We start from the raw sequence: 60,948 nt of genomic DNA, 5'->3' as shown, positions 1-60,948 counted from the left end.
AAAAATAACAAATTAAGCTTTACACTTTCCAGGCAAAAATACCAAATATCAACATTTATCATTTGATAAAAGAATTTTCAAATTAAAAACACGATAAAATGTCTAAAGTATTTTTCAATTGAAAACACAAACAGAATATCTAAACAAATTGAAAATATAAAATTTTACAAATTACTATGGATGCCTGCGATTTGACGGTTCAATTTCGCTTAAAGAAACCTCAAATCTGTCATCCGTCTAAAATTAAGTAAATTAAAAAAAATTAATTCTCAACCATCTACTCATCATCACACATCCATCTAAAATGCGACCAAGTCAATCGATTTAGGCGAATAAAAATATCCGCGCATCTCCCACGGTATAAAGTGCATAAAGTGCCAAGTTAATAGCACGTGCACGTAACCTTCTATATTATTTTATACTATAAAAACACGTGGCCATTCTCTTGTTCTAGCATAGCAAAACCCCTAAACCCCCTCTCTGTCTCTCTCAAAAGCTTTTTTTTGGGTTGATATATCAGATTCTGTTCGATCTTGAAAAAAGAGGACACAAACAATGCCTCGAGCGTCGAAGAGAAAATCAAAACCCCTCAAATCATCTAAAGTCGATGGTGTTTGTTCTGGTAATCAGTTTATATCCGATATATCTATAATGTTATAGGCATTAATTATTAGTTTTGCAAAGTACAAATCATATTTTTATCATGAAACCCCTAATTTTTCTTTCTCTTTTTTATACAAATTTGCTTTGGTTGTTGTTTATATGATGTGGGTTTTAGCTTATGCATACATGGCTCTGTTTTTGGCTCTTCAATGTAGGTGAAGTTCTGATTTTGGGGATAGATGTATGGTAAAAAACAATAATATTAGTCAAAGTTTTCAAATTTGGGTTACAGATAATATGATATTAGTTTATGTTTATGATTTAATGGTTTTTCATTTGACTTGCTAATAATTTAGTTTAATTAGATCAATGATACTGTGGAATTTTTTTTCTTGAAATCTTGTAAAAAGTGTCATGGGCACTCCAAGGTCCGTAATTATTAGTTTGTGATGATATTGAGTGGGATTTGTTCTGACCGTGGCCATTGGCTAGCGCCAGTGGGTGTGGGATTTGTTTCTCAAAATGGGTCTTTTGTTGCATTTAATTTCAATATTTGGTCCACCAAAAGGAACCGTGTGAGTGTAGGAATTTTCTTATATTCGATTTCGTTTTTGTTAGTAAGCATGCTTTTTTGCTGGATTGTGCTAGTATTGCCTCTTGTGGCTCTTAATTGAAAGAAACAAGGGTACAAAGAAGCTTCCCAAAGAATCTATTGGATGAAAATATGAGCTCATAACCTCCTTTTATGATGATGAATCATAATTACGCAGTATCTTTGAAATAACAAAATTTTTACTTTGTTGTTTGATGGTGTATACACTGTATAGTGTGGTGAATGGTAGAACTTTAGACTTCCTTACTGATGTTGGGTGACCTCTGTAAATTTTGGTTCTGTTTATTTTTGTATCTTGACTTGATGCAAAGTGGAAGAATGATTGTTGTTGCAATTAAAGTGTTAACAGTCACCCTCTGCTTACTTTTGGAATCTGTTGTAGAACAGATAGGTTGAAGCCTCTTGTAAATGACATCTTTTTGGACTTGTTTGTGGAACTGGTAGACTGAAGGTTAAGACCATATGCATATGAAGAACTTGCCTTACTATTTAGTATAGGAATTAGATTACTGTAAATTTAGTAGTCTCCGTTGGGTACTTTTCTGTTGACTTCGGCAGGACGCTTTTGCAGTGACTGTCAACTAATTCTTTAAATTTCTTTCATTGGCGGAAAGACTGTTAATATTGGGTATGAAAATAAAAAATTGCACAAGTTCCATGTGTTGAAGAGACTGCCTTGATGACTAATGAAAACCCAGGACAACCATTATGATCTTTCTTTTGCAGTTTATTATATGTAATGATATACTCTTTTCTTTTTTGATAAATAAAGATGGCACTTTTTTTTTCCCCTTCTCTGATAATAAAGATGGTCATGTTCTTTTTCATTATCTTAGTTCATGTTCATTGATATTTGCTTTTGTTTTGGAACCTTGAAATTGGATGTGATCAGCCCTCCATTATCGTAAAGAATTGCTATTATTTTTTATGATATTTAGAAAAGAACTAGAAGCTCACATTTGAAAGTAAAGAAAAGTTTCTAACATCTTGAATGGATGGAAGAATTTCCCCACTAAATTCCATTTAATTGTAAGTAGACTCCTAAATAATAATTGTGTCTTGTGTCTTTTGTCAATTGCATGCAAATTATATATATAGCAAGAACAATAGTATGACTACCATTAGTGATTACCAACTTCATTATAATGCGACTTCTGATGTACTAGTTTTTAGTTGTTTTGATGTAAGGCATATTCCTCTACCCATGAACCTTGAATGTGCTGAGCTGTAAAGAATTTTTTTTTTGTATTAACTGGTTAAAATTTTCTATATCCAATTGTAATTTATTAATGAAAAAAAAGGTTCTTAATGAACATATTCTAACTTTGCACTACTTTTAACTTTTATCACCTAATGTTCTTTTCATATCCTATTATGTTGTTCAGCTTCAAACAAAGCTACAATGAAGAAGGGGGAACCTATAGATGATCATTTCCATTCATATGCAAATAGGTCATTGGGCATGATTGAGTAAGTATATTTTGTATTAGTTCACAATTATGCAAACATCAATAACCATTGAATGTTCAAAATTGTTTAATGCTTAAATTTATCGATTCATAACTCATAGTTTGTCGTAATTCATAGTAGGAAAGTTTACTCTTAGTTTGTTCATCTATAATGTGAAACCAATGCTTTATTTTTCAATTTCTGCTATGTTGGACACCCATGATGGTTGGTTTCATGTTTCATAATGGTGAGAATAGATTGATCACCACTCTTGTTTAGAAGCTTGCGTCTAGAAAGGTATTATTTGATATAGAGAAATTTTAATGCAGAATTTGGGCTAGATTTTGGTTGGACAATGTGAAACTGATTTCCATACTTGTAGGAAATATTGCTTATAAATAGTTCATATATGTCAAGTTTTAACTGGTGAATCACGTGTTACTTTTTGGTTGTTCTGGTATATTGCAATCTGAAAACCTGTAATCCAAATGAATGGTTTGTTTCCAATTGCTCCACACAACAACACATGTTATGTTTACGCATGCAACACAGATACAACATGGACATACTGATTTTAAAAAATGCATGACATGATAAGTGAGGGACACAAAAAGCATATGATATATATATTTATTATATGTTATATATATGTATATATCATTCAAAGATGATAAATAAATATAACATACACTAATTCTTCTAAATGTATTTTGTTTTTCTTTTATTAGTGTATCGTAAGTTATTTTGTTCAAACTTGTAATTAGTTTCGAGTGGGTTTAAGCAAGGGACACGTGTATCCTCCAATCCAAGTGTCTAAAGCTTGTCGAGGTCTAAAAAAAAATTTAAAAAGTAGGACAAAATTTGACAAGTTTGGACACATGTCAGGAAGTGTCCAGTGAGTGTCTGCGACACAAACACAATATGAACATGCCACCTTCTTAGAAATGACTATGTTCCTCAGGTTTCAATTTTTATTATGAATAATGGAATTTGCAGTGGTGATGTTTTTGGCTATGCCATGCTTATATTTAGGGGTCTAATTTTCATACCATGCTATTCTTGATTCCTGTTATATTTTCTGAGAATAATTGATATGTCCGCTTTTCCTACCTTTTTTAATAATTCTTTTGCACATAGTAGGATGTTATTATCTCAAAAGATTTTTGTTTTATCAACATACTATGAAGATTGAATGATCCTTTTCATTATTATGAATCTTCAGACAACACATGTTGTCAATCTAGCTGCCTAGGTCTTTGGTTTCAGCCATTGTAACTGGCCATTTGTGTGCCCTTCTATCTGTGGCAGCACAATTACCTGCTATGTTACACGGACTCGGCACTTTGGGGCGAAGTACCCGTGTCGACATGACATGACACAGGTGTGGGTGTGGGTGTGGGTGTGGGATTTGTGTCAGATTTGCCTCTTCTCTCTCGGATACGGTTAATCAAAAAGGAAGAAAATTGAGATACTTACATTGATGTATGGGTTCAAGATCTTGATCTGTGTCTTTCGATCTTCTTCTCTGTTTCAATCTCCTTTTCTCTCTCTATCACTATCTCCTTCTCTATCTTGATATCTCTCTCAATCGTGTTGTGTGTGTGAGAGAGAAGAGAAGAGAAAAGAAGAGACGGACTCCATCTCGTGCTGCTGAGAGAGAAGCGAAGAGGAGAACGTTTGACTGGCGGCTGCTGCTCGTTTGTATCAAACCCTAATGGGCCGAACCAAATGAATAAATAAAAAGGTTGGGCTTATTTAACTAGTTAATATTATAAACCCTAATGGTTTGGACCCAAAAAATTAAATAAAAAGCTTGGGCCTATTGACTGTTTTGTATCATAATAATTAATATTATAAACCATAATGGGCTAGACCCAAAAAAATAAATAAAAAGCTTGGGCCTATTGGCTGGTTTGTATCATAATAAACCCTGATGGGTTGGATCCTATGAAGCACAGGTGTGGGTACGGATACTGGTACGAGTACGATATGAGTACACCAATACGACAAATTTTTAACAAAGTAGGGTACGGATATGGTTGGGGTACGTCAAATTTTTTTTTTTTAAATTTATAGCTAAACATCCAACATACAAATCAAAGTTTTAATATCAAAACTAAAAAGAGAACTTGTCTAAAAAGTTTTATAATTATTTATTTTTCTTTTTTAATTGTCTAAAACAGGATACAAAAGAGAGTAAAACTATGACTCATGGGTAAAGGATGTTTGAAATAAATTACTTGATATTTTTAAAATTTAAAAAAGAATAATAAATGCTGCAATAAATTCTAGCATTTGCACAAAAAAAAAAAATTCATTTTGCCATACCAGTGCCGTACCCACGACGTACCCATGCTGTACTCATGACGTACCCAAATGTATTTGCTGTTCTCGGCATGTATTCGGTACCTGCACTCGGTAAGTACCCAGTACTCGTACAGTATCATTTTTGAAGTACCCGTGCTTCATAGGTTGGATCCAAATAAATAAATAAAAATTTGGGCCTATTTATAAACTCTGTTCAACAATAGCATGGGTTGTTCTATGCTTATCCATATGTTTGATCCTATTTATAAAAAAATTGTTGGGTCAACTGTTTTTAACTCATCTTCATATAATAAATATATTTTAAAAATAACTATTTAACTCATCTTTTTATATATAAAAAAAAAAAAAAAAAAAAAAAACAATGCCCTTTAAAATATATAATAAATATATTTTTAAAATAACTATTTAACGTATCCCCTTACCCGTATCTACATTTGGATCCATATCCACGTATCCTCAATTTTTAGTTTTGAAGTGTCCGACCCTCAAATACGCACCCGCATCCGATACCCACACCAGAGTTCGTGTAACGTAGATTACCTGTTTTATAGGTTATAGGTTAGCAGGTACTTCCATCTTTCTATCTTGGTTTTTACCTATGTTGCTCTAGATGATGTGGGCTATTGATGGCAAAATTTTTCAATAAATGGTACCTAAAAAGCATGGACACAAACACATGACATGACACCGACACATTGACACGGAATTTTTTTTTTTTAAATGTAGGACACAACAAGTGGAGGACAGGTGCAAAATATAAAATTTTATATATTTATTATATATTATATGTGAATAAATAATTATTAAATGTCATATATATAAATATTTTAATCCAAGATAATTTAAATGAGGAGAATAGGTATAAACTTACATTATTTTTGTTTTACTATTTGATTCTAAGTTATTTTATTCAAACTTGTAATGTGTTACATGTCAATGTCAAACCTCTGTGTGCTAAAACAATTTCCTTGTCACTGAAGAGAAATAATTGCCGGAACTGATTTATGTTCATCAGTACCTCATTATGACAATCTGTGTCTTGCATTGCTATGAAGTTACTGCTTCTATAAGATCAATGCTATACAGACTTTTGACTTTGATTTTCAGAAGATCAAAACATAAAAAAGGTTCTTATATTTTTGTTTATTTATTTGTTTGTTTTTACCATTAAATGTCTCCTTTGCAATGAGTGATTTATATATCATGAAATTGGTTAAACTTCAGGTGGATAGGTGTTCAAGAGATTGATGTAACACTACTAACCCAAGCCAATTTTGTATGTGTGCTTGTGCAGTCCGGAAGGAATAGAGGCACTTTGTTCAATTTGAGAGTGGATCATACCGACGTCAGGATATTGATGCTCGCTTGGTATGTCAGTTCTGTTGACATGTAACATGTATATGACCAAAACCAATTTTAGTTCCAATTTCTCCTAATGCTGCTTAATGTAGCTGACAATCTGCATGCAACAGGAAAATGAATGCCCAGAAGCAGGGATATTTTACACAGGTAAGTGCATTAATTATTACAACCATTGCCCTTACTATTGTTATTGTTATTGTTGTTGTTAGTAGGAAAAATACTACACAAACTAACAATTCTTACGAACTAATGTGTCATGCAATAATTTGGAATCTGAAATAGGACCCACTTCAATCAATAATATGGTAGGTGTCACATCAGTGAGTGAGAAAATTTATAAGATTTGTTAGTTTGTATAGCATTACTCTTATTATTATCGTCATTTTAACATTTTAAAATATATATATATATTTTGACACTACTATTCTGTTGGTATAAGATAAATTGTTTGGATGGTATCTAATTTTATCTGCTTTCTTGGATATTTATAATTTTTGTCCTTTGTCAAAAGTAAACTATTTGGAAAATTGGAGAATATTACAATATAGGACCATGAAAAATACTAAAATACCTATTTGAACTGTATATGACAATATGTACAAAGAAAATAGTAGAGCCTTGCGGTAATAGATGAGTATATGTATGTTCAGTTTCATGCATATACGTCAGCACAACTAAAAGCTAGCAAAAAAGCCAAACAAACAAAAGCTAAATCCAACAGCCCATAAAAAAAGTTTTCATATTGTAGAACAAGCCGTCTTCTTTTTGTTCATATGCATTATGGGTAGTCAAGGTAACAGCTACTGTTATTCTCCTCTCAGCATCCATAATACTATGTTTGGATCTTGGAATTTTGGGGGTAATGGTGTTGGTGTATATGAGTTGGCAATTTCCATGGGCAAATTTTGAGCTTGGTTGTAATGGATTGATAGGTTAGATTGAGCATTCAAATGTGTTGCGGTTTGCAGATTGACATAATCTATGCAGAGATGACTACATACTTGTAATAGATATATACTACATGAGCCATTAGTTTTAATTTCAGAAAATTGACCTATTTGACTCATTCCCAGTCCCGGTAGGTTTTGGAGTCAAAAATTTGCAAAAAATAAGACCAAGGGGTAAAATCCGAGGGCCTTGCTTGAAGCGGCTTGTACTCGAGCTGTCTTCACAATGGTTTATGTTATATGGCTTCCAGCACGGGACCCCAATCCACGATGGTCAACTTAGCATGGATATTTCAAAATGTGGAACTTGATCTGCATTGCATTTAATTCTTAATGTCATACCTTTTTTTCTCTGTTCTAGATATTTATTTGTTGATACCTGCCTACTTATGAAGTGTTCAATTGGTCGACTAGTTTATGCTGTAATGCTTCTGCTCTGTGTAATTATCTTGTTTGTGTACCCATGGAAGGACTAGTCTTCATCATCACTTTTCTCAAGTATTCTATTATATTTCTGTTCTGGAGATGGATGAAAAATCCAGCTAGAAAATACTCTTAAAATTGATAATTTAAATTTCCTTCTTTGTAACAGGATGAGTGGCAAAGAGGACTGAAAGCTCTTACTGTTGACACTGTAAATAAATTGAAGAATGCACTCTTGGAAGGTATTTTATTCTTGTAGTTTTCATCTGGTTGATTATTGATGATTCCATGATGATGAAGACTTCTTAATAGTGCTATTACTGATTGTGTACTGTTTTCTGAAAAGGTTAGGATGCCTCAAAATTTTGCAGATTTCTATTCTTTTGCATTTCAATTCTGCCTAACAGGTGAGCTTTTAGACTTGTCAAGCATGTGTTTAAGTGAATGGAAGTGCACCGCATTGTTTCATGACATTATCTTGTTTCAGTTTTGAGTTTGATTTAAATTTTTATCATTTATTTATTTTTAATTTTGCTGGCCATTTTTTCCCTCTTTCAGAAGATAAGCAAAAATGGATAGATGTTGAATGCATTTGTGAATTGCTAGATATTGTTATGGGGTCCCAATTTCCGTCCCAGGTTGCCTTATTCACCAAGTATTTAAAGGTGGGCAGCACTTGTTTCTTTCTACCCTCATGATTCTTAGGTGTTTACAAAACAACTTTTGAATTTTATTTTTGGGTCTATGAGATTATTCATTTTGTATTTGTCTCACTATCCCTGTTCGATTAATTGAAAATGGCACATTCCCACCGTCTCTGTAGTTTTGTTGAATTAATAATATATTAAAGACTTTGTTGTATATGTAAATCGACAAGTTTGAATTACTTGTGATGTTATTATTGCAAATTTATGATATTGTACATATTAGAGTACATATGTGGAAATTTATTGTTGATGAGTTTTGTAAAACTAAAAATATGATGTAATGACATTGACAATAACTAACCGAATAACACTATACAATGGATTTCTTACCACTAGATATGAAGGTGGTGGGGCCTCTATTAATAAATACATGTAGGCCCCATTGCCTTGGTGTCTAGTAAGAAAATTGGTAAGCAATCCATTTATGAATAGCATTACTCTTTAGAGAAATGCATCTTGATCTTGGGGATCATGATCAACATCTTAATTATAAAGGTATCCAATGATTTGATTTGTGATGTTTGGACTTGATTTTTCATCAGATCCATAATGATTACAAGGTGATTAACATGGATCAATGGACAAGCTTTCTACGGTTTTGCAGCCAGGTATCTCGATTTTTCAGTTTTGCTACTTATTTTACTTTTCGCTTTTGTTTATTTCTGTTGTTCAGACTGTTGTACAATCATTTTGGTATCTATTTTGGTAGGTAGATCTATATATTGAGCTCTTTTGCTGAAAAGCAACAATACATAACCAAATTTTGTCTATAATTTCATTCAAAATCAATTTCATTCTAGATATAGTCCCCCAATACTCTATTAGAATCTGAACCACTTTTATTTTGGGTAATATTCAATGTGTTTGGTTTCAGTTTTTTGAATTCAGTTTTCCAAAATTGTTTTTTTGTTTTTCGTATTTTTTTGTTTTTAGTAAATATTTTTAAAATTTTAAACAATATTTTACTTTTTTCAGATGCACCTTACTTAGATGTAAAAATAGTAAAATATTTGTGAAAAAATATTTTAAAAAATTAGTAAATACACAAAAATATGAAAAATGTACAGAATTGTCTTTTTTTATTTTATTTTATTTTATTTATTTATTTATTTTTTTGTATTTTTGGTAATTAGTGAATTTTTTAAAGATTTTTTTTTTACAAATATAATACTTTTGAAGTGTATTTATGTTAGGTGTGTTTGTCATCGTCGACGAAGATTCTCACCCCTGCAAACACATGCATCTACGGAGACAATCTAAGTCTTCTGCCAATGCATGTTCTTCGAAAAATCTCCGAGACTACAACAATGAAAAACAACAATGCATATCAATTAAGAGATTTTTAGGATGATGTTGATGATGATGAATGATTATATGAGTTGTGCGAGCTCTGATCTGTTTGAGCTGTAGAACATTGGTGTGATTGGGGTTGAAGCGTACAGAGAGTGAACAAAAATGCATATTAATTACCCTTTTTATATATATATTTGTTTATTTGTTCATAGATCTAAAAGTAAAATTTGACTCTAATTTGTTCATTAGCATGCATTTTATTTTTTGTAACAATAAAATTTTACTCTGGTTAAAAACAAGTAGATTTTCTTAATGATATAAAATTTTGCTTTGAATCATAATAAATTTTACTCTGATTAAGAGTAAAATTTTACTCTGAAATACACTGTGAGGATGGCTTTATAGGAGAGCTGATATGTAGCAATCCCAATTTTGCCACTTCGCTGAGTATGTCGAGGGTCCAGCTACCTGGTTAGCTCGCAGGGGTCCAGGGGGCAACGCCCCTTGGTGGGTCCAAGGGCAGCGCCCTGGCGGATTTCAGGAGAGAGCACAGCTTGCACACTGCTAAAATGACAGGTGCGGGAGGAAGGTGCGGTGGGTTGGTGAGATCTGAAATTTTTCCCTTTTCTTCTCTCTTTGGGCTGACGTTGAATCACTTTTGTATATCTCTCTCTCTCTAAAAATATTTCCTCTCCTTTCTCTCTACATTTCCTACCAAATATCTCACAAGATCTTTGATTTCTTCAAATCCTTTGGGATTTGGACCTAATTTCTTCATCAAAGTTGGTTAGCTCCTCGAGGGCTTCGTTGTGTGTAGTGAATATCGAGTTTGGACATCATTGATTTTGGGGGTTTCATCTCATTTCTTCTTCAAAACTTGAGGTAGGGATTTTCTTAGGGTTATATATATATTTTTGCAAGATCTAGATGATTTTCAAAATCATCCTTCAATAGCTTTGAAAATTGGTTGTTAATTCAAGAAGTTGAGCGATTTTGAAAGTGGGTTTGTCTCTTATTCTTTTAAAATGATCTTATGGGTTTTGATCTTCGTTGATTGAAGAAAAGATGATTTTGGAAAATTTTCTTTCAAAAGATTTGAGTTGTATAGTTTTGGTGAAAAAACCTAGAATTTGGGAATTTTTTTTAAAGAGACTGAAAATCCATGAATGATATTGTTATATTTATTTTGTGTGTCAAAATAAATGGATGTTTGGAAAATTTCTTATTTATATTTATATAAATGATGAATTTTAGGGAATATGAGAATTGTTGTTCATTTTGAAAATTATTGTTCAAAACGTTGAAATAGTCTTAAAATGACTAATTGTTGAGGATACTTAAGAAGAGGGAATTGTGTTATTCCTTGGATGATGAATTGGAATAAAAATATTTATATTCATCTTGTGTTATTGGCATATCAATTCATTTGATAACATTAAACTTTGAAAGTTGATTTGAAAACTTGCATTGAGAAAAGAATGTTGAGAAACAAGTTTCTATGAATTGGTTTTGAGATAAATACGGTAGTAAGACTTGACAGGTGGTATAGATGAAATTGAATAGGTGTCGAGCCTTCCAGTTAATACTGGTAAAAATGACAGATTATAGGTGTCGAGCCTTTCAGTCAATGTTGGTAAAAATGACAAATTGGTAATACTTGTATAGTCTACTTGCAGACACCGACCTAGGGATTACCAGAATCGTATTTACCGCTCTTGAAATAAATTGTTAAGTTTTGAACAATTGAAATTGCATGATATCATTGAGTACGATGGTTTTCAAAAGATGAAAATGTGATTTATCTTCAAAAAGGGCATAGCATGGCATGTGCATTTCATCTCTTGAGACTTGTATAAAATGTATATATTTTGTTAAGAATTTCCTATTGGCTTTTATGCTCACCCTACGGGATTTTTGTGCAGGAAAAGATGTGGTGATCCTACCCAATTAGGAGCGTGGAAGTATGTGTGTTGGGAGTACAATGCTCTCATTTTGCTTTGACTCTGTGTGTAAGCCAAGGGCTGTGTTTGTGTGGGTTTGAATAACCGTTTTGTGTAACCAAGCTCAAGCCTTGGAAACTTGTAAACCCCTTGGAGGTATTTATTTGTTTATTTACTTGTTGTTGGATTAATGTATTGTTGCATGAAGAACTATTGTATCATGTAATGTAAGTTTGGAGATTTATATTTGGTTTTCCTTAAAAGAGTCATGATTGTTGTATTATCATTTGGGTTAGAAATTTGAGGCGTTACCTGATACATACATATATATATATATATATGAGGGTAGTATAGTAAAATAAACAAATTTCAAAATATTAGGGGGTTTTGAAAGGATTTATATAATTCTTGTCATTTTGAAAGATAAATTAGACAGTCTATCACCAAATCCACCCCCCCCAAAAAAAAAAAAAAAAAAACCATGCAACATTAAACCAGAATTATAATTATAAAAAAATCACAGATCAAACCGCAAATTACGGTTTACTTATTTTAAAAATCAAGATTAAATCGTATGTTAAGAAAATCAAACTATGTAATTAGGTTCAAGTCACACCGATTTCTGACTTTTTAAATTTTTTACTCGATCATACTTTTATGTGTAGTCATTTATTACTTTACATCAATATATATAGAATTTCCATATATAAAAGAAAAAAGTTGCACACTATGATTTTTCCATCATAAGTTCAAATTATGAAAATAACATTGCCGCATAAGAAAATAAGATTAAATATATTTGACCATAAAAAAAAAATCGTGATCACTGAAACATTTTCTTTATTTCATATGGGTAATGAATCATGATTTCTGGGTGCTGTAATTTCCACAAACAATAAAACTCCAAATTCAATTCGTTGCTACGTTTAGAATGGACTAATAAATTATATTAAAAGCCTTGAAATGAATTCAAAAAAATGTTCTAATGAAGAAGAAACAAACCATGTAACATACACCACAATTTATTTTCTCCTTATTAGACACACTTCAATAAGGAATCAAATTGAAGATTATTACTTGGGAGAGAGAGAGGGTCCCTGTATGCCTCATGTAAGTTATCCATAGAACCTTTAGCCCTCATCAGACTCTTCCCCCCATTGTTCAGCTTTGATAGTCCCTTGCCATGGAAGCTGTCACACATCACACACAACATTTAGGCTCCATTTGTATTTATGAATTTGAAATGCATGAATTTAATATTAATCATTCAAGGAGAGAAAGTAAGAGGAATAGCTCATATTTAGATATGACAGTTTATCTATGTATTTCAATATTATATTAAGAAATTTATCATGATGGATTTGAAATCCCTATGAAAAAAATAATTATTTGGAATCATTCTAAATATTCTCTTTTTAGCTACAAAAATGTTACAAAAAATACATCTTTTTCAGTTTTTCTATCCACCAATAATAGCTAATTCTTCAATATTTTTATAAAATTAATTTAAAATACGTCCAATCAAACAGACTTTCTTAGTGAATTTCCTAAAATATTTTAGACAATAGCTTTAGATGATATCATTCTAAGATTTTTTTTTTTTTTTTTTTTTTTGGATCAGTTACAATACTCTCCACCCAACTGATTTTTTTCGGTCATATTTGATTTGAGAATAACGGATTTTAACTCAGTTGATTCATATTTTACGAATAACTAAAACATCCTTGTCGGGATCACTTACCCTCCCTTATCCAATAATAAAAGGTTTATCACACTTCTTTTTTCAAGGGGTTCATAGTATTTCCCATAAACAAAACACAATCTAATAGAAAATGATCTGGGGCTTCTAACTTATCAATTAGTTAACGTTACTTATGCCCATGGTTAGTCCTCTAATAGGCTAGTTACCAACCTTAAAATATAGTTAATATAGTTAAAATTAAGCAATGTTATGCAACGTACCTGTTGCAGAGATAGCCAGGACCTGTCCCATTAAACACAACAGAGGCATTGTTTGCCAAATTAAAATCCACAATATCACTATACTTCATGACCCCTAAATAGCCAGGTCCTGTCCCATTTGTTGACAACCCGGCCCTGGCCATTGACCTATTAAAAAATTGAAAGGCCCAACAGTTTGACAGCAGGAACCCTAAATAGCCAGGTCCTGTCCCATTTGTTGACAACCCGGCCCTGGCCATTGACCTATTAAAAAATTGAAAGGCCCAACAGTTTGACAGCAGGAACCCAACACAACAGTAGTTTGAAAGGCCAACAGTTAAGGCCCCTTTTTTCTAACAGTTAAGGCCCAACAGCAACTTGAAAGGCCCCTTTTTTCTAATTCCTAACCCTACCTTTTCTTCATCCAATTTTCCCTACAGTTTCGTTTGACAGCCCCAAGCCAACAACGCAACGAAGCAGCAGCACACAAACAGAGCAGAGCACACGGACGGAACAGCAGCAAGCACGGGTAATTTTATTTTTTTTTTCTTTCTATTCAATTAATTAAAAATTTTTATTGCCTTTTACTCAATTAATGGCTATTATAGTATTAGTATTTACATCATCAAAGAAGAATTTGTTTAAGTTTAATAGTTTACATCACATAAGTTAAAAGTTTTGTATTGTGTTTTGTTCGCATCACATAATTAAATCTTTTTCCCTTTACTTTAAAAAAAATAAAAATTAATTCAATGAAAAAAAATATGTGAAGGGCCCATATTTAGTAGTTGATTATCGGCTTTGGGTCTCGGAAATCTCAAAGCCGGGCCTGCTTCCCATCTGTAAGCGTTGGAAGTAAACTGTGCGGAGACCAAACAAACAACCAGTCCAAATTCTAGGCCACGAGATAATCAATGCGGTGCTCTGTTAAATTCATTGCTCTTATTTGATTTGAGAACTTTGCTTTTCAATTTAATCTCTTTTTTTTTTGTTCTTTTCTTTTCTTTTCATTTTTTTTTAATTATTGATTGCATTGCTTTTAATTTTGATTTGTGCCATAAATCTAATTTCAATGCCTATTTTTTTAATCTAATTTTTTTGTTGATTAAATTTTGTCATGCTTTTGTTTTGCTTGAATCAAATATTTTCTTCAGTTGTAATCTATCTCAGTTGAATTTCTCTTCAATTTAGATTAATTTTATAATCATGGTTGTTCTGTATATGAAAGGAAAAAATAGAAAAACTAATTCAATTTAAATAAAATTAAGTAATTTCATTTTGCCCCACAGTTATTTTTTTATTTTATTTTTTTGTATTTTTATATAAAAAGACCCCCATTTTAATGTTCATCTCGGGCCCTGAAAAACTCAGGGCCGGCCATGGTCACAACCCTACTAACAGGGGCCTAACCAATGAGAATGATGTTGGTGCATTACGTGGTATTGGCTTGAACCAAACTATATTTTTCCTCATCCTTATATTGGAGATCTTTTAAAATATGAATTGCAACTTTTATTTGCTCATTTGTTTGTTCAAATTTTTGTTTTTTAAATTTTTTTTTATACGAGAATTCATGATATGATTATCAATACATGATGTCTATTAGATTTGTAGATGGGTCGAGCTAAACAAAGAATGGAACTCATAAGAAACGAAAAGGCTCGCTATGTAACCTATCAAAAGAGAAAGAAGGGCTTGAAGAAGAAGACTTGTGAACTAGAAACTCTATGTGATGTCCAAGTCTGCCTGATCATCTATGGACGTAGGTTAGATGATAATTCCATAGAGGTAGAAATCTGGCCCCAAAATCCCAATGATATTCAACGCTTGATTCACACCTATAGAAACCAATCTATTGAAGATCGTCGTAGGAGGACGCTTGATTTATCCAACTTTTTTGAGAACCGAAACCAAGAGATTGAAGACGCGCTTGTCAAACTACGTAAGAAGAATGACAAGGCTGTGTACTCTACGTGGGATGATCGTTACAATGACTTGTCAAAGGGGCAGTTGAGAGCCTTTGAAGGTATGTTGGAGGGTAAGCTTGCAGATGTGAAGGCCAGGGTTGAATTCATGAAGGGAACTCAAGCATTGGCAAGTCTTAATGATATGGAACAAACCACTCAACAAAACCATTCGAATTATTTCATGCAAGGCTTGTTTGGTACTACAAGTTTGCAAATGGGGATTATCCATGAGGAGATGCCTATTTCTTCGTTGAATTTGCTGCATGAAATTGATGACATCTCTCGTCATTACCCTTTTGATCAGACTGATCACCAGGGAATTGTTGAGCTTGATGCAAAATCCATGGCAATTAGTCCAATGATGATGCCAATGAACAACATTAATGACACTCATTACACTCAACTTGGCGGTATGTCTAGCAGCAATTTGCAGTGCATTGATCCACTAGAGAAGTCAATATATTATGATCTAATAATGTTGTTGCCCTCTCCAGAGTCTGTTTTAACAGGAGTCTCATGCATTGAGTCGTCCTTTTCATCAATGTCTAGGATGATGGAGAACGAGGTTCGTAAAAATCATCATCCTTCACCCTCTATGGCTTACTATGGCGGTTCAAGCATGCAGACAATGTCACCATATATGTAGTACCTGAAGATGGCAAGTGGTCCTTCTGAAGTTCATGCATGGCAGATGGAGGAGTACTATAAAGCCAATGAGTTTCAAATGAAGAACCAGAAGTGAATTCAATTCAGGTTTAAGTTATGGATTCTAATGGAACATTTGGTAGTAGAAACTGATTAATTAGTGTGGAAAGGGAAGTACCCTATTTTACTTTACTTTATTTTATTTTATTTTTAAATTTAGTGTTTTAATAGCTTAGGTCTCCTTAAGTTTAATTAATGACTATTTATATGGACTCATTAACCTTTTAAGTAGGGTTCTAAATTCTAATTGGTAAAGTAGTATTTATATATAATTAAACTAAATTGCATACAAGTATTTTTCCTAGCACTTTGGATGTGAATTAAGAGACTGTTGACAGTCAAATTCAAGTCGATTTCCTTCACTTCATTAATACCATGTCATATATATTGATCAAATGTCTCGGTCAGGTAATAATTTTTTTTATTGGTGAAAGAATAATTTTTTATTCATGTAAAAAAATTTCAATTGTTGGATTGAGTCAATGTTTTAATTTGACCAATTGATAGGACTGTAATGAGCTGGAATGAGCAAAGTTTTAAGTTGCTCATACTATTTTTTTAGTTTTGCAAATAAGGAACTTTTTGAGACACGGTTACGGGACTACTCTATAGAATAAATTTTAAATATATTCGTACACTACCAACTATGTATATATATAAATAAGTCCAGACACATCATCAAGAAGGATTGTCTAAATGATTTGAATCTGCCATGCTTCACGAGGACCCTTGAAAAATCATGCATGAGGAAAATTATTAGGTAGTTTTGGAGTATCATGTGATGTCATCTATGTGGTGCTTGAGGTAAATGAAAAATTGTAACTTCACAAAATAGACAATATGTCACATAATATTTCCAAATACTTAATAATTACTCCAATAATTAACCATCAGGTGAATAAGATAAATTATTTAGTGGTATTAAAGTAGCGGTCAACGTCATTCATTGCATGACACTAATTGTGTTATTTTTCAAAAAATGTTACATAAAACAAATTAAGTCACATTATTTTAACTAATAAAAATTAAATTGTGACAACACATAATTTTTGGATGAATAGGCAGTTTTGATTGCAAATGAAGGATACATATGGGGGTGGGTGGCAAACATGGTTGTGATGCCTCTCGGGTGAGGTAACAAACTTGCAAAGCCAAGCCCATGGAGGAGGGAGCTTTTGACCACCTCATATGAGTTGTTCCCCTTTTTCAGTCCTTACTTTCTTCTTTCTTTTTCTTTTCCTTAAATTTTCATTGCATATTTGTATGTTAATTATTTAATATTTGTCCAACAAATCTAATTGATATTTTAAATTAATCGGTTTTTGGTTGTATTTCTGCTTTAGTTAAACCAATTCAGTTCATGATTTATTGGAAGTGATGATTTCTTGGTAGGGACTTTCATCTCTCCCATGACTAACTAGACTAGATGTTGAGTCGTGAGACAAGTTACACCTAGGCCATGTTTGTTTGGGTGGACATGAGCTTGGAATTAGATTAATAGTCCAATAAAATTATTAATTCGATATTTGGTTAAATAATTGAAATACGAACTAACAATCTATCCGGATATGGTATCCCACATATAATAGACTATTCAATCTCATAGAGGGGGGTGGGATATAAATTGGAGGATTTAGCCAAAGTCTGAATTATTAGTCTCTCCTTATAATCCGAACTCAATCCAAATATAGGATAAGATACACGATCCAAAGGGATTCGTAATCCTAGGACTATTAGTCATAGGAATGTTAATCCAACATAATCCAGTCCGTCCAAACAAACATGACTCTATTGATATGGCGCCAACTGAGACAAAAGGGTAGCCTAGTGGTTGGGAGCTGCTTTAGGCATGGGGATTGGTTTCCCCCTTCTCTATTTATATGAACTCATTAGTTGTTGGTTTTTTTAAATTTGTGTGTTGATTAGTTAATTATAATACAAGTTGGCAATGTACACACTTTGCCAGCCATAGAAGCAAGTGAGTTGTACAAGTTTTTTGAAACTCTATTTATAACCTTTCAAATGACTACTGCTCCACTGCACTTTTGACACCCATGTTCTAACAGAGACCATAATTGTCACGCCTACCAAATTCTTTAACTTAATCCAATTTCAGAGATAACATGCGGAAATAAACTCATACATTCAATCCGTAGAAATGAATAACAATACTCTCATTCGTATGCAAAGTAAACATTACATGAACTAACTAATAAATTGCCCTTAGGCTTACATCATTAAAAGTACAAGCAGAAGGGTGTAACCCTTTACAACAATGGCATTCCGCCAACATAAGAAAGGCCCCGTGGCCAACAAATAAGTAGATCCAATTCTTGCAGCTCAACCTGCTTAATACCTGAAAGAAAATTCAACAACGTGGGATGAACATATAGTCCAGTAGGGATCTCAACATGATCCTCAACAATAACAACATTACAGATAGCTATGATCATGAACACTCATTCTCATACTAGAATAATAATGTGACAGTTTATACAAAAATAAACATATATGTATATATGAACTTTTCTCGAAAACAACTATTTAATTCAACGCTATAAGCGATTCATCTTTCCTTTTTCCTTTCATTAACCCCCGTTCCCAATCTTTTATAACATTAACAACTACTTAGAAACATAGATTCACTAAGTCCATTACTCTTCCATTTGCCACACATACAACAGATGTGCCTTTTCAAAACATATTTGGCATTTCAATGCAATTCCAATTATATCATAATTATCCATGCACCTCTATAAAAAAAATAACAACTCAACTACATACATAAAATCAATCAATGAGTCAACTCGTCCCTCCAACACTGTAACCAATACAATCCACAATGTTTCCAGATACACTGAAATAATAACAAAACAACTCTGCTCTACTAGCTATATGCGTAGTAAGCCAAAGATACACTTCTCACAACAATCTACCAGTTTACCAGGCGCTAGCTGGAAGGGTATGGTACCTTAGATTATCAGCGCGTCAGTTCTCCAGGCGCTAGCTGGAAGGGTATGATACCTTTGATTATAAGCGCTGAACACATAAGTGTGTGGAGTCCATCCCCTATCTTCTCGCACACACTGGAGTACAACCCCTCTCTTCTCCCAAACCAGTATACGAATATAATGTAATTCAGCATTTCATCACAAACGATGTTCAATCAACAATGGTGTAATACATACACAACAATTCAACGCAACCGTATCATCTCCACATGACCAAGACAAAATCTCTAGATGCATGCATATTGTACATCTATTAACAGACCCAACTAACATGAGATTACAAAACTCAGCATCAACATGAACATGATAGTTTAAGCTATTCCCCACACAAGTGTGTTCAACACTCAGGTTACAACCTTTCAATTTTCTTATACTTGTTTCAAAATGCCTTTCCCATTTCACAAAATGAATTCCACTTCCTTTATTTTCACAAAATCATTCCCATGGACAAAAGCCATAACTCATTTAAATTCACTACATTCTTTTCAAATCCATTTCGAACTAATTATGCAAATTAAGTCATAAACAATAAATTAGGGTTTTTCCTTCCTCTTCCTCAATATTGACCCAAAAGGTCCAATTAACATCAACAAACAACAATAACCACAATTAAGACTCATAATACCTAAGGATTTGCCCAAATCTCAAAACCCCTCAATTAATTTATTAAATCAAATAACCAAAAATTAGGGTTTCCTCTCCTTTCAACAATCACATGCTAATTAACACTCCAATTAGCCCAAACCACAACTAATGATAATAAACCCAAATTCAACACCCAACCCTAGGGTTAGTCCCATGATTTTCACAAATCCAACATGATACAATTTTTATGCAATACGAAAACTACCACATGTCTATCTGTAGACGAAGTATTGAAAAGGAACAAGGAGAATCCCTACCTCGAATGGAGAACTCAAAGAGAATGAGAGCAAAACTCGGAAGTGCTCCAAATCCCAAATTTCTTGGATCACAACGAAGCCCTCAACGATCAACACACTTCTTATAAAGGCCCAAGGGTAGGAAAACACTCTAACTAGATCAATCCTAAGAGAGAAGTTAGGTTATAGAGTGAGGTGCTCTCCAATGGAGGTTTTGAAAAAGTAAGAGAGAGAAAGGAGATCAAAAAGTGATCAAAAAAGTGATTTCACGAATTGATATAAAAGCAGGTCCGCTCGAGCGTACAACACCCCGCTCGAGCGTACAGACACAGGTTCACGCTCGAGCGTCCAAAGATACGCTCGAGCGCCGGATGCACTCTTCCAGAATTTTCTGCAGACGACCAAAATGCTGAGAGAAGGAAATTCACGGTCGAGCGTCCAAACTGCCGCTCGAGCGGAAAGGCAGCAACAAAAGCTCGCTCGAGCGTAAAACCGCCGCTCGAGCGGAGAGACCAAAACCTGGGCAAAATTTCAAAGCTTTAAAACACAACCAACTAATTCCCAACTTGCCCAACACAACCCAAAACTCTAAGACAAAGAGTAAGGGATAGAAATGAGGATAAGACAACAACGAATCTACGGAACTGATTCCAGATTACAGTTAAACAACGACAGGGAATACCGGGATCGATATAACCTCCCCCCCTTAAAGAATTTCGTCCCCGAAATTAAGGATGCGCCAAAACACATGGCCAACTGATCACACAACACCAACACCCGAGTACTAGGAAAGAAACTATTCTCACTACAAACCTTCGATTCACTCTTACCAAGGAAGAGACTAACCAAGGGAACACATTCCAAATGACAACACTGTAGGCATAATAACCACAACAAAATCAACCCTTCTGGAACAGTTTACTCACATCTGTCCAGCGCTTCAAACTAAGTCACTATGCAACAACACGACCCAAACAACTTTTTGAGTAAATAATAAGAAAACATTTTCTTGCTCAAGAGACATTTCTCAAAGATAGCCAAATTTTCAATGCTGACATTTTGAAATAAACTTTGCACTTTCCATGCGAAACTCAAAAACTTAGTATACATTTTTTTTTTTACCAACACGGTGTTATCTAATACTCAGTCATTCACCATTTATTTGCCAAAAAATCATTCTTTAGGTGGCCCAACCACCAGAAAAATTTTGTTTTCCATTTCTTTCCAAACAACACCATCAACAGCCATCACGCACATAGTGATGCCACAACCAACATAGAACAAAACATTTCTATAATGATAGTTAATAGAAATAATAACAGTGCTAACAACACAAAAGGCATAAGAAATTCATGGTTTTGCAATTTCAGCCGGCCTCCCTTTACTTAATCAGTTTAATAACATACACCTGGCTCAGAACCTGGCCAACAAATTAAATGAGATAGTAACCCATATAAAACATTTTTCACTTCACCATAGACAAGCATATAAGCTATATCAATCTTTCAACAGATACACATTTTGGTGCTGTATCATCGGAGTCCATCCCCTATCTCCTCCCAAACAATATACATATATAATGTATAAAAAAAAAATCCAATCATTCGCAATGATCATTCAATACACAAATTTGCTGTATTATTATAACCGTCATATTTAATGACACAACCGGATGATTAGTTTTGATTTTTCTCAATCAACACACAAGGTCTACAACGAATGAGACTAACTTCACGGTGACTAATGTCAACCCAAAACCCGATACCAGCAAGCTGACTAATCAACTCAATAAACCCCACACTCAGTAATCCACACACTGATGTGCCACTAACCCCCACACACGGAGTTCCCCACACAAACCCCCAAATTTAGGAAGCTCAACGGATCTCCTAAAATCAAACCACAACAACATCGTATCTAAGGGAATCACTAGTTGCCCCTCTCATTGCTACCTAGCAAACCTGCTCATCTCCTCGACTCAAGACCGACATGGTCAACCTCAATCACGAAGGACAATTTCACTAACGCCATTCTCATTACTCTAGAACTCAAATTGTTCTCCCTCCAAAGAATGCTGTCAGCATCCACTCACAAACCATACCCCACAATTGATAACCAATCTCAAAACAAACACTACCCCTATACAACCGATGGGGTCACCACGGACCTCTTAACTAGCAAGGCCCAAAACACAAATCAACACATAGGTACCAAGCAAGCAACAACATTAGGGTCATTGACCCTATTAACAACTTCTCAATAAATAGAGAGCTTAAAACTCATACATACTCCCCAATACCTGAGGATCAAACAAACAACACTATGCGTACATATCTATACGATACAAAAACATGGTGCCTCAGCATCCAACAGTACATCAGTCAACAACAAAATCATCCATATAATACATTACCGGCCAACAATACAAAAGTTCCCCTCCAGAGTAATACCAAAAGACTAACTAATAAGTCGCCCCTCGCGAGGCTCCCGAAGCCTGGCCTGCCCGTTTCTGGTACCGATAGCACCCCTGACTGAACGGGTATGATTGAGTCTGACTAGGTTTTGAAACACCTGAAGAATTTACACGCAAAGGGCAAAAACGTCTACCATGGCCCTGCTGGCCACAAATGAAACAACCACCAGACTCCCTATTTTGAGACTGGCCTGAAACCTGCACCTCCCCGGACCTCCCAACAGAAGAATCCGAAACCCCTGACGAAGAAAAAGAACCAGCCCCTGATTGAGCATGTTTCCGTCTCCACCCCTTATTGAGCCTAGAGTATTTAGGAACTGAAGGACTTACCGTAATGGTCTCCTCCTTAACCCCACCATCACTCGCAACCATGGCCTCCACATGGGCCGCTGCCTCGACTAAATTATAATAATTCTTCCAAGAGGATCCAGCTACCTTCTCCCTAATATCGAAACACAACCGCCTTTCAAACTCAAAACAACGACGCTCCTCTGTTGCCACCAACTCTGGAGCAAACCTGGACAAGCTAGCAAACCGCATCTCAAACTGTGCCATAGGAGTATCATCCTGACGCAACTCCAAAAACTGATCCCTCAACCTTTCCCGAGCAGAAGGAGGGAAATATTTGGCCAAAAAGGCCTCGGTAAAAGCAACCCACGTGCCACCTACCGTACTCTTAACATACTTCCACCAATAACTCGCATCGCCCTTCAATTGAAAAGTCGCCAAAGAGACCCTCAACTCCTCCTCTTCGACTCTGAGCATATCGAGAGTCTTGGTAATCTGTTCCAACCAACTTTCTGCCTCCAACGGTTTAGCCTCCCCCACAAACTTAGGTGGGCCGGAGCGGAAAAACTCCTTAGTAAGTTTGAGAGCATGCCCGCTGCCGCCCTCAGTGTGAGCTAGGGCGTCCTGCATGGCTCTCACAATCTCACGTGCGACATCCTCGCCGACAGCCGATGCTGCAACGGCAGGTACTAAAGGAACTGTTGTGCCTCTCCCGGTGCTCCTACTACTCATCCGACCTCTACTCCCTCTTGTAGACATCCTATTAAACACGAAGGCAAAACACACTTAGCGCAAAACACAATAGCCTTCTCCAAGGCACACTCCACTACCGTTAAGTTACAAGGCACACCTAGTCTCAAAATTTACATCTCTATAGCATATAACATCTAAACATGTAAACACATAATCGAATCAAGTCCACAAGGATAGCCACTCGTCCCGGAACTCTCAAGGAATTCCCATCAGAAACCACGTTGATCAGGCGTGTTTCCAAAAGGACCTCAAAGCAAGTTCACCGGCTATGAATATTATCCAGGAGACTGAATCCCATGCTCAAATAAATGCAACACATAAGTCCTAACTTTCATGATATCTATATGCAACGTCCTCACAATACGTAGTAAACCCACTGTGGTAAAAACCACTTCCCACGAGCCGAAAGTATTCAAACCCGGCTCGCTCTGATACCAAGTTGTCACGCCCCACTTTTTATTACTCGGAGTCATTACCAAATTCTTTAACTTAATCCAATTTCAGAGATAACATGCGGAAATAAACTCATACATTCAATCCGTAGAAATGAATAACAATACTCTCATTCGTATGCAAAGTAAACATTACATGAACTAACTAATAAATTGCCCTTAGGCTTACATCATTAAAAGTACAAGCAGAAGGGTGTAACCCTTTACAACAATGGCATTCCGCCAACATAAGAAAGGCCCCGTGGCCAACAAATAAGTAGATCCAATTCTTGCAGCTCAACCTGCTTAATACCTGAAAGAAAATTCAACAACGTGGGATGAACATATAGTCCAGTAGGGATCTCAACATGATCCTCAACAATAACAACATTACAGATAGCTATGATCATGAACACTCATTCTCATACTAGAATAATAATGTGACAGTTTATACAAAAATAAACATATATGTATATATGAACTTTTCTCGAAAACAACTATTTAATTCAACGCTATAAGCGATTCATCTTTCCTTTTTCCTTTCATTAACCCCCGTTCCCAATCTTTTATAACATTAACAACTACTTAGAAACATAGATTCACTAAGTCCATTACTCTTCCATTTGCCACACATACAACAGATGTGCCTTTTCAAAACATATTTGGCATTTCAATGCAATTCCAATTATATCATAATTATCCATGCACCTCTATAAAAAAAATAACAACTCAACTACATACATAAAATCAATCAATGAGTCAACTCGTCCCTCCAACACTGTAACCAATACAATCCACAATGTTTCCAGATACACTGAAATAATAACAAAACAACTCTGCTCTACTAGCTATATGCGTAGTAAGCCAAAGATACACTTCTCACAACAATCTACCAGTTTACCAGGCGCTAGCTGGAAGGGTATGGTACCTTAGATTATCAGCGCGTCAGTTCTCCAGGCGCTAGCTGGAAGGGTATGATACCTTTGATTATAAGCGCTGAACACATAAGTGTGTGGAGTCCATCCCCTATCTTCTCGCACACACTGGAGTACAACCCCTCTCTTCTCCCAAACCAGTATACGAATATAATGTAATTCAGCATTTCATCACAAACGATGTTCAATCAACAATGGTGTAATACATACACAACAATTCAACGCAACCGTATCATCTCCACATGACCAAGACAAAATCTCTAGATGCATGCATATTGTACATCTATTAACAGACCCAACTAACATGAGATTACAAAACTCAGCATCAACATGAACATGATAGTTTAAGCTATTCCCCACACAAGTGTGTTCAACACTCAGGTTACAACCTTTCAATTTTCTTATACTTGTTTCAAAATGCCTTTCCCATTTCACAAAATGAATTCCACTTCCTTTATTTTCACAAAATCATTCCCATGGACAAAAGCCATAACTCATTTAAATTCACTACATTCTTTTCAAATCCATTTCGAACTAATTATGCAAATTAAGTCATAAACAATAAATTAGGGTTTTTCCTTCCTCTTCCTCAATATTGACCCAAAAGGTCCAATTAACATCAACAAACAACAATAACCACAATTAAGACTCATAATACCTAAGGATTTGCCCAAATCTCAAAACCCCTCAATTAATTTATTAAATCAAATAACCAAAAATTAGGGTTTCCTCTCCTTTCAACAATCACATGCTAATTAACACTCCAATTAGCCCAAACCACAACTAATGATAATAAACCCAAATTCAACACCCAACCCTAGGGTTAGTCCCATGATTTTCACAAATCCAACATGATACAATTTTTATGCAATACGAAAACTACCACATGTCTATCTGTAGACGAAGTATTGAAAAGGAACAAGGAGAATCCCTACCTCGAATGGAGAACTCAAAGAGAATGAGAGCAAAACTCGGAAGTGCTCCAAATCCCAAATTTCTTGGATCACAACGAAGCCCTCAACGATCAACACACTTCTTATAAAGGCCCAAGGGTAGGAAAACACTCTAACTAGATCAATCCTAAGAGAGAAGTTAGGTTATAGAGTGAGGTGCTCTCCAATGGAGGTTTTGAAAAAGTAAGAGAGAGAAAGGAGATCAAAAAGTGATCAAAAAAGTGATTTCACGAATTGATATAAAAGCAGGTCCGCTCGAGCGTACAACACCCCGCTCGAGCGTACAGACACAGGTTCACGCTCGAGCGTCCAAAGATACGCTCGAGCGCCGGATGCACTCTTCCAGAATTTTCTGCAGACGACCAAAATGCTGAGAGAAGGAAATTCACGGTCGAGCGTCCAAACTGCCGCTCGAGCGGAAAGGCAGCAACAAAAGCTCGCTCGAGCGTAAAACCGCCGCTCGAGCGGAGAGACCAAAACCTGGGCAAAATTTCAAAGCTTTAAAACACAACCAACTAATTCCCAACTTGCCCAACACAACCCAAAACTCTAAGACAAAGAGTAAGGGATAGAAATGAGGATAAGACAACAACGAATCTACGGAACTGATTCCAGATTACAGTTAAACAACGACAGGGAATACCGGGATCGCTATAATAATAAACTAAAATGATTAACAAATGAATTCAACAGTCTAAAGTAAAACCATCATGGTACGCAGGCCCGGTCTTGAGATTTCTGGGGTCCAAAGCCGATAATTAACTAATAAATTTCTGGGGGTTTTCATATTTTTTTTTTCATTGAATGAAAAAAAAAAAAATTGAAAGTAAAGAACAAAAAATTTGTGTTAAAATCAGAAAAAATACTTAGCATTACATTACAATAACTAATAAGTATCTCTTGATCCTTACTCTTCTTGTATTTTAGGAAGCAAATAAATCAATCATACTTGCATAATCTAATTTTTTTGCAAAATTATTGTCAATGAATAACAGTGCTAATTATTTTAAATGGGTCTTTCAATTTTTTAATGGATCAATTTATTTTAAGTTAATTTGGGCCTGCCTTAATTTTTTTTTTGACTTAAAATATACTTAATATATTAGACTAAAGTATAATAAGAGAGACCTCTTTTTTGAGTCTATTTTCAATGGATAACAATACTAATTTTTTTGAATGGCCTTTCAATTTTTTAATGGGTCAATTTATTTTAAGTTAGTATGAACCTTTTTTAATTTTTTTAGACTTAAAACATACCTAATATATTACACTGAATTATAATAAGATGAGGCCCCTTTTTTTAGTCTATTTTGAGAAGCCCTAGGCCATGGCCTTGTGCCCTATGCCCCAGGGCCGGCCCTGATGGTACACTTAATGCCTACTAAGGCTTCGTTTGGGAAATGGATTAGCTTTTTGACTTCTTATTTATTTTAGCCTGGGACTAAAAAGCCTTATTTGAGAAGGACTTTTTGACTTTTTTGACTTTTTGTAAGAGAAATAATGTAATGATTATGAGTTTGATGTGATATTTTGTCTTATTGAGTTAAAAACTTTATTTTTTCTTTTTATTGCTAAAATAGCCCCAAACCCAACCCAACCCAACCCTCCTTCCCAAATGAGCTATATATAGCTCAAGAGTACAAGCACAAAAGCTGATCAAAGTCCATTAATGCTCACCCATCATCCCCTATAGAAATAGGATTACAAACCTAGCTATAACATTCACAATTCCAATTAATTAACAAGGGCACTGCCATTTGTGTCGTGCCATTTTAACTACCATATTAGTGGAAATATCATTGGATAGTCATAAAATAATTTCAATTTTATAATAATCTTGTTGAATACAAGTCATTTTTATATGTTATTTCTGTATACGATAACTTTTTTTTTTTTAAATATTAAAGTCATTTAGTATCTCCTATACTTCTAAAATTGACAGCATACCCTCCAAGGCTCTCCATATATAAGAGACGATGAGGCAAAATATTTATCATATTGCTTGCCCTGTTAGAGCTCCATTTTATAATGACACTAGACAAAATGTCTACTCCAAATGCCTCTCCTACTAGAGATGCTCTTCTAAATTATTTGGTGGACATAAATTAATGGGTTCGAGTCTCATTAGTGGTCATTGTGAGCACGAGACTCTAGAGCCACTAGCTCCTTATCATTATATGCCCCTTTGGATGGTATTTACGATTTAACTCACCTAGATGAAGCATGCCCAGATCCTCTAGAGTGAGAGTTATCTAAAGTTTGGTAGAGTGATACAAAATAGCATTAGTTTATACAAAACAACATTGTCTTGTTTATCTCAAAAAAAAAAAAAAAAATGCTTTGTTTAAGGCCAAAAAATAAAAGTAAAAAAGGAGGGCAAAACGAAAAGAAAAGAGAAAGAGATCGCCAATGCTGATTCTTCATCACCAACCTCTCTCGCCGACAACAGCCTCCTCTCCCCCCACCCCGCTAACCACTGCCAATCTTTACCCCACCCTCCTCCAGCCACCCATCGAATCCCAAAAAAAAAAAAAAAGAGAGAGAAGAGTCTGTGTGTGTGTGTGTGTGCGCGCGCGTGTGAGAGAGAGAGAGAGAGAGGGAAAGAAGAAGAAGAAGAAGAGGATGAAAGAAGAAAGTAGCAAAGAAGGAGAAAAATGAGGGTGATGTTGTGGTGTAGTGGTGGTTTTCGGTGATGGTTTCCCGACAATGGTTTCAAGCAATCTCTCACTTCATTTTGTGTGTGTGTTTGTTTTCTTTTTTTGGGGGAGGGGGGAGGGGGGATTCAATAGGTAAAAAAAGGCGGGTGGGGTAGAGATTGGCAATGGTCGATAGGGTGGGGAAAAGAGGCAGCTACTGCCAACGAGAGAGGTTATTGATGAAAAACTAACGCCTGCGATCCCTCTCTCTCTCTCTCTATTCAGCTCTTCTTTTTTATTTTATTTTCTTTTCTTTTATATTAAACAAAACATCGTTTTGTATCACTCTACCAAACTCTAGACAAACCTCACTTCTAGAGGATCTGCACATATAAGAAGCACTTGCGACTTATGTTTAGGCTTGTCTAGACCCTTTATGTCCGGTACCCCAATAGGAAGGATCTTCTTCCCACCCAAGAAAGGTTGCCATAAGTTGGTCACCTCCTCCTATTCTCTTTTAGCTGACCAAAAAAAAAAAAATAGGGACAATAACAAGAAAAACCCAGTGTTTGAGCTTTGTAACAAAACAAACTTTAAGTTTTTTTAGTTTTATCAATTTAAATCTTAATCTTTTGATTTATTTTCAATCTAAATGATTTGCCTATGTTTGTTTAATAAAGTAGACAGAAAGAGTAATTTAGCTATTAAATCAATGTGGGTATACATAAAATGTCTAAAATACCCTTTTTCATTGAGTTTAATGGCATACTTATTTTCCCTTCGATTTTACTCAATGGAAATAGGCAAATGGTCTAGGTTATAAAAATAAATCAAAAGTTTAGAGTTTAAATGATAAAATTTAACACTCAAAATTTATTTTGTTACAATAGTCAAACTCTGGAAAAAAAAATTTCTTTTTTTTTTTTTTGGTGTAATTTCATTACAAGGAAATGAAGCTAGTAATTTGAATTTCAATTACTTCTTCTATTAATGTTTATTCATCTGTACCTTAAAATAAATCAAGTCCCTTCAAAAGTAAAACAAAAATGGGAGGGTACCAATTAATTTGTCCAAGGAGCTGATATTGTTAAAAAAAACTATATGAAGAATTTTTAAGTAGTTTGGCATACAAGAGAGAGCTCCAGTCAAGTAGTCTTCCAAAAAAGGTCCATTCAAAAGGTTTTGGCAGAGTCCTACAAAGGGCAAACAGATCAATCACAACAAAGTCGGTTACAATTGGTCAATCCTGTTTAAAACATACAAATCTTTTGATTGTCAAGTCAAGCACATGGTAGAATCTCACAAACCTCTTTGATTTGGCTCTCTCGAAGGAGTTTTGCTCAAGCAAGATGATCTCGAAAATGAAGAAGACAACAAACCTGTCGTCGTATTCTTTACCGACCTTGATCTCCACACCTCGAATCCTTCATCATCATCATTGCTTCACACTTCGCAACATTCTTCACATTCCTCGAATTGAAGATCTAGTTGAGGGTATAATAGTTAGATAAAATATTTAAATAATAAATTTTGCCCTTTCTATAGGACTTTATAATTATGAAGGGGTTTTGAAAATATATATATATATATATATATTGGTCCATTTAACTAGAAAAGGAAGATAAGGAGTTTATGACCAAATTTCCCTTTATTGTTTGATGTTGTCTCAATGCTTTATGTAAATTGAATTCCATCAATAAAAGGTTTTTTTTTTTTTTTTCCTCTTCTCTCTCTCTCTCTCTAATAATAATAAAAAAAATAAAATATAAAAAATAAAAAATAAATTGTGGTTTAGAACAAAACTAGCCTTTGTAGATGCCAACATAGATATATAATTTGTTACGTATTATAGACACTTCTAATTGCTATTCCGATTGTGACATGTTATTTTATCTTTAAGTAAATTGTGAGTAATATTTTGTGTTTATATTTTGAATAATTACAAGATTTTTAAAATTTATCATTTTAAATTGAACTGAATCACCTTTTATTTGTTCAATTTGATTTGATTATAAAATTTTCATAATTTGGTTTGGTTTATAAAATTCATAGGACTGTAAGTTTAATTCTTGATTTACTTCTAAATCGGGCAAATCAAATCATACTCATCCCTAAATAAAGTATTTCAAGAATGCATTAATAAAAGAGTAATGCTATATACCACAACTTTTACTATAAAAAAAAAATGTTAATCCCAATTATTAGATAGTATTGTTAAAAAAATAAATAAATTTATTACATAGTATAAACTCAATGCGTGCATGCCCAACACACCCAAAAAAAAAAAAAAAAAAAAAAAAAAAAATTGTAGTCACCTAGAGTGTGTGTGCGGTGCGATTTAAGGATAAAATTATAAAGCAAACTGTGAATGTTGGATTGATAAATAATCAAATCGTAGTTTAGGCAATTTGTACAATTTTGACTTGTTAGTTGATTGAAAAATAATGTTAAATAATTATCCAATTATTGTATAATATAAAATACTAGTTTGCATAATATTTTATATATATATATATATATAACATTAACTAATTTTACATAATATTTTTCATATATATAACACTAGTTTGTAACAAATTCCACATGTTAAATCTCTCTCACATTGATTTTTACTTTAATATTTTATTAGAAGTAAAATAATATATATATTAATTACAGTGGCGCGATTTCAAAGATTGATTATAAATTTGAAATCGCGGATCAAAGTAACTCGCGGTTAGCTAGCGGATCGATTTGGATTGAACGATTTTAAAGAATTGAACCATATTTTACATAGCTTTAGAGCCACCTTACCAAACCAAAAATGCTATAAATAAACTGAGCCTAAATGTCTTACAAGAGTAATATAAAATAGATAAACATATATATTGTTTAACAGGAATATTTAGCTCTCACATAATTGACAATTTCTTCACCAAATAAACTGAGCCACCTTACCAAACAAAAATGCTACAAATAAACTGAGCCTAAACTTACGAGAATAATACACAATAAATAAACATTTATTATGTAAAAAGAATGGGGTTTCTAATGAAAAGGCTTGTGAGAGTTTCAAAATCTCATTCCACAATTGTTAATTTTTGTGATTTTAAAAATAATTCTATTGCTAACAAAGTAATTGTAAATTAAAACAAAAAAATAAAAAATCACCTAAAATTTTGAATTGCAAGTTCCTAAAATCTCTCTCCCCCAATATTTCTCTCTTTCCTAAATCTCATCTCATAACAAAGTAATTATATATATATATATATATACTTTTAAAAAACATTATACACCACAATTGATAATTTTTGTAATTTTAAAAATAGTACTATTGGCTAACAAAGTAACTATAGATTAAAAAAAAAAAACTGAAATTGTTAATTTTTATAATTTTAAAAATATTTAAAAATAATATTATTAGCTAACAAAGTAACTATAAATTTTAAAAAAAATAATTGAATTACAAGTTCCTAAAAACTCTCCCCTTATATTTATCTCTTTCTTAAATCTCATAATCTATCTATCTATGCTATATATTATACCAAAGTGACTTTTAATCTTAGAGGCCCCCAAGTGTTTTGAAACCTTAAATTTAATTTTTTGAATTTTTGATTTTTATAAAAAAAAATTAAAACGTCTATTGGCTATTCCAAGGACATAAATATTAACCTTCAAAATTATTTAATACAGATATATTGTTGTTAAAAATAAAAAAAAAATAAAAAAGCACACAAATCTCAATCCCCCTTAGGGGTGGGCGCGGGTCGGTTGCGGCCACGAAACCTCCAATCCGCCATCCGTCTGCCAATCCGGCGGATGTGGATTGAGCGGATTGGCGGTTTGGCGGATGAATGCGAATCGGTTTGGCGATTTAAAATTTTATAAATTTTAAACATAATTCAACTTGTGCACTTCCTTAAAAAAAAAAAAAGAAAAAAAAAAAGTATTACAGTCAATGACTTAAAAAAGTATTACAATCACTGTATGCCTTATCCAAAGAAAGAAAGTTTGAAACTTTAGAATATCACGATCACTGTATGCTTCATCCACATATTACAATTACAGCATGATTCATCCTTTTAAGTATTACAATCTGTGATTCTTAAAATATAATAACAATTCAAACCACCAAAACCATAAACAGAGTAGTAGTAGAGATTGAATGTCTCTATATTGTTACATCTACATATGTTTTTGAAAACAAAAACCAACCAGCATATATCATATTTTTTATTTATTATTTTTAGAGTTAGATTTAAAAACTAAAAAATATAGATGAATAATATGTTTATTTTTTTCAATTCAAAAATATATTCAAGTTGAAAACTTTTTTTCAACAGAATATTTAAACTCTTTTTCAATTGAAAACACAAACATAATATTTAAACAAATTGAAAATATAAAGTCTTATAAATTACTACAGGTGCTCGCGATTTGGCGGTTTGGCGGTTCGGTTGCGGCCAAAAAATCTTAAATCCGCCATCCGTCCGCCAAATTGGCGGATTGGAGAAAATCAATCCGCAACCGTCCGCTCATCATCACGCATCCGTCCAAAATGTGGCGGATCGGTTCGGTTCGGTCAGTTTTGGCGGATCGATATATCCGCTGCTCACCCCTAATCCCCCTTCACCCTCTCAAAATAAATTAAGCCTTTATTTTTAAAAAAAATATAGAAATCTCACAAGTTTTACCAAATTTTCTACCAAATGTCTCACATGGGTGTATGACCTACATAGGACCTACATGGTATGGATCTCATACCCATGTGAGACATTTGGTAGAAAATTTAATAAAACTTTTGTAGTCACTAGCATTTTTGAAAATATAAATATCATACAATCTTCTCTCTTCTAAAATAAATATATATATATATAAAAAAGAAACTTTATCACCTCCCATAAAATATATACTATCAATATCTTTCACAACTGGTCTAATCTATATATGCCTGAAATTAAGCCTAATATAAAATAAAAATTAAACCTTATATCTATATTCTCTCTCTATTCCATAATTAAACACAATTTTATTCCCAAATAAATTTAAGCATATCTATACTATATATAATATTTGAAATTTTTTTATAATTTATTATTTTTATAATGATTCCATGATTTATAATTTAGAAAATGAAAGATGAAAAAAAATTATTCTTGTGCACTCTTTCTTTAACCAATTTTTTCTTCTATCCAAAAATCCTAGCCATTATACATTATATTTTATCCAAGCCATTCATGTCTTCCTCGTCTCATAAATATTACATTAATGGAACGATGAAACTCATTGTTTTTTAACTTTCTTTTTATAAGACAATTTGAAGGTTAGTTTATGTTTAATCTATTGTATTTTTTAAACATGTAAGGCCCTCAAAATATTATACAAGTCAACCATTCATAAAGTCTATAAGCATAGTAGAAATATCATATTTTCATTCATCAGAGTCTTCGTTACAAAATGTATTACGTACATTACATGCTCATAAATGTTCATAACTGATAATAACAAAATAATGCCCTACGGGCTTGCAGCTTTCCAGGTTATCACTTACATATAAAGCCTTCAGCTTGAAATCTTACATTAAACACCAAACAAATATACAAAATGGAGCCTTCAACCCCTAAGCCTCCCAAGCTATGTCCTTGGAGGTGGCATGTCACATGTATCTGAAAATGGTGTCCCAAGTAGGGTGAGCCAAAACCCAGTAGAGATATGTTACACAATATATGAAAATTAACTAAGGCATAAGCATCAGATAAATGTGGGATATTTCTCAACTGATACATATTATTTCCATAACCATTCAATTTCCATAACAATATCTCAATTCATTTCCAATCATTCATTTTGGGTAAATCTATTTACCAAGTTCATAGTCATCAAAACAACCAAAATGAGATTTCAACTCAATGGTTCACAATTCAATGCATTCATCAATCCAATACTTCTATTTCTTGCCATTTTACGGAATCACATCCGAGGGAACCGGCACCCATAAATATATAAGATTTCAGGACTTTCACCCTGGACACTCCGGCCAACTTAATTATCAATGGAGTCCATCTCTTATCTTCTCCCAAACAATGGAGTACATCCCTTATTTTCTCCCAAACAATAATACATATGCAATGTATTTCAACACTTTGTCATATACAATGACTCATCAATTCACATTTTCAATGGTTTACTCAAACCGTCATATTCAATAACATAATTCAATTGATTAGTTTCAATTTTTCTTATCCTCTTGCATTTTCTACAACAATCATAGCTATCCTCCACTGATAGCCTAAAATAGATATTTTTAAACAGATAAATAAATCTATTAACAGATAATTAATCAAATTTTCCATAGGCAAGTGATTTATCAATCCAACTACACCATTTAATCACATTTCCCTCCAATTTCATAATTCCCAAACCAATTTGATATTTTCACATTGATTTCACTATTTATACAAAATAGTTTATTTAATTCAAACTAGGGCATTTTTCCCCTTTTCCTAAATATTACACCCAAGGCTAAATTCCACCCATCATACACAAATAACCCCATTTTCAAGACCTCACAAACACATATGGAGTTCACAATGGAAAGCCCCTCTTTCATAAATCAAAACCCGACCTTACCTTCACCTAAGCTTCTCAACTCCACTATTTATGCAAAAATGACAGATGTTTAGGTCAAAACTCATATTAAAGAGTAGATTATCCCTACCTCAAATGAAGAAGCTCAAAGAGAAAGAAGGAGAAACTTGAAGATGCTCTAAACTTGAACTTTTTCGGATCAAAAGGAAGCCCACGCGATACTTTTTCCTTTTTACAAAGGGAGTAGGGTAGAGAGACTCTAGATCAAGGAGTATTTGTAGAGAGAGAGGGAGTTTTAGAGAGAGAGAGGGAGCCGATCTAGGGTTTTGAGTGAAGAATGAACCAAAAAGTGATATAAAATCACGCTGCTGCGAACTGATGTATGTGAGGCTCACTTGAGCGAATGAGTTGTCGCTCGAGCGACCAAACTCAACAAGTGGCCTCGCTCGAGCACAAGAAGCGTCGCTCGAGCGCACAATGCAAAGCTTCAAGTCTTCCACCAACGCAGACGCACGCTCGAGCGCAAGAATTCTCGCTCGAGCGAAGGAACAAATAACACACGTCTCGCTAGAGCGCAAAAGTTCTCGCTCGAGCGAAAGCTGCGTCTAAGAAAGTAACCGGAGGACTCTTAATCCTCACTTGAGTGCAAGAATCGTCGCTCGAGCGAATAAGCAAATACTCAAGGCTCGCTTGAGCGTAAAAAGCCTCGCTCAAGCGAAGAAGCCAAAATCTAGGCAGCAACCATTTGTACCAACTTCCTACCAACCTGTTCCAAACTCACCCAACAAGTCCCAAAACTCAAATTTAAAGAATTAAAGGGAGGAAACAAGACAAAGACAACAACATACAACCACGAAACCCGAGTACAGAACACAATAAAGGTCGGGGTAAAACTTGGATCGTTATAACCTCCCCCCTTAAAGAATTTCGTCCCCGAAATTTTATACAAGTTTCAAAATTATGGTTATTCAATTCCCAATGTGATTTCAATTTAACATTCACCATCATAACCCACCCACCGGTCATTCCATCTCTTCGCAAGAGAACAAATTCACAACATATACAGCTCAACATATATTACCAATATGCATATTCCGAGATTTAACAAATTTCAACACATACATCTCATGTTTCCAAAACATATTCAATGTTTATAACAAGTTTACATTTCCAAAACTTAAATAACATATGCAATGTTCAAATTTAATTTGTGTTTCCGAAACATACTTAACATTCACAATGTGTTACAATCTCAAAACATATACAATGCTCTTATAGTTCTTAAACAAAACTAAAATCTCAATTTATACTCGAACATCAACAAATAGGTCCGGATATTTCTCTCGGACCTCCATTTCACGTTCCCAAGTTGCTTCCTCAACCCCGTGATGTTTCCACAATACTTTAACCAAGGGAATCGTCTTGCCTCTCAAGACTTGGTCCTGTCTATCCAAGACTCGCACCGGTCTCTCCTCATACGAGACATCCTTATCTACCTGTAGGTCAGTCCAATTAACCACATGTGATGGATCCGGCTCATACTTCTGAAGCATACTAACATGAAACACGTCATGCACCTCGAAAAGTCGTGGTGGCAACGCTAAACAATAGGCAACCTCCCCAATCCGCTCAAGGATCTCAAAAGGGCCAATAAACCGAGGGGATAACTTCTCACTCTTCCCAAACCTCATCAAATCCCATCTAGGTGATATTTTCAAAAGGACGTGATCACCCATCTCGAATGACAAAGGTCTCCTCCTACGGTCGGCATAACTCTTTTGGCGACTCTGGGCTGTAACCAACCTCTTACGGATAAGTGCCACCTTCTCTGTCGTTTCCCGAACCAACTCTGGACCTAACAGAGGTGCATCACCCACCTTGGCCCAACACACTGGAGATCTACATGGTCGGCCATACAAGGCCTCAAACGGTGCCATGCCAATACTTGACTGAAAACTATTATTGTAAGCAAACTCCACTAAGGATAGGTGTCTCTCCCACGACCCCTTAAAATCAAGGACGCAACCCCGAAGCATATCCTTAAGTATCTGGATAGTGCGCTCAGACTGCCCGTCAGTCTGAGGATGGTAAGCCGTGCTAAAAGTCAATCTAGTGCCCAAGGCACTCTGCAAACTCTAATACAACCAGGCAGTGAAACGCAAATCTCTATCTGAGACAATCAACACTAAGACCTCATGCAATCTCACTATGTTCTGAATATACAAGTCAGCAAGGTAATCTACCGAATCTCTTACGTGCATAGGAATAAAGTGCGCCAACTTGGTCAACTGGTCAGCTACCACCCAGATGGCATTACTACCCTGTTGAGTCCTCGGAAGACCTACAACAAAGTCCATCGGGACATGCTCCCACTTCCACTCAGCTATAGGCAAGGGTTGCAACAAACCCGCTGGCCTCTAGTGTTCGGCCTTCACTTGCTGACAAGTAAGACACCTCGATACAAACACTGCCACATCCTTCTTCATACCCCTCCACCAAAATTGGCAACTCAGATCATGATACATCTTTGTGCCTCTCAGATGCACCGCAAGACGTGATTGGTGAAACTCTCGGAGTACTTCCTCTCGGTAAGACTTCGACACAAACAAGCTGTCTCGGTATCTCACACTCAGGTCAGGGTACATAGACAAACCCTTATCTACCTTCCCACTGGAGATCTTCTCCCGGAGGGATTTTATCTCAAAGTCACCTTTTTGTGCTTCTAGCACTCAGTTCACAAGTATAGGTTGTGCAACTATAGAAAACAAGGCTGCGGACTCAACAGACCTGCCCAGATGCAAGTCAAATTCACCAAGGGCATCCAACATCTCCTATTCCCGGATAGCGATACAAGCTACACTACTGATGGATTTCCTACTTAGGGCATCGGCCACAAATTGGCCTTCCCCGGATGATAATGTAACTTGAAGTCATAATCTTCTATGAACTCCATCCACCTTCTCTGCCTCAAATTTAAATCCTTCTGTGTAAACAGATACTTTAGACTCTTATGATCAGAAAATACCTCAAATCTCTCACCATACAGATAGTGCCTCCAAATCTTCAAGGAAAACATTACAGCTACTAACTCTAAATCGTGAGTGGGGTAGTTTCTCTCATGTTGTTTCAACTGCCGTGAGCCATAGGCTACTTTCCTTTCTTGCATCAGCATACAACCCAAACCCTCTCGTGAGGCATCACAATAAACCGAAGAGCCCGAACCTCTCTCCGGAATAATCAAGACTGGAGCGATGGTAAGTTTAATCTTAAGCTCTTAAAATGACTTTTCACAATTCTCACTCCATACAAATTTGACCCCTTTTTCGCGTCAATCTAGTCAAAGGCGAAGCTAGTTTGGAGAAATCTTTTACAAACCGACGGTAATACCCGGCCAATCCCAAGAAACTACGAATCTCAAAAACATTCTTAGGCTGTGCCCAATCCTGCACTGCCTCAATCTGGATGAATCTACGGTCACCCCTTCCTTGGAAACTACATCGCCTAGAAACTTCACTTCTTTCAGCCAAAACTCACACTTCCTGAACTTGGCATACATCTTATGGGCTCTAAGCAACTCAAGCACCACTCACAAGTGTTCCTCGTGCTCTCCTCAGAGGGTGAGTAAATCAGAATGTCATCCACAAAGATGACCACAAAACGGTCTAAGAACTCTCGAAAGATTTGATTCATCAAGTCCATAAACACAGCTAGGGCATTGGTTAGCCCAAAAGACATCACCAGAAACTCATAATGGCCATACCACGTATGAAATGCCATCTTCGGGATATCCTCCTCGCTAACTCTCAACTGATGGTGGCCCGATCTCAAATCTGTCTTTGAGAAACAGCAAGATCCTTTCAACTAGTCAAATAGATCATCTATACGAGGCATAGGGTACTTGTTCTTAACCGTAACTCGGTTCAATTTTCGGTAATCAATGCAAAGTCTCAAGGCCCCATCTTTCTTCTTAGAAAAGAGGGCTGGTGCTCCCCAATGTGAAGTACTAGGGTGAATAAAACTCTTATCTAACAATTTCTGGAGCTGAACCTTTAGCTCACTCAACTCAGCTAGTGCAAAACGATAAGGTGCCATGGAAATCGGTGCCGTGCCAGGCACTAAATCAATAGAGAACTCAATCTTCCGGTGAGGTGGTAAACTAACAAGGTCTTCGGGAAAAACATCTGAGTACTCACAAACCACTCTTGGCAACTCAACCCGGATCTCATCGCACTCACTACTTAGAAAGCTAGCAAAAAGACATTCACTCCGTCCTCGCGGATCATACACCGGTGGTAAGACTCTACCAACCTGATCCCCCAAGAAATGAAAACAATCGCCGATCAAGGTACATACAGTAACCCTCTGGCGGTAACAATCTATAACAGCCCGGTATGACGATAACTAGTCCATACCCAAAATGACATTAAAACCAGACATATCCATCAACACAAAAGAAAAGGGAAGCCAACGATCGACGACCTCTATATCACAACCTCGACACCCCTGCTTCAGAACCATCTCACCGCCAATAGGTGACACAACACAAATAGGAGATGCTAACTGCGCCAACTCCAACTCCAAAACAGATGAGATATTCAAATTGGTAATGATAGAAGTACAACGGCTATAAACGGCTATAAATTCAAATGACTACAACGGCTATAAACGACTATAAATTCAAATGAATACAACGGCTATAATTTTCATTATATATACCAAAGCCTCTAATGTAAACAAGTGACAAAAAACTTGAAAATATTCTTTGATCTATAATCACTCACATCTATTCTCAGAAATTATACACTGAGCCTTATAGCATTAAGCTTATCTTTCCTGTGTGAGGTTTGCAGAAAAATCAGAACTTCATTTTTATACCTATCTTTGAGAGATATTTATTGTAAGCTTTCTTTGAAAGCAAAAATACCATTTCATCTTGTAAAAGTGTTGTAAACACCGTGTTCTTGAAATCTTGAGAGTAATTGTTAATCACCTAAGATTTGCAAGAGTTTGGGCTTGTGAAGTCTGTGTAAAATTCGTGGAGGATTGCTCCATTTGTAAAAAGGTTGCTAGCACCACCGTGAAGCTAGAAGATAGTGGAAAATCTCAAGTGAAGCTTGAGGAGTGGATGTAGGCTTGGTTGAAACCGAGCCACTATAAATCTGTTTGTCTCCTCTTCCCTAATCTCTTTACTTTCCTACTACTGCTATAACTATCTAATATTCATATGTTAATCACTTGATTTACACTGTATGTTAGTTATACTTCATTGCTATTTTTCTTGATCATTTAGTTCTAAGTTCATCATTGTGCTTGTTAATAATTTGTTGTATTAGTAGTTAATTTTATTGGGATATTATTAATTTTAATTTGTAGAAGCCTAATTCACCCCCTTCTTACGTTGCTTTTTGGGTAGCATATATGAATTATGGTAGTCATTGCATATGACATGCTTTTAAATACATTGTATATGTATCATTGTTTGGGAGGAGATAGGGGATGGACTTCATTTATAATTAAGTTGGCCAGAGTGTCCAAGGTGAAAGTCCCGAAACCTTGCATGTATGGGTGCTGGTTCCGTCGGATGAAAATTCCGTAAAATGACAACACTTGAAATCCTGTGCATATATGGATGCCGGTTCCCTTGGATGAAAATTTCGTAAAATGGCAACACTTGAAATCCTGTGCATATATGGGTGCCGGTTCCCTCGGATGAAAATTTCGTTAAATGGCATAGAAAATTATAGTGTTGATAATGTGAGTTGTAGTCACATTTTGAAATATTTAGATATCAATGAACTATGTCAATGGATTGTTTTGGATGAATAAATGGAAGTGGATCGAAATATGGATGTAAATGTTGGTTGGTTATGGAAAGAACGTAAGTTGGTTTACAAGTGTTAAACATTTATCAGATGTTAAAGTTGTAGCTAAGTCTCATATTTGGTTTAGCGTATCTCTATTGGGTTTTGGCTCACTCTACTTGGGACACCATTTTTCAGGTATAGGGGACATGCCGCCTCCAAAGTCTTAGCTTGGGAGGTTTAGGAGTTAAAGACTTCGTTTGTTATTTGTATTTTGTGTTAAATGTAAATTCAAGCTGAGGGCCTTATATGTAAAGAGTTAGAACTCTTCATTTGTTATAACCAAGTTACTACTTGGAAAGATGTAAGCCTGTAGGGCATTCATTTGTTGCTAACATGTACTATTGTTTGTAAAGAAGACTCTGATGAATGAAAATATGATATTTCGTCTATGTTTATGGATTATATGAATGGTTGTCTTATACTTTATTTTGAGGGCGTTACAAGATGAATATAAATACTTTTATTCCAATTCATCATCTAAGGAATAACACAATTCCCTCTTCTCAAGTATCCTCAACAATTAGTCATTTCAAGACAATTTCAACGCTTTGAACAATAATTTCCAAAATGAACAACAATTCTCATACTCCCTGAAATTCATCATTTATATAAATATAAATAAGAAATTTTCCAAGCATCCATTTATTTTGACACACAAAATAAATATAACAATATCATTCATAGATTTTCAGTCTCTTTAAAAAAAATCCCCAAATTCTAGGTTTTCTCACCAAAACTATACAACTCAAATCTTTTGAAAGAAAACTTTCTGAAATCATCTTTTCTTCAATCAACGAAGATCAAAACCGATAAGATCATTTTAAAAGAACAAGAGACAAATCCACTTTCAAAATCGTTCAACTTCTTGAATCAGCAATCAATTTTCAAAGCTATCAAAAGATGATTTCGAAAATCATCTAGATCTTGCAAAAATATATATATAACTCTAAGAAAATCCCTCTCTTAAGTTTTGAAGAAAAATTGAGATGAAACCCCAAAATTTACGATGTCGAAACTTGATCTCCACCGCACACAACGAAGCCCTCGAGGTGATGACCAACTTTGGTGAAGAACCTAGGCTTAAATTCCAATGGATTTGGAGAAATCAAAGAGAGAAGGTGACTTCTAAAGAGAGGAGCTGCAGATTTAGGGTTTTTGAGTGAAAAAGGAAATCAAAAGTGAAGCAAAACGGTGCTGCTGGTAACTAATATATGCCAGGCTCGCTCGAGCGAAGGAGTTCTCGTTTGAGCGTAAAATACCTAGCTTCAGAAGTTTTTCAGATGCACTCCTTGCTCGAGCGCAAGAAGCTTCGCTCGAGCGTACAAGCAACTTCGAATGCATTTTGCATTTTTTCTTCGGGGGTCCTGCCCCTCGACCCCGCCAGGGTGCTGCCCTCGGACCTGCCAAGGAGCATTGCCCCCTAGACCCCTGCGAGCTGACCAGGCAGCTCGATCTATAACCTACCCAGTCGAAGTGGCAAAACATGAAAGAAGGGTCGAAACCGGGATCGCTACACTCCGCCACTGACTACAACTACTACTACTGTCTTTGTGTTTTTGTCATCTTGACTACTACTTCTTGTTGTGCCATGGCCTTAACCTCACCCTCTCAGGTAATCAAAGGGGCTTATTGGCCTTCAGTGGCCTCAGATTTGCCTCCGTCATCCATCGACACTACGTTGTTCACTCACATCTACTATGCTTTTCTTTCACCTAACAATGTCACTTTTAAGTTTGATGTCTCAAATTCAACAGCCTCGATGCTCTTGGATTTTACGTCTACGCTCCATGCGAAGAAATGGCCAATGAAGACACTTTTTTCCATTGATGGAGCCGACATAGACCTGAGTATCTTTTCTAACATGGTATCTAGTGGTCACTCAAGGAGGGAGTTTCATTGAGTCATCCATAGAAGTAGCAAGAAAGTTTGGTTTTGATGGTGTTGATCTTGATTGGGAATCTCCTCAAAACCCAAAAGAAATGGAAAATTTGGTCCTCTTACTCCATGAATGGCGGGCTAAGGTCCATAAAGAGTCCAAGGCAACGGGCCAGGTCCTTCTCTTGCTCACCGCGTTCATGTACTTCTCAGTGGACTTCTTCGTCTCCGATGTCCAATGTGCATACCCGGTGGGCAGGCCCAGCCCTTGTAACGACCTCAAAATAATACAATAATCCAACTCATAAGAGAAATGAATATAATATAATTGGTACACTTTCATATATCAAAGTCCATATTACAAAAGGTATTACATGCATTATACATTCGTCAATGACAACAAAATAAATGCCCTAAGGGCTTACATCTTTCCAAGACATAACTTGGTTACAACAAAAGAGAGTTATAAGCTTTATACATTTAAAGCTCTTGGCTTGAATAAACATTTAAACACAAAAATAACAAAATAAAGCCTTCAGCTCCTACGTCCTCCCAAGCTATGTCCTTGGAGGAAGCATATAACCAGTACTTGAAAATGGTTTCCCAAGTAGGGTGAGCCAAAACCCAGTAGAGATAAACCAACACAATATATGAGGTTTAACTAAGATATAAGTGTCAAATAAATGTTCAATATTCATGACCAACTTACATTGACCATTCAAAATTGATATCCACATCTTAATCCATTTCCATTCATTCTTCTCAAGTTAATTCATTTCATTTCGAGCCAATTCATGAGTCAAGTTCATTGTTATCTAAGCAACCCAAATGAGACTACAACTCAGGGGTTTACAATTCAATACAACCATTATTCAAACACTTCAATTTTGCCATTTTACGAAATTCTCATCCGAGGGAATCGACACCCATATATATATATACAAGATTTCGAGACTTTCATCTTGGACACTCCGGCCAACTTAATTTCAATGGAGTCCATCCCTTATCTCCTCCCAAACAATGAAGTACATCCCCTATCTCCTCCCAAACAATGATACATATACAATGTATTTAAAAGCATCGTCATATACAATGACTATCTACAACACATATTCAATGTTTTAATAAAACCGTCATATTCAATGACACAATTTAAATGGTTAGTTTCAATTCACCTAATCCTCATGCAGTTTCTACAACAATCATAGTTATCCTTCATCGATAGCCCAAAAATAGATATTTCTAAACAGATATACAATCTTTATAACATATATTTTACCAAATTTCCATAGGTGAGTGATTTAACCAATCTAACTACACCATTCATTCATACATCCTCTCAATTTCATATTTCTCATACCAATTTCATTATTTATACAAAATAATTATTTAACACATATTAGGGAAAATTTCTTCCTTTTCCAAATATCAACCCAAAGGCTAAATTTCACCATTTTAACACAAGAGAGCTTCATATACAAAACCCATATTCATTTTGTGACCCAACATGGAAAACCCCTCTTTTAATTTGAGCCCAAACCCTAGTTTACCCAAATCACTCCCAAATCTCATCATTTATACAAAACAACAAATATTTAGGTTAAAAACCATATTAAGGTGTAGAATATCCCTACCTCAAGAATAGAAGCCCAAAGGAGAAATGGAAGAACTTCAAAGACACCGAAACTAGACTTTGTTCGGATCAAATGGAAGCCCACAAGATGCTCTATTTTTTTAACAAAGGAACTAGGGTTGAGAAATCCCTAAATCTATATGTATTTGTACAGAGAGAGGGAGCCGATTTAGGGTTTTGAGTGAAAAGAAATCCAAAAAGTGATGTAAAACTGCTCTGCTGCGAACTGATATACGCGAGGCTCGCTCAAGCGAAGGAGTTGTCGCTCGAGCGACCAGACACAATAAGCGACCTCACTCGAGCACAAAATACATACCTTCAGAAGTTTTACAGATGCACACCGCCGCTCGAGTGAAGAACTTTACCTTCCCAAAAATTTTGCAAGTCTAGGGGAAAAATACTGAGAGATTACAAAGCTCGCTCAAGCGAAGAAGCCAAAATCTGGGCAACATCAAGTTAGACCAACTAACAACCAACCTATTCCAAACATGCCCAACACGTTCCAACACTCAAATAGGAAAGGGAAAAGAGGAAAAGAGACTTAAATAACAATATTAAACCTCAAGGCCTGAGTCCGGAATACAGGAAATGGCAGGTCAAAACCGGAATCGCTATAGCCCTGGCCATACGCCCACAAGACCATGGCTTTTCATTGCTTGATCTTGCGTCTTCCACCATGAGTGCGTACTTATTGGTTTTCTAAACATTGGCAAGATACTCTACATTCTGATTTTTTTTTTTTTTAATTTTTTTTTTGTTTCCTAGTCATAAATTTCATAACTTTCCATCTTTTATTAGTTTTTCTCGTCAATCAACTTTTAACAGTAGATAAAGGAGTTACATATATATATATATATATATATTTAGGGAGATACACCTTCAAAAAGGTGCACATGGTATACCTTTCATAATTTTTTTACAAAATTTTATAATTTAAATGCAAAATATTGTAACTTTTTTCATTGCAAAAGTTATACCTTTTTTTTTCACTGCAAAATATCATAACAAAATCCCAAAATGTCATAATAAAAGTCACAAAGTGTCATAATTTTATCATTCTTAATTTTAGGATACACATCATAAATTCAATATTCATAACTTCACTACAAAATATCATAACACACATCATAAACAATTATAATGTTTATCATAAAAAATTATAATTTTTTTACGATATGCATCATTTTAAAAGATACACATTGTAAATTTATCCATATATTTATGACCCTAAATTACATAGATATGAATCTTTTAAAAACTTGCCATTTTCGTACATTAATATTTGAACCAAAATTAATGTACACGCAAGACCTATATTAACAACTACGGGCGTGTGTGCGGTGTGATTTTCTGTAAAATTATAAATGACAGATTGATTAATAATCAATCGCGGTTTGAGCAGTTTCAATTCATATCTAGGTCACCAGTTTGTTGGGCTGAGGTAGGGGATGCACCGTTGTTGGGACCAAAACTTGTTAGAGAGAAAATCGAGAAAGTTGCTCTCATTCAGAAGAGGTTAGCTACGGTTTAAAGCCGACAAAAGAGTTATGCTGATAAGAGGAGGCGACCCTTATCTTTTGAAGTGGGTGATCATGTTTTCCTTAAGATCTCACTTAGATGGGGTTTAATGCGGTTTGGCAAGAGTGGTAAGTTGTCTCCGAGGTTCATTGGGCCCTTCGAGATATTAGAGAGAATCGAGGAAGTGGCATATCGGTTAGCTTTACTGCCACAACTTTCAGGGGTTCACAATGTGTTTCACGTATCTATGCTTAGGAAGTACAAACCCGACCCTTCTCATGTGTTAGATTGGGTTGATTTAGAGGTAGATGAGGATGCCTCCTACGAAAAGCGGCCCATTCAAATACTAGACACACGTGAGCAAGTACTTCAAGGCAAAACCATACCGTTAGTGAAGGTGTTGTGGAGACACTATGGGATTGAGGAAGCGACTTTGGAAAAGGAGGCAGAAGTCCGTTCCAAGTATCCGGATTTATTCGAGCATGTTTAGTTGTTTTGCTTTAAATTTGTAATGTTTCCCAATGGTGAATAGATAATGTTTTAAATTGATGATCCCATGTCATTGTATGTGTTGCTAATGTGAGCATGAGGTTGTGAAGGAATGACATTTTGGCTATAGATGTTTTATTCTAAAGCAGATTTCATAAAGCAGATTCAAGAAAATGAAGAAGAGTCAAAACAGATTTTTTATTAATTGTTTCAATCAATCTCAAAAACACACTTTATAGATCATGTACAGTATTTATAAACTAATATACTCTACCTAACTATAGTTACAATTAACTATAGTTCTAACAACTTTACAACTGCTATAGTTAATACTAACTAGTGTTGACTAATCTAACAGACTTCAAACAGATTGGTCATGCTGTGAATTCTACAACTGAGGTTGCTTAACATGCCCCGTCAAGCTGACAGGAGAAGAATGAGCCAGAAGCTTGTGTTGAAGAAAGTTAAACCGAGAAACTGAAAGGGGTTTGGTGAGGATATCAGCAATCTGGTCAGCAGTAGCAAGATGTTTGATAAGCAACTGTTTGGAAGCAACACGCTCACGGACAAAATGATAGTCCACTTCAATATGTTTAGACCGAGCATGAAAAACCGGATTACTAGACAGGGCAATGGCAGAGAGATTGTCACACCATAGAGTAGGTCGGTCAAGAGGAATGTGCAGATCCCGAAGAAGCATGCCAAGCCAGCTAAGCTCGGCTGAAGTCTGAGCAAGAGCGCGATATTCAGCTTCAGTGGAGGAGCGAGAAACAGTAGGTGGTTTCTTCGCAGACCAAGAAACCAAGTTGGGACCCAGAAAAATACAAAAGCCAGTAGTGGACCTGCGGGCAATGGCGTTCCCAGCCCAGTCAGAATCCGAATAAGCAGTGAGAACAAGAGGGCCTGGCTGAAATTGAAGACCCTTATCAAGAGTTCCTTTCAAATAATGCAATAAGCGTTTGACAGCATTAAAATGACTAACCAAAGGAGCGTGCAAATGGAAGATCAGAGTTGGGGAAGCTGGAGGATTTAGTAGCCATGGGAGAGGCATAGGGCTGGCAGTGGGACATCCCAGCTTTGGCTAATATCTCAGTGGCATACTTAGATTGATGCAAAAAGAAACCAGCAGCAGAAGTGTGAACAGAGATGCCCAAGAAATAATTCAGAAAACCCAACTCTTTCATGGAAAAAACTTAATGCATTTGAGCAAGCAATGAGGTAATATAAGAAACATCACTCCCAGTTAGCAAAATATCATCAACATATATAAGTAGAATGGTGATGGCAGATGCAGTCTTCTTAATAAACAAAGAAGAGTCACAATGACTAGCAATGAAACCTTGGGACAAGAGAAAAGTGGAGAATGTAGAAAACCATGCCCGAGGAGCTTGCTTAAGCCCATACAAGGCTTTATGCAGTTTACACACCTTATGAGGATGAGAAGAATCAATAAAACCGGAGGGTTGAGTCATATAAACCTCCTCATGAAGGACACCATGCAAGAAAGCATTAGATACATCCAATTGTTTGATAGACCAACCAAAATGAAGGGCAAGACACAATAAAACGCGAATAGTAGGCTGCTTGGCAACAGGACTAAAGGTTTCTTGATAGTCAATACCCTCCTCCTGGAGATAACCTTTAGCCACTAACCGGGCTTTATAACGAACAATGGAACCATCAAAGTTCTTTTTCAAGCGATAAACCCACTTACACCCAATGACATTCTTGTGGGGTGGAAGGTCAACTAAGGACCAAGTATGTTGAAGTTGAAGAGCATGAAATTCTTCATGCATAGCTTGAGTCCAATCTGAAGATTGAGAGGCTTCCTTATAGGAAGAAGGTTCAGTGGGAACATGAGCCAGATGAGCAGTAGGAGGAAGAGAAGTAGATTTGGACCGAGTGACCATAGAATGAGTGTTGGAGCGGATATGAGGAGCAAGATGAGTAGAAACTAGAGCAGAGAGAGGTAAATCAATAGAAATTGAAGATATAGGAATAGGATAAGAGGAGGAAGGAACTGTAGAACTAGGAATAGACAGAGAAAGATCAGTAGAAGAAATAGGGGGATTAGCAGAACTAGGAACAGGAAGAGGAACAAGTGGAGGTGCAGATGAGGAAGGAGAAACAGAAGAAGAAGTGGAGGGCCAGAAAAAAGAATGTAATTGAGTAACTGATGGAACTGGGGAAGAAGAAGAAGAAGAACAAGATGAAAAAGGAAAACAAGTTTCATCAAACACAACATGCCTAGAAAGATAGATATGACTTGTAGAGGGATCAAGACAGCGATACCCTTTCACTGACGGATGATAACCAATGAATACACATGGAATGGACTTAGGTTAAAGCTTGTGGTTAGTGTAGGGTCGTAACCAAGGATAACACCTGCAACCAAAAATTCTTAGAAAAGAATAATCTGGAGGTTTATTAAACAACATTTCAAAAGGAGTAAGATTGTGAAGCTTAGCAGTAGGTAATCTATTAATTAGCAAGACAGCTGTAGCGAGTGCCTCAAACCAAAGATTTAAAGGCAAAGAGGCATGATGCATTAGAGCAATAGTTGTTTCAATTAGATGTCTATGTTTTCGCTCAGCCACTCCATTTTGAGAAGGAGTGTGAGGACAAGTAAGATGATGTAGAATACCTTTTTGTTTAAGAAGATTTTGAAATTCAGTAGATAAGTATTCACCACCATTGTCACTGCGAAGAATTTTAAGAGATGTAGAAAATTGAGTTTCAACTAAAGCTTTGAATTCAAGAAATTTAGAAAATACTTCACTCTTGTAATGAAGCGGAAACAACCAAGTAAATTTTCTGAAATCATCAATGAAAACAACATAATACTTGTAGCCTGATACAGAAGCAGAAAATGGGCCCCAAACATCTGAATGAATGAGAGCTAAAGGTTTATTAACAGTTGAATTGGACAAACTAAAAGGAAGCCTATGTGTCTTAGAGACACAACAATGAGGACATAAACCAGAGGAAGTGTGAGAAGGCAAATAAAAAGTGTTAATAATGTGATGAAGTTTGGTGGATGAAGGATGTCCAAGTCTGAGATGCTAATTTGGAGCAGAAGCAGCAGTTAAAGAAGCAGCAGTTGAAGAAGCAGCAGTGGGAGAATTGGTACTCTTGAAACAGGCCTGTGGAGAAGATGAAGAGAACATGGAAACTGATTGAGGAGCATGATAAAGACCCTGAGAATTAAGGCCTTTATACAGAATGCTCTTGGTATCCTTGTCCTAAACAACAAACTTATCAGCATCAAAGATAACAGAACAGTTATTATCAGATGCTAGTTTATGAACAGATAACAGATTAGAAGAAATATGAGGAACATGAAGAACTGTTTGGAGTTTAAGTGGAAAAGAAGGAGTTGGAAGCAAACCATTACCAATGTGATGTATAGGAAGAGAAGAACCGTTGCCTATTGTGACTTGATCATTGCCTTGATAAGGTTGATAATCAGAAAGCTGATTCAAGTCATTGGTAATATGGCTGGTTACAGCAGAATCAACATAGCAAGTAGGAGGAGCAGAGGAGGACTGAAATTGAGATGGAGAAGCAGAAGCTACATATGCTGCTTTAGGTGTACCAGAGGTTGTGTGAAAACTATGATCCATGCGATGCCAACATTCTAAGGCTGTATGATTGTATTTGCCACAGATCTGACAAACAACTAGAGAACCAGTATGATGCTGAAGATTATATGATTGTGGTGGAGAATTCTGAAATGATGCACTGGACTGAGATTGCTGAAACGGTAGATGTGGAGACTGGAAATTTTTTCCTCCTCGACGGGAGCTGGATCCTCTAAAATAGCGACTTCCACCTCGGTTAGAGAAATTGCCTCTGTAGCCTTAAGTAGAACCAGTAGAACCACCTCTATGAGAAAAAGATCTGGTAGTTGCAGTATAGGCAAAAGGAATTTCAGATGCTTGAGAACTTTTGCTTGCAGCTTCAATATGAATCTCCTCAGAACAAAGTAAAGAACTCAGAGTTGCAAGAGACAGGGAATCAGATCTGGTGCGGATGGAAGTTTTAAAAGCATTATACTCAGCCGGCAATCCATTCAAGATTAATAGAACTATATCCTCATCATCAACAGGTGCACATGCTAGAGCTAGCTGATCAGCTATGGTTTTGAACTCAGTCAGATATGCATCCATGCTTAATCCTTTCTTAGTGAGATGATTCATCTTGTTCTTGAGTTGATGAACATGAGATCTAGAAAGAGAAGTGAACCGAGATTGAAGAACAGTCCATACCTCATAGCTAGTCTTGCAATGAAAAACAGAGGAAAAAATTGCAGGAGACAGAGTAGCGGTTATGCAGCTAAGAAGATGAGCATCGATATTCATCCATTGAAGATACTCAGGATTAGAAACTTCTTTGTTGCTTGCATCACTGAGAGTAGATGATGGACAATCATTGGATCCATCGACAAATCCGATCAATTTGGTTGCTCACAATATATTTTGCATCTGATTTTTCCAGATGATGTAGTTAGTTGAATCTAACTTTACTGTGACAAAGGAACTAAGATTTGATATAAGGAGTGTGAGATTGGAAGGAAGTGATGGAGATGCACAGCTAGATGAATCTGCCATGTGAGAGAAATTTTAAGGAGCTTCGAAGAGGAAAGAGCAATACTCGTTGGAGCTAGGGCTCTGATACCATAAAGCAGATTTCATAAAGCAGATTCAAGAAAATGAAGAAGAGTCAAAACAGATTTTTTATTAATTGTTTCAATCAATCTCAAAAACACACTTTATAGATCATGTACAGTATTTATAAACTAATATACTCTACCTAACTATAGTTACAATTAACTATAGTTCTAACAACTTTACAACTGCTATAGTTAATACTAACTAGTGTTGACTAATCTAACAGACTTCAAACAGATTGGTCATGCTGTGAATTCTACAACTGAGGTTGCTTAACATATTCCATATGACTTGTGTAAGCGAATGTCGTTTTGATGAAATGATGATGAAAGGAAAACGTAAATATTGGTTGAACATAGATGTTGCAAGTTGTTAATGTTATTAAAATGATTATAGTTGTTAGAACTCTATTGATCGGTGAGTATATTCAAATTTCGGGGACGAACTTTCCTATGGTGGAGAGGTTGTGATGACCGGGTCCCTTTCTCTCTTTCTTTTTTTCCTTCTCTTTGGTTTCGTCCTCTTTGTTTTCATTGGGTTTGAAACATTCGGGAGTTATGTCCAATTAAAGCTCTCATTCTTTTGTGCTTATTGGTGTTGAACTTCACTGGTCCCAGGAGGTGCGGGGTCAGGTCCGGAGTGCCCGGGAGCGAAGCGGGAAATTTTCTAAGTGGCTGGGCCAGGGCTGCACGTGTGGGATGGGGGCTGCCAGTGCGGGAATCGGCAAGTTAGGGAAGTTGCACACTGCCTAAAAGGCATGTGCGGAAGGAGGTGCGGGAGGAGCCCCGCACGTGTGGAGATGAAGGCTGCACGTGCAGGAAGGGGCGCTCCGCACGTGCGGGAATGGGTGCCGCACGTGCGGCACTCTGGGCATCCAAAAACTCTATTTTTTTTACCCTTTTTGCCGAATTTGTAACCCATTTGGGGTCTCTCCTTCTCACTCTAAACCTCATATTTTCTCCTCCTTCTCTCTAAAAACCATCATCTAGCACACCAAACCCATGATTCTTGTCATTCTTGGGCCAAAGATCATCATCATTCCTCCTAAATCTTGAAGGTCAAGCTTGGATTTCTCTTGGTGTAGGAGAAATTGAAGAACACTCTACCTTGAAGCTAGGGTTCCATCATCTTCTTCATCAATCTTTGAGGTAGGGATTCTTGAGTTATATATATTAGTTATGCTATTTTGATGATGATTTAAAGGCCTTTTACTAGTTAGATGATTTTCAATTTGTGGTTTCAAAAATGTAGAGATTTTCTTCAAAAGAGGGCTTTTCTTTAAACTTCAAAAATCTTGGTCAATCTTTGAGGGTTTCATCTTGTTGATCCAAGAAAGATGTTTTGAGGAAGGTTTTTCACCAAGAAGTGGGAAGGGATTACCTTGAGGAAAAACCCTAGAAATTGGGGATTTTAAGAAGATATGAAAGTACTTGTGAAACTCTTTATTATTTTGTGTTATGAAGATGAATGAGGTGTTATAGTGGCATAATTGTTAAAAATGTTTGAACATGTGTTGTTGGAAGTGATAAATGACCTTGTATCTTGAATATGGAAAATGGTAAGAATCTTGGAACTATGTTGAAAACATTGCTTTCCCTTGAAGAGGCTAACTTGTAGTGGATTATGCATGGTGAGTTTGTTATTGCTGTGAATCGTTGGCACATGGGGATTAATCGATATTGTTGTAGAGATGTTGAAATAGAGAAATGTTATGACATATTATGTATTGCATCATGTTCTCATTTGGTCTATCATCATTATTGCACATCGTGAAGAGAATTGGAAAACGATTATTTTGAGACAGATTATGTTGTAATGAGAATTAAAAGGTTTGTGAAAGGGGTAAATATGTTGGTAAGCCCAGTTAGGGGGTGTAGATGACTTTGAAAAGTTGGCTTGAGTGTCCATGGTGAAAGACCAGAAAACTGTGCAGATAGGTGTCGAGCCTTCCGGTTAATACCGGTAAAAATGACAGTTTGGTAGTACTCATAGAGTCTACTTGCAGACACCAGCCTAGGGATTACTAGTGTCGTATTTACCGCCCTCATTGAATTAATAATGGAAGTTCGAAATTGATGAGATTACATGATAATACTAAAAACATGGTGATTTGAAATAGTGCATTGAAATGAATATTTTCCTCATTTATTAACCTTGGCATGGCATTGCATTTATGTCTTTTTTTTGTTGAGAATAAGCATAACTGTATATACTTTGTAAGAATTCTCTACTGGGCTTTATGCTCACCCCTATGGGATTTGGTGCAGGTAAAGATGTTGTGATCCCGCCGAGCTAAGGGTGTGGATATGTTTTGGTGAAGAGTAGACTTGCTCTTATCTATGTTGTGATATTTTTTTTGTAAGCCAAGGGCTAATATGTTTGGGTCCGAGAGACCATTTTGTGTAACCGGGCTATTGCCTTGGAAGATGTAAGCCCTTAAGGGCATTTTATTGCTTTTGAGAATAGATGCCTCACATCCTATAGATTCAAGTGATTCCTTTATCGTTGAATGTATATTCGCATGTGAACTTTTGTATAAACTCACTCATTATCTATGTAAAGATGGATGGTTCATTGTCAGGGTCTAGTGGATGTTAACAAATATGGGTTGTTCATGTTGGATTATTTTCGGGGGGTTACATCAAGTGTATTTTTTATTTAGTTTCCAATGTTAATATGTATAGCAATCTAATCATATTTAATATATATACATGCATATTTTTTTATTATTAGGCAAGTTAATCTTCTGCTCTACAGAGGTCGTGAAAGAGAGAAGCCTCCATACCCCCCATACCTATTCTTTTGTGTTTTGGGTTTGAGAAGCTGTGGAGAAAGAGAGAGAAGCCATTAAAGCTAAGGTACGTCTTTTTCCATTATTGAACTTCTCTCTTTTTTTCTCTTTTCTTTTTTAATTATATTTCTTAGTAAAGGAACCTCCTGATGGCTTTCCATTGCTTGATCTTGCCTTTATTATATATGTTACACAATTGTGGTTTATAAACTTCTGTCTCGCACCATGAGTGCTGCCTTTATTATATATGTTACACAATTGTGGTTCATAAACTTCCGTCTCCCACCATGAGTGTGTACTTATTGGTTTTCTAAACATTGGGAAGATACTCTACATTTTGATTTTTTATTTTTACTTTTTTATTTTTATTTTTTTTTGTTTCCTAGTCATAAATTTCATAGCTTTCCATCTTTCAGTAGTTTTTCTGTCAATCAACTTTTAACAATAGATAAAGGAGTTATATATATATGTATATATATTTAGGGAGATACACCTTCAAAAAGGTGCATATGATATACCTTCCATAATGTTTTTACAAAATTTTATAATTTAAATACAAAATATTGTAACTTTTTCATTGCAAAAGTTATACCCTTTTTTTTTCCACTGAAAAATATCATAATAAAATCTCAAAATGTCATAATAAAAGTTACAAAGTGTCATAATATTATCATTCTTAATTTTAGGATGCACATCATAATAAGTGTTGAAAGCAAACTGTGCGGAGACCAAACAAACTGGCAGTCCAAATTCTAAGCCACAAGATAATCGATGCGGTGCTGTTTTAAATTCATTGCTCTTATTTGATTTGAGAACTTTGCTTTTCAATTTAATCTCTTTTTTTTTCTTTTTTTTAAATTACTGATTGCATTGCTTTTAATTTTGATTTGTGCCATAAATCTAATTTCAATGCCTATTTTTTTAATCTAATTTTTTTGTTGATTAAATTTTGTCATGCTTTAGTTTTGCTTGAATCAAATATAGTCTTTAGTTGTAATCTATCTCAGTTGAATTTCTCTTCAATTTAGATTAATTTTATAATCATGGCTATTCTATATATGAAAGGAAAAAATAGAAAAACTAATTCAATTTAAATAAAATTAAGTAATTTCATTTTGCCCCACAGTTTTTTTTTTTTTTTTTGGTAGTTTTATATAAAAGACCCCCATTTTAATGTTCGCATTAGGCCTTGAAAAACTCAGGGCTAGCCCTAGGTCTTCCCCAACTCCTGTAGCTTTCTCTGTCAATGATCTCATCTTCAATATTCAGCAAGTTCAATTTTGTATTAGAAATGGTAGCTGAATAACACTCTGTTTTGGTGAGTTGTTGTTGGTCTTTGGTTGAGCCCGTTTGGCTACTGTATCTTTGTATTGAACCTTTCCAATCTACTGTTGCTTTGGGAATGCACATGATTGCTGTTAGCCTTGGGTGCCAACATAGTTGGAATATGAGGCTTTGACAATGATGCAACTTCATTCCTTAGCCTGTCTTGTATTGTTAGGGAGATTTGGTCAAAATTCCCTCACAATAATACTTTAATATATTAAGGATAAGCACGAAAAGTTTTCTTTGAAAAGTCTAACACATATCATTATTACCAACACATTAAACTTTAAAATAATATAACTTTTGATCTAAATGTCGGTTTTAAATAAAAATAGTATTTTTTAAATTTTCTCATCAAAATCTATCAAATAATATCTATGTTGACTATGAAATTCTTAAGAAAAAACAAAATTATTATCGTCGAAATTGATGTAAATAGTAACATGTTACTCTATTTGATAGTAACATGCTATTCTATCTTACAGTAACATGTTACTGTAGCGATCCTGGTTTTGACCATTCTTTCATGTTTTGCCACTTCGACTGGGTAGGTCGGGGATCGAGCTTCCCGGTCAGCTCGCGAGGGTCCAGGGGGTAGCACCTCTTGGCGGGTCCGAGGGCAGTGCCCTGGTGGGGTCGAGGGGCAGTGCCCCCGAAGCAAAAATGCAAAATGCAATTGAAATTGCTTACAGGAAAGTGTATTCCATGCTCGAGCGGACCATGTTATATCAGTCCGTAAGGGGAGATTTCAAATCACTTTTTTAGTTCTCTCTCTCTCTCTAAAACTCTCCTAAATTTTTAGATCTAGAGCTTCTCTCTCTAGAAGTCATCTTCTCTCTTTGATTCCTCTAAATTTGTTTGGAGTTAGACCGAAGTTCTTCATCAAAGTTGTGTAACTTCTCGAGGGCTTCGTTGTGTGCGGTGGAGATCGAGTTTCGACACTGTAGATTTTGGAGTTTCATCTCTATTCTTCTTTAATACTTGAAGTAGGGATTTTCTTAGAGTTATATATATATATTTTTGCAAGATCTATATGATTTTCGAAATCATCTTTCAGTAGCTTTGAAAATTAATTATTGATTCAAGAAGTTGAGCGATTTTGAAAGCGGGTTTGTCTTTTGTTCTTTTAAAATGATCTTATGGGTTTTGATTTTCATTAATTGAAGAAAAGATGATTTTGGAAAGTTTTCTTTCAAAAGATTTGAGTTGTATGGTTTTGGTGAGAAAATCTAGAGTTTGGGGATTCTTTTTTAAAAGAGACTGAAAATCCACGAATGATATTGTTATATTTATTTTGTGTGTCAAAATAAATGGATGTTTGGAAAATATCTTATTTATATTTATATAAATGATGAATTTAAGGAAATATGAGAATTGTTGTTCATTTTGGAAATTATTGTTCAAAACGTTGAAATAGTCTTGAAATGACTAATGGTTGAGGATACTTGAGAAGAGGGAATTGTGTTATTCCTTGGATGATGAATTAGAATAAAAGTATTTATATTCATCTTGTGTTATTGGCATATCAATTCATTTGATTACATTAAACTTTGAAAGTTGATTTGAAAACTTACATTGAGAAAAGAATATTGAGAAACAAATTTCCATGAATTGGTTTTGGGATAAATACGGTGGTAAGTCTTAACAGGTGGTGTAGATAAAATTGAATAGGTGTTGAGCCTTCCATTTAATACTGGTAAAAATGACAGATTATAAGTGTCAAGCCTTTCAGTTAATGCTGGTAAAAATGACAGATTATAGGTGTCAAGCTTTCCAGTCAATGTTGATAAAAATGACAAATTGGTAGTATTTGTATAGTCTACTTACAGACACCGACCTAGGGATTACCAGAGTCGTATTTATCGCTCTTGAAATGAATTGTTAAGTTTTGAAGAATTGAAATTGCATGACATCATTGAGCATGATGGTTTTTAAAGATGAAGATGTGATTTTCTTTCAAAAGGGCATAGTATGACATGTGCATTTCATCTATTGAGACTTGTATAAAATGTATATACTTTGTTAAGAATTTCCTACTGGACTTTATACTCACCCTACGGGATTTTTGTGCAAGAAAAAATGTGGTGATGCCGCCTAACTAAAGGTGAGGAAATGTGTGTTGAGAATACGAGACTCTCATTTTGTTGTAACTCTGTGTGTAAGCCAAGGGCTGTATGTGTGTGGGTTTGAATAACCGTTTTGTGTAACCAGGCTCAAGCCTTGGAAACTTGTAAATCCTTGGGGGTATTTATTTATTTATTTACTTGTTGTTGGATTAATGTATTGTTGATTGAAGAACTATTGTATCATGTAATGTAAGTTTGGAGATTTATATTTGGTTTTCCTTGAAAGAGCCATGATTGTTATATTATCATTTGGGCTAGAAATTTGGAGTGTTACAACTTGGTATCAGAGTTACCGGGTTTGAATACTTGGAGCTCGTGGGAAGTGGTTGTTTAACCACAATGGGTTCATTTAGCATGCTTAGGAAGTGTTATGCATTTTGTGACTATGTGATAGCATGCTTATGTGACTAAATGGGTATGGGACTGGACTTTTGGGATGTTGTTTGCACTTGTTAAATTCCTTGAGGTCTCATTAGAAGGGTACTTGATCAATACTCGTTCTACTAAGAATTCTTGGTTTTTCGTGGGACGAATTTCATCGTAAAAGAATGGTCCGTATGTGTTTACATGACTAAGTGCTTATGTGGAGTGAAATTGAATTGTGTATATGTAGAGAAATATATGGAATTGTTATAGTCGAACGTGTGAGTCAAGTTACGAGCACATATGAATTAATGTGCTAAATTATTTCTCTTGTGTCCTTTACTAGGATGTCAGAAAGGGGTCAAGTCTGTGGTGGTAGAGGAAGGAGGCGTGGTAGGGCTCGCCGAGGTGTGCATGAGGTACCGGTCCATAGGGTTCCTGTGCAAGAAGAATGGTTCGGCCAAGCTAATATGGCCAAGCAAGCAGGCAAAGCTAATGTGGCCGAGCAGGTGAGACAAGCAGGTTAAACCGAAATGAGGGTCCTAGCCCAAGAAATGGTGGGGGCTTTAAGGGAGTCTATGAACTTGTTGAGGGCAGAGAATCAAGCTCGAGAGAACACCGCGGAATCAAGGGCGAGTTTTCTCACTAGAGAGTTTTTATGGCCCAAACTAGATGAATTCCATGGTGGCCCCGAGCCTAAGAAAGTGGATGAATGGCTTGAACAAACAATGAAGACATTTGAGATGCTTCACATTGATGATAACAAGTTGAGAGTGACTCTAGTGAGTTACTACCTTAAAGGAGATGCGGGTCAATGATAGAAGTATGCCAAGAGTAGGGTGGAGCCATCATGGGAAGTCTTTGTGGTTGCTTTCCAAGATAAGTACATACCTCCCACTGCTAGGAAGAGATTGAGGCTAGAGTTTAAAGACCTTAAACAACTCGACATGCCCGTGGCCAAGTTTGAGGCGGTCTTCTCTAGTTTGTCCAGATTTGCATCGGAGTCGGTGGCAACGGAAGAGCGTCGTTGCATAGAATTTGAAAAGAAGTTGAAAACTAAGATCTTCTTCAAGCTTGTCGGGAATATGATTCAGGACTATGACCGTCTTGTGGAGATGGCGGCACATGTTGAGATTTATATACAAGCCGAGGAGGAGAGGCTTCGGGGTTCGAGGCTTAGGGGCCAAGAGTCTCAAGGAGACTATAAACAGAACAAGAAGAACAGGAATGCCTATCCACCCCAATCCCAACCACAGTAGTCTAGATTCACTTTTCCTTTGCCTAGTGCGGGTCCGGGAAAAAGTGCGTCGAGTGGCTTCTCGTGTTTCAAGTGTGGCCAACCGGACTACAAAGCCTTTTCGTGCCCACAGAAGAATGGAGAATAGTTGATGTTACCACCACCTAACCGATTTCAAAGTCAGTCTTAGTCTCAGAATAGAGGCCAAGGATTTAATTGTTATCAGTGTGGTCAGCCGGGTATATGAAGAGAACTTGCCCTCAGTTGGGAGGCGCATCTGGTACATCAGGGTCGAAGCAGACTCAGAGCCACCAGCAGGCTCATTCAACTCAGGCTTCACAAGAAAATTAAGGAGCCGCTTCGGCTTATTCAGTACAATAGGCCTATGCTCCAAAAGGGGAGCAAGTTAATCAGGGGCCATATGGGTGAGTGTATGCTGCTACCGTGCTAGAGCAGTTGCCAGAATCCTCAGTTGTGAGAGGTACTTTTGTTGTGTGTAATTCTTTGGCTAATGTGTTGATAGACACAGGTACATCTCATTCATTTATATCTACTGCATTTGCTTCTATATTGGGGTTAGAAGTAGCACGGTTAGTGTCTCCACTTAGAGTAGAGTCACCTGTTGGGGGTACAATTGATTTAGACTGGGGTTGTCGTGATTGTGAAATAGAAGTTGCCAGGCGTTGACTTCTGTTTGCTTTTGTGTTGTTAGATATGTCGAGTTTTGATGTCATTTTAGGCATGGACTGGTTGTGTTCTTATCAAGCTGTGATTGATTATTACTGTCAGAGAGTTACAGTGTGCACTTCGAGCAGTGATTGTTTCTATTTTCTGGGGAACCGAGTTGATAGAGCCTTGTCGCCAGTTGTTGACCCTCGTAGTAGGAGCAAACTTAGTGGCCTTCTTGCAACTCTCTTGGATAGTGAGAGTGACGAGGCTCGTGTTGAGTTACCAAGGGTAGTTTGTGAATACCCGGATGTCTTTCCAGAAGATCTGACTAGTTTACCACCTCATTGGGAGATTGAGTTCTTCATTGAATTAGTGCCTGTCACGGCACCGATTTCCATGTCACCATATAGATTTGCACCCGCTGAATTACATGAGTTGAAGATTCAACTCCAAGAGCTTTTAAACAAGGGCTTTATTCGTCCTAGTACATCCCCTTGAGGAGCACCGACTCTCTTTGTGAAGAAGAAGGGTGGATCGTTGCGGTTGTGTATTGATTACCGCAAGTTAAATAGAGTTACAGTTAAGAACAAGTATCCTCTACCCAGAATAGATGATTTGTTTGACCAACTTAGCGGGTCTCGTTGCTTCTCAAAAATAGATTTGAGGTCGGGGTACCATCAGTTGAATGTTTGGAAAATATTAGCGATACTTGATAAATGGTTTTAGGTTCCATACTAAGGAGATTGAGCGAAAGAGAAAAACTCAAAATAGTGGGGTTATTGTCACAGCAAAAACACGAAGCTTTGCAAGTGGTCAAGATGGAAATCTTGTCTCTGGAGATGTTACATTTTATGGTGTGTTAACAGATATAATTGAGTTAGATTATTTGTTTGGGAAGAGGGTTGTGTTATTTAAAGGTGAATGGGTGTCACAATCAGGAAAAAGACAAGGTAAAGATTGCACATTAGTTAACTTTATACGATTAATGAAAGATGCTAAGCCTTTTGTGTTGGCTTCTCAAGTAGAATAAGTAATGTATGTAGAAGACCTCAAACACAAAGATTGGCAAGTTGCTATCAAGATAAATCCGAGAGATTTTTATGATATGAATGTGGGGTCTTCTGTGGACAATGTGGAGGCATACTTGCAGAGTGTTGTATGCAATACACAAAGTGGTGATG

At 35.8% G+C, this 60,948-nt stretch overlaps 2 protein-coding genes and 1 pseudogene across 4 annotated transcripts; all 3 read left to right on the top strand.

Annotated features, from left to right (window-relative positions):
* Positions 1-471: 471 nt before the first annotated feature.
* Positions 472-9,263, top strand: LOC114290906 (uncharacterized). Its single transcript, XM_082924814.1, is given in 9 exon segments — positions 472-622; positions 2,602-2,686; positions 6,288-6,313; positions 6,316-6,361; positions 6,466-6,502; positions 7,895-7,967; positions 8,072-8,132; positions 8,284-8,390; positions 8,975-9,263. Coding segments are annotated over 7 exon segments (339 nt in total). The 5' UTR covers positions 472-555; the 3' UTR covers positions 8,077-8,132; positions 8,284-8,390; positions 8,975-9,263.
* A 4,761-nt stretch (positions 9,264-14,024) lies between these two features.
* On the top strand, positions 14,025-16,573 carry LOC114290899 (agamous-like MADS-box protein AGL82). 3 transcript variants are annotated; one of them, XM_082924813.1, is made up of 3 exons: positions 14,025-14,135; positions 15,213-15,983; positions 16,123-16,573. In XM_082924813.1, exons 2-3 carry the CDS (start codon positions 15,221-15,223, stop codon positions 16,125-16,127), a joined length of 768 nt encoding a protein of 255 aa, XP_082780939.1. In that variant the 5' UTR covers positions 14,025-14,135; positions 15,213-15,220; the 3' UTR covers positions 16,128-16,573. The 3 variants fall into 3 exon arrangements, with proteins under 3 accessions (XP_082780939.1, XP_082780937.1, XP_082780938.1); XM_082924811.1 differs by having other exon boundaries at positions 15,213-16,573; XM_082924812.1 differs by having other exon boundaries at positions 14,037-14,135; positions 15,221-16,573.
* LOC145823735 (class V chitinase CHIT5b pseudogene) lies at positions 16,229-43,241 on the top strand (annotated as a pseudogene).
* Positions 43,242-60,948: the final 17,707 nt, after the last annotated feature.

This window comes from Camellia sinensis, chromosome 4 (assembly GCF_055761805.1).
Source record: "Camellia sinensis isolate YWXY chromosome 4, ASM5576180v1, whole genome shotgun sequence".
NCBI lineage: Eukaryota > Viridiplantae > Streptophyta > Magnoliopsida > Ericales > Theaceae > Camellia > Camellia sinensis.
Note: the sequence above shows the minus strand (reverse complement) of the source record. Positions and strands in the feature narration are given on the sequence as shown.

Excerpts from the sequence above, each read along its gene's own strand:
- LOC114290899 (XM_082924811.1), top strand. The coding sequence starts at position 15,221 with ATGGGTCGAGCTAAACAAAGAATGGAACTCATAAGAAACGAAAAGGCT.